This window comes from Cucumis melo, chromosome 6 (genome assembly GCF_025177605.1).
Source record: "Cucumis melo cultivar AY chromosome 6, USDA_Cmelo_AY_1.0, whole genome shotgun sequence".
NCBI classification, from domain to species: Eukaryota; Viridiplantae; Streptophyta; class Magnoliopsida; order Cucurbitales; family Cucurbitaceae; genus Cucumis; species Cucumis melo.
The window spans coordinates 15,249,617-15,321,705 of record NC_066862.1 but is presented as its reverse complement, the minus strand read 5'-3'; the positions used below and the strand labels follow the sequence as shown (position 1 = coordinate 15,321,705).

Here is a 72,089-nt window from a genome sequence, read left to right as displayed (position 1 = left end):
CCATTATCGTTATTTCCTTTCATAATTTTTTTTATCTCTTTTAACTTATTATCATCCCTATGTCCTCTTTTCTTCACTTATTTATTTAATTTCTTTTTTACATATTCATTTGTTTATTATTTCATTTAGTTCTTTTTTTCATTTTTTTTCTTATTTTCTTTATCGTTATTATGTATCTTTTCTTTTCCTTTTCTTTTAATTTATTTTTTATTATTATTGTTATATTTAGTATATGCATACATTGATATCCTAAATTATTTGTCTAATTTATTGTGTGGTATATTTTTTATTTCTATTTGACTTTCATTAAAACTTTCTTGAAAATTTTAAGATACTTTTAATCATAATTGTATTTAATTTTGAAATCTTTTTTTTTAAAAAAAAATTCTCTTTAAACCATTTAGAATTTTTTTTTTTTTTTTTTGCTTTAAAATTATTTATTTTAAAACTCAAAATTAAATAGATATTTCATAAGGTTTCCTAATCTACATTTTTTTTATAATAACCACGCCGATTTCGATAAAAAAAAACCTATGATGGAATCTAGAAATTTCTGGGAGTCCGTTATTTCTAGATTCTTGAGGTGAGAGATCAATATCTTACGGAGTCAGAGATTTGATCCCAAGAGAAAATATATTTAATCAATGTTTAAAATTAAAAAAAAAAAAACTTTATTCGAAGACTAGCCTATGATAGAATTTGAGAAATTGTAACAATTTCTCATTCTCTTAAGGTGAGGAATTTTCCCCCAATATAGTCTAATTAATGGGTGTATCCCACTTATTTTATGGGATCATTGCTCCAAATATTGGAGTGGTGAGCAATGAAATAAGACATAGTTTTTTTAAAAAAAAATAAATTTTATTCAAGACATTAAATTTGGCCACCGTTTTCTAAAACGGGTGTTATGGGGTGCTAACACCTTCCCCGTACACAAATGACTCCCGAACTCAACTCTAATTTTTTCGTAGACCAGTTTTTATTTTATTTAAAATGATTCACTTTATTTCGGTGTCCAATCACACCGTAAAAAAGATTGGTGGCGACTCCTCTTTTTCGTTTTTAAAATAAAACTCTTTAAAAGAATGTCGGCCGCTCCGCGTCGTCTCGGGTACGTGGCGACAACATTTAACAAAAAAATTTCCTACCAAACCTATAAAAAAGGCTATACATCAACTAATTGGCGTATCCATGGTTTCATTGCTCCAATGGATTGTGGCAAAACCTAATAAGAAAAGAAAAGGAAACAAAATAATTCAACAAGACAACACATTCACCCACATAAACACATCACATTCACTTCATGATGAACAACACACTTCAACAACATAGAACACATACACACTTCAAATATGTTTGTCTATTCAACCATAACATGATTGAGTACATACCTTATAGAATGCCATAGGATTCCCTTTTGCCTTGTTAAGACCTTTGTCAACCTAGCAAAACCAAAAAGAACACACTTCAACATCAACAACACTTCAAGATCAACAACACTTCTTTATCTACAACACCTTTTTATCAACACACTTCAACAATAATTACATACACACTTCAAGATCAACGACACTTCTTTATGTACAACACTCTTTTATCAACAACACACTTCAACAATAATTACATACACACGTCAAGATCAACAACACTTCTTTATGTACAACACTCTTTTATCAACAACACACTTCAACAATAATTACATACACACTTCAAGATCAACAACACTCTTTTATCAACAACACACTCAACAATAATTTCATACACACTTCACGATCAACAACACTTATGAACAATACACTTCAACAATAATTACATACACACTTCAAGATCAACAACACTTCAAGATCAACAATACTTCTTTATCTACAACACTCTTTTATGAACAACACACTTCAACAATAATTACATACACACTTCAAGATCAACAACACTTCAAGATCAACAACACTTCTTTATCTACAACACTCTTTTATCAACAACACACTTCAACAATAATTACATACACACTTCAAGATCAACAACACTCTTTTATCAACAACACACTTCAACAATAATTACATACACACTTCACGATCAACAACACTTATGAACAACACACTTCAACAATAATTACATATACACTTCAAGATCAACAACACTTATGAACAACACACTTCAACAATAATTACATACACACTTCAAGATAACTAGAACAAAGTACAAAAGGAGATACTAAATCAATGGAGATAATTTGATGAACTTAAAAAACTGCATTTTAATACATTCTAAGATAACCTTACCTCATTGATATTGAACATGACAACTGTATTTTCCTCCAGCACTGTATTTTCCATGGTAGCTCGAACACAAAAATATGTGACAAAATATATGACAAAATATGTGACAAAATATGTGCAAATTATATGACAAAATGTGTAACAAAATATCTTATCCTAAGCACAATGTACGTGCTTCCCTACAAACTCAGCCCACTCAGACCTTATATAATCAATGTCATCCTTTGTGTACGCATGAGGTGAATCTTTCATCTATAGACAATAAAGTGGTTCTAAATGAGTTTCATTTACAAAAAAGTATATATGCACGCTAGTTTTATAACTGTTATGCTTACTATCTGTATGATAGAAGTACTCGTTGACATTATGACGTCACGCATGAACCGCATCACGTAATAACCATATTCTACTACTCCTGATTGCTTAGGACACTGGAGATACACATATAAATGAGTTGACCTATGTTAGAAATATGGATTAATTTACAACCCATAGCAATATAGATATTCACATACCTTCCGACCCTCCAAGTAGGTTTTTTCTTGTTTATTATGTTGAACGACCTACATAATAATATTGGAGTTTGAACTACTTAAAATATTGTCTCATGAAGAAAAAAGGAAGTAAAGGTAAAAGTAAGTATGACATACCTTTCAACTACTTCGGTTACATCTGGGTCAATACGGTTTTTCAAAGGGTCTATCCAAAAGGCAGCACCCTTCGTAAGGTTTATTACAACCAATGTCCAATGATTCCTAAATATATGTGTCAAACAATAATACTACATCTTAGACTACTATAAGCACAATTCCTATCAATAACTTTAGGTTATGAACATACCCGGAATTGTAAGGAAACAGTAAGAGTTGATCGTAATCTGTTCCAAGTAATCGTGCAGTCAACAATTGGGCTCGTTCTTCTTTAGAACTTCCACAACTAATCGACCCAGCATCAACAGACTTGTATAGATTCAAAGTTCTTGATGATTCCATACGTGTGTATAGATACCTACGAGTGCATTACAAATACATTGAAAGAAGATAAATATCAAACAAACTTATGAAGAGTAACACTGTAATAACATATCTTACATTATGTACGCATCAAGGCAAGCGGTAGCTATTGGTCGCATAGATGTGAAATCCTTCAACGACTCTATCATTATGCAACATTTTCTTCGGACCCCAAATACGTCATGTGGTGTGGTGATTTGAATTGCTGACCCCATATGTTCAACCATTCGTAGTAAGAACCGTAGTGCAACTGGAGCATTTTGAATTGGTGTCGGTGCGAATGTGCTCATATCCTTAGTAAATTCCCCATAATCCATCTACAAAAGATATTGCAATTAGGGTTAATACAAAATGCGACATGTATATCCTTCAATGAAAATTTCATTACCTTTATATTGTTCGTAATGACAAGATCACATGGCCATAATATGTGTGAACCAACTTCCTGGGACATTTTGTACATCCCTTGCTCTAATGGAATGGGAATTGCACAATCCCCATCCACCACGACATCTACTGCCACTTTAACGTTGTCACATTTTGCATCTGAATCAATTATGGTCCCCCATGCAACGATATGATCTTTCGTTTCAAACGCCAACTTGCACGGGGTTCCAACCTATTTAAAAGACATTGTCAAATATGTATACCTCACAAAAGTTTAATTAATAAATCAATTACTTTAGATTCACTAACCTTCATTTTCTCTAACGTCACACCTTCCACCTTCTTATCATCCTTCTCTATGTCGACCTTTACGAATCCAAGTGAATTGTTAGGACAGTATACACATAGAACATGTAACCTTATGGATTAAAGGCCTTTAGAAAAACATACCTTGATGTCTTCATTCAATTCAACAACATCCTCTATGTTTTTTTCTGATTCTAAATCATTTGATAAATCTTCCAAATCGTTCACATTTTCAGCCCCTTCCATGAATGATTTTTCTTTAGAACCCATACCTGGTTCTTCTTTTGAGTTGTCTACGCAATCATCATTCTCTTTCACTTTCAACAATTCCTCCTCCAACTCTTTTATTCTTTTCGCCATTCGATCGTGTTCTTTAGAAGTGGCCTTGTCATCCTCTTTTTCATTTGTTTTTTGTTGTGTTGCGGTATGGAAGTACTTTTTCTTTATGACATACTTCCCTACACCGCGGAGTATTCCAGGACGATCCTTACCACCCAAAGCCCTTGTTAGAATATCATCTTCACCGAAAGCATTAGTCGTATTTTGGGTCGCTACAAGTTCATCCTACAAAATTGCAAAGAATGGAAATTAGTACTTGCTTATACAAAAAAAAGTACAAAAAATGCAAGTACTTACTATAAGATTCACCACTTCCTTCGTCTCTTCATCCGGAATTTGTCCCTTACGATCCATTCTAGCTTGTTTCCAAACTATGGATCAATCAATTTGATTCGATGACGATGTTTTCTATTTATAGTTAAAACACGAAGCGAATGTTAAAGAATGTGGCAAAAAAGTAACTATAACATAATAAGCTATTTAGAATTACATATAATCCTACAACTGCTTAAAGGAAATCAGCTTACCAACTCCTCCATAAGATTTGCATACCCCTTTCTAGAGGTTCTGTGGTTGTACTTATGTTTCTTCCGCTTCTCCTTCCCATTTTCACTCATTTTTCTTTACATTTCATTATACAAATTTAATCAATTACCATATGAAGCCCATAAAATTGCAATTCAAATTTAAAGAAGGATAGGAAGCGTTATATTTACTTTAAAGTCTTTCTTCAACCGAGATGCAACAAACTCAGTCCAATGTTGTTGATCTATGAAAGAGTACTCATTCGGCGGAAATTTTAGTTTTTCAACATCATCCAAAAATGGCAAGACATATGTTGTCGTCAATCTGTACTTGAATTGACGAAAGCATACGCCAGCGTTCTGGATGATAGTCTTCTTTGATCGAGGGTCTACCACAAATCTGGCCTACAGAATATTCACATAACATGTTACATAGCAAAATAAATGGATAGTGTACCAAAGTTCAAATGTTCATGGCAATTGTTACCTCTATTAGTTCAAATATTTTGTCATTTATTTCCTTTGGCACCGTAGGCCAATCAGAGTATATAATGGAAACATGGAACCGCACAGTCGTTCCTATGAAACTCTTCAGTTTCGTTGCATTTTAACCAATTGCTTGACCCAACTCGTTGTACTAAATCACTAGTAGCACGAGTTATTTCCTTCATTTCAGTTGGACCACGTTTTCTTTTTTGTGTACTACTTTCTCCTTTTTCCTTAGGTCGAGCAACATCCTGTGAATCAACCATATCTACGATACTAATCTAATAGTAAAAGAAGAAACAGTTAGTAATAACAATAATTGCAGTACTAATGGAAAAGTACGAAAAAAAATTAGATTCGAAATAGAACACATAGTACTTTAGCAAATTGTTCTTTCAAACGATAACATCATGATTAACTCATACTAACAATAATACAACACATACTACTTCAAATATGGCAAATAAAAGACTTAATAATGTTCAAAGTTGTAAAAAAAACATGAAATAAGTTTGCTTCATAACAGTACGGTTCGTATCTCCAACGGCCTTTGTCCTGCAAATTAAGAACGACCATCATTGTCATTAAACATAACCAAAAAAGGACATCCAAAGAGAGTTTAATTACTTTACATACGTATGAAAGTCAAGTGGTAACCCATGTGCCTTCACAGTCAAGTCTAGTGTATGCATCCCCACTTTCATCAATGACACTTGTTGAATTCCATTTTGAGACTGGGGGGTAGTGCGGCAACATATCTCCAAGGTCATCATTAGCACATTTGTACGGAAAGTCTTTTTATGGTGGCCTTACAACAACCGACCATCTTGGATCAACAGGATCTGAGACATAAAAGACTTGTTGTCCGTGTGTGGCAATAATGAAGGAATCTGAAGAATGTCCAATTCGGCTAAGGTCAACCAACGTGAAATGAAGATCATCTATTCGAACACCATTCTTATTTTCAACCCTTTTGCATTTGAAAAGAACAGTATTGAATGTATTGTAACTAACTTCCCAAATGTCTTCAATGATCCCATAGAAAGACATGTCACCAATCACTGGATTTTTGTCCTTCGCACTAGACACCTGCATTGTCGTTACCACTAACATAATCCCACTATTTTGAACAGTTTGATGGTCATCACAGGACTTAGTGTGGTAAGAACATCCGTTAACCATATACCCTTCATACGTCATTACACCACAATTGGGGCCATGTGCAAGCCATCGTATTGTGTTCGAGACTACCTTTCCTTCATGTAATTCACACATCACCTATTAAAAAAAAGAGTTATATGTTGGGACTGGTAAACAATAATAATAAAACAACATGGATGATTTGATGTTTTCATTCACCTTATCTCGTATCCATGCACCAAATGATCGATTATGTTCAACTTGTAGCCACTGTTCATTTTTTGCTCTTCTTGGGTTTTCAATTTTGAGATGGTTCATATGTTCTCTACAATATAGGTAATAAATATAAATTATGTGTTCTTAAGGGTAATTTAATGGTGTTAGTGTACGATGATAAGAAATCATACTCTATATATGGATGTACTTCTTCAGTGTTCTGTAAAATGTGAAGATGTGCTTGCTTCAGTTCTTGCATATCAGGGCGAACATAGGTTTCCGCTGACAACGGCCTATCGGTTTGTTTCTCTTTCCTTGAATTTAGTGATCCAAGACCAATTTCATCTAATCCAAAAAGGAAGTCCGAACAGAAGTGAACAGTCTCTTCACATACTTGTGCTTCTGCAATGCATCCTTCAGGTCGATTTCTATTACGAACAAAACTTTTCAACATTTTCATGTATCTTTCAAATGGGTACATCCACTACAAATATACAGGACCACAAAGTTTTACTTCTCAATTTTTTTTCTTTACAAATGTCATAGAAAGCGACTTTTCTTGTAGTGTCTTTTAACTAATTAACTCTTGATTGTGAGATGCTTACCTTTTTCTTTATCATATAGTATATATTCATATTGTTTGATTGTATTTTGATTACTACTCGATTACCTTGTCTTTTTTAACATATAGTTATTAGTTTATGATATTTTTATATGATTGTCATCTTATAACTTTCTATTCTTTGATGGATAGAGTTGTTTATGATACTGACATCTCATAACCTTGTATTCTTTAATACATATAGTTATTTATGATATTGTCATCTGATTGTCTTTTGATTATCACTTGATTACATTCTACTCAATAAATTGAGGAATTCTGGTCAGTTTGAAGTTACTTTTCACCCTAAACTTATTTTAGAAGGAACTGGAAAAAAATATATGAGATCCTTAAAGACACAAAACGAGCTTAATTCTGACAAGGATTTCAATATGTGCAAGGAAACTCTGGGCTAAGGAAGCTAGGCTAAGGAGCTAGTTGACTGTGATTGTGAGTGGTTTTTATTATAAAATGTTTCCACAATGAAAAGGATTTGTAAAATATTTTTGAAACTGTAATTATATTTCTATTGAATCTATGAACTAAATAATTTCTCTTATGCTTCCAATTCTTAAAACGCATGTCTAAATGAATTGGGCTTGCTATGAATTGAAATGATGTATTCTGGAGAATGTATGAGATTTGATAAAGTTTGAAATAAGATGTTCTTTTGTACCTTATGGGATGCGAATTCCTCATACTTGTTATGTGATCTAGTATGGGATGTCTTATCCTTCCTGTGTGATTTGGGATAAAATGCTCTATTCTTATTGTGTGATCTGGCATTGGAAGGCTCGTTATGTGTATAGAGGAATTGATAGAACTAGGTAAATGCATTTAGATTACTCTACATAGTTGCAACTTGGCAAAAGAGTGTGGTAAATGCCTGAGTTGAGAAAATGGTACAAAGATGTAAATAAACATACGAAATGATTCTGTGAGATGATTATGTCATTCACAAAATGCATGTGATGTGTTAAGAATTACGATGAAATAATTGAAAAGAAATGATCTCCATGAGTTATGACGAAAGATCTTAAAATCCTGATAATTTAAAATTAATCCATGAAAAAGATTAATGGTATTGAGGTATTGTGAATCGCCTAACACATGAGATTTGGTTTGATTTAAACTTAATATTTTATTGATGATACTATATGTGAATTGACGGTTAAGGCAAACTTGATTTATTTAAGGCAGTTGATAAAAGATCCCACTCACAAAACATTTTTTTCTAACCTTTCAAATATTTTGTCTTATTCTCCCCTCCCTCAGGTAACCAAGCATATCTAGAGCGTTGGACTTACAAACTTGATCGCCTACTATGCCTTCTTAAACACATCGTTTTGGTAGTGGCATACTTAAGTCACATAGCATATAGTAGCTGGGCGAGAGAAGTACAAGTGATGTCCTGACTCATGTTTAACAGTTTTGTGATAAATGTTGTAAAAAGTACTAAATTTACTCATTTCTAAAGTATGAATGAAAGTTTTAGTATTTATTCATCCACATTTTGGGTTACATTTTCCTAGCGTTTGTCTTTTAATTCTACTTACTAGATGTTCGATGCGTTACTTTGTAGAGAATCTCGCGTAGGACATCTAGGCGATCACGTCTCCGTTCCATCACATAGAGTGAATAAGATCGAGACCTCTATGCGTAATCGCATCTCCGTTACATCTTGTCTTCATTCCAACATTTACCAACTCTCCGTTCTATCGCGTCTCTGTTTCATCACATCTCCGTTCGAAATCTCATGTCTCCATTCCATCGCATCTCCGTTCCAATGGATAAACGTTGCCAACCGCAGAAAGACTCGTAAAGCAACATTTACCAACTCTATGTAATGGTTCTTACGACCACTGGTGTTCTTATTTGGTGTCTTAGATGTCTCTCAAAACACCTACATCTCTTTCTTTCAAATGCTACCAACATAAAAGAGTATTTTGCCAATTTTGTCAATTTCTTCTCGTACTCAGCAACAGAAAGTTCTCCTTACCTTTGATGAAGAAATTCTTCTCTCTTTTCATATTCATAAGTCTTTAAGAAGGATCTTCTATTGAAGATTTCCTTAAATTCTTCCCAGCAAACTTCTCCTCGCCTATTTTCTTCCAAAGTTTACCAATCCTCGGCTTCGCCCTGTAACGAAAATACAGCAAAATTTACTTTTCTATCTTCTCGACATTACATTACTCTAAAATACTTCTCAAATGTCCAAATTTTGTATTTAACAGTTAAATTTAACATTAAATTATAGCCGTATTTGATTGTCTCACTCCTTTAGATCCACTACCCCATTAAATTTTGTAGCTCTCAACGACTTAAGCCTCTCTATTACAAACTTATTTTATGGCTCTTGAACTCAAACAAGAATTAATGTATTAGCGACTCTATCGTACAAGACTTCTTCTTGATCTCTTCTTACATTAGGGCTACTTCATGAGCCTCTAAATCCATTGTAGGTTCAATTGTTGCCCTTGATATACTAGTAACTCTCTTTAGTGGCATTATGTCCTTTCAAAGTTTCCTGCAAAAAAACTTAAATTTTTAGCTCATCTCTTACCAAAACATACATGTATCATCCTCAAAGAATGTTTTGCTTTGATACCAAGTTGTTACACTCTGTCCCACACGCACTCTATCTTGTCGTATGATATATAATGCGACTTAGATTAATTCTGGCGCCTCTAAAGCGAAATGCCAGAACGCTCATTTAGGTCCTTAAGCTTTGCTTAATCACCTGAGTGGAGAGTGGCTCGCAGATCGGGTATTCGACTCGGTCGTGTGGCCCGGTTTGCGCAGTTCACGAAGAAGCGACTCAGACAGCCGATGCGGTTTGGACGACTGACGTGGACCGAATGACGCTTCAACGACGATGAAGCTACATGGCAGTAACCGACGGTGAGCGACAATGCACAAAGGAGGCCTCGACGACAACTTTTACGACGAAGAGCTTTGGCATGGCAACAACACCTGATTCGGATGGAGCTTTACGGCAGTCAAGAAGGGAAACGCGAGCGACAGTCGATCGGAGGGGGCGGCGACTAGGGTTAGGATTTTGTGACGATTCCTAAAAGATGAAGAAGATGAATGAATAGGTCACGAAAAACGAGGCTTTTATAAATAATAATAATATTATTATTATTTTTATCTCTCTCTTCCTTTTTCCTTATTTTCATCCCAAAATAAATCTCACACACTCTCTCTTCATTTAAAACTTATCAAATCTCTTTTTTCAAAACAAATATTCTCTCTCTTCAAATAAATCCCTATCCAATCAACTATTTATCTCTTATCATAATAACAATTATAATTTCCATTACATAATTATTATTTTAAATTTCTTTTTCTTTCTCCCCTATATCTTTATCCAAAATATCACCCTTCAAATAAATCTCTTTTATCTTCTTTTAGCAATACAATATATTTCCTAAAATCATTATATTTCATCAATTATAATTATCTTAATCTTTTCCGTTCCAAAATGCCATATTGTTTCCTTAACAAATTATATTTTAACAAATATAATTATCCTTTTTATTTTATGTATACAAATCCATATATACATAAAATTTCAAAATCTCTAAAAATCCACTTCTCCAATTTAATTAAGTAAGCACCCAAAATTATTTAACTAAACTTCAATTTCTATGGAAGAACTAATAATTATTTAAAATAACGTCCATTATTTGGAACCTCATTAGACAAAACGAAGATAAATAATTCCCAAAAATTATCTAAATTTTCGGGGTGTTACACAAAGCAAACTCTAGCCTCCCAAGTCTGCCGCCACCGTCAACGCCTCCACCTCCGTCTGTCGCAAGCCGAGCCGATCGCGTCGTCGTCGTGGTTTTTCGTCGCAAGCCGCGGCATCCAGCCAATGATCCTCGCCGTTTTCGTTTCGCCAACTCTCCATCGTAGCTCCCCATCATGTTCCGTCGCTCTCCATCAGTCGTTCTTCAGCCGTGCGTGCTAATCATTTCTGAAAGCCACGCACGAAGCCGCCGAGTCACGCAACCGTTTCTCTTCAGCCGTGCACGTGTCTTCACACTAAGCCGCCCGCAGCTGCACCCCATTCAGCCACGGCTTGAAGCCACCCGCCAGCTGTTCTGCCTTCTACCGAGCTGCCTAGTTGTTTCTCCTTAGCCAAGCCGTTTTCATCCACCAGTTCTGTTTTTTGTCCTTCTTCCCACCTAGTTTGTTAAGTTTCAGTAAGTTGATTGGGTTTTTGGCATGCCCAACAAAAGATTGATTTTAAACCTTAAATAATTTAATTTTGGATTAAATTAAATTATTTTTCTTAATGGAATGGTTAGATCAATTGGAATTAGAACTGTGGAATTTTCCCAGTTATGGGTAAATTGAATTCAACCTCAACTTTGGGTAAGTTGAATCAATTAGATTTTCAATCCTTAAGCAATTGTTAATTAAATTATTAAACTTAGTTATTCACCTTCATTGTTTAGGATTTTTCCTTGGGAAGCTTGATTGTGACTGTTAGGATAATTTCGTTAAGCTAATCTCGAGGTAAGCGATTCTGGTGTAAGACCTTCAAACTGAATTTGAGAGACCGCATGTAATTATGATTATAAATTGATGGTAGCTAAAATGCATAACTTCATGCTATTAATAGTGACTGTCATTATATTGATGATTGATGATAATGACTGATATAATGTTTACGACTGGTAGTATGTTGATGATGATGACTGCGTTTTGTTAAGAATGATATGATCGATACTTACGCCATGTTATGATGATGTTATATTATGTACATGCTATGGATAAGGTGTACTGTTAACTTTATCTATTAAAGTCGTACCCATATCGCTGTCCCTCGGGATCACCACCTTTTTATAACTGTGTAGTCTGACGAGATCACCAGTTCAATATGACATAGACAATATTACGAGTGATTCGACGGGGTCACTCAAAGCCTGATTGTCTTAGTGTTCCTTCCGATACACTAAAGTCCAGTTTGTCGTAGGTGTTCCCTTGGGTTCACTGAAGTCCAGATATGTTTTTACGGGATCACAGATTGCACGTGTTCCGCAACATGTGTCAGTTTAAGCGTACCACTTTACAGGACTCTAATAAGAAGTTAATAGACACCTAGCAGGACTAGTAGTGGGTCCCTTACTAAGTGTATTTTTATACTCACTCTTTCACATCTAATTTTATTGGTAGAGGAAGAGGTAAGGGCAGAGGGAAGCTGGCGAATGACAAGAAATGACCGTGGCGAGCCATAGGAAACCCTTTTGCTTCCACCTTATGTTATTTGTTCAGATTTCAATATTTATGTATTTGTTTTTATTAATTTTATCTTTTTATAACTAAATAGGGCCCGACTTAGAATTTTATTTTATTTTTTAAAAATTTATTTCTATATACATTTGTTTATGATTTTAATGAGTAATTTGAGGTTCTGTTTTATTTTCTATTTTTAATTTAAGAAATTTTATTTATCTTTTAATTAGAAATAACCTCAGCTTAATATAAAAAGTTGGGTCGTTACAATCTATCTATCGATGATGCAAAGAAATTAAATAAAAATCTTTTGAGTGCGTTGAAGGAGATCTATTTAGAGACTTTTTATGAAATTTAGATAAATATTTGATAACCAATTTTATTAAACAAAATGTATTTTTTTGTAAAGCTTCTCTTCTTCATTTTCAATTTTCCACTGAGAATGGTAGGAATTCGGTCTATAGAATTAATTAGTTTAGGCAAATGAAGAAGTGGCTACATCACATGACTATCTCCCATGTGTAGCTAAAGTTAATTAGCAAAGGCCATGACGATTACCACGGAACAATTGAACTAATAAAATCCATCCGACTTTGACTCTGCTATTAAAATACGATCTAATTTAAATTCTCTCTTTATGATTATTATTATTCTTGTTATCATATTGTGTACTTTGATGCTAAATTGGAAGAAAAAATAACAGTGATGGTTGAGAAAAAGAATATTCACTTTTGAATGTATAATTTGTTGAACCACTAGTTAAAACAGATGATTTAACTACGAAAACTTAGTATGTATAAAGAAACTACACAATTAGATTTGGTAACCTAGTTCGATGAAGCACCATCTACATTTGGGGGTATGAAATCCATGAGAAAAGTTTCTATTACTTTAGAACACATAACGATTATAATGTTATGACTTAAGTTATGACACTCTACAAGTTGTCCTCTGTATAACTTGAACTTACATAATGAATCAGATAATAATGTAACATAACTTGAGAGGAAGTACTCCCCTTGAATCATTGGTTTCGGACCCTTTCTATCTTTTTCGGTCCATGAGATCTTCTTCTGATTTCAAACCGGAAATGACAGATTATTGAACACCATTAAACTTTTCTTACATCTCTTTTCAAATAGGTTGAATTCTTGTTCACGGTAAACACACATTTTCCATACACAACATCTCCTTAAATACTACACTATTAGTTGTATCCAAACAATCCACAAATTAAAAGAGATTCTAACCGATTTTATTTAGCTAACAAAAGATGAAAGTATGGTAACAAACTAAAGAAAGTGGGGCCATAGTATCTTTCCTAACAATGGTGCCTTATTCTACATACTTTTGTTTTTATTTGTTAAACCTTACTTTAGTTTATTAGATGCATGAAATGTCACTTAAAAAAAATATAAATATACAATTTAATTATTATGATAGCAAATGACAAAACTATTGAAAATATTGCAAATTTTCAGATCCTAATCAATGACAAATATTTATCAAGGTTTTGATAGATAATGATAGAATATTCGGTAATGGACCATTTAACATTTTGTAAATATTTTGGTTTATTTTGTTAGGGTAAATATTTTGGTTTATTTTTTTATTTTTTAAAATGTCTTTCAATACACATATTATTGGTTAAAATTAAATATTATTTTAGTTGTAATTTTGAAATTGGTTTAATCTGAATCCTCATTTGAAAAAAAAAATATCTAAAAATTTAGTGGCTGAAACTTAATATTGTTTGGGTTTAGTAGGTGCACTTGCAACATTCACTGGATAAACAACATATTCTTAACGTCTTCATCATCTCCCACTCAACACTAATTATTAAACACGGATGAGAGGTGCGAATTAAATATAGGGTAATTATAATAGGTAGCAATTTTTACAATAATTATTAAGTATGTAGCAATATTTTAAAAAAATTGCAAATATAGCAAAATCTATCAGTGATACACTTCTATCGTTGATAGACTCTTATGGTTTATCAGTGATAGACCAACATTTGCTACATAGTCTATCGGTGATAGACTCCTATCATCGATAGATTTTGACAGATTTTGCTATATTTGCAATTTTTTTAAAATGTTGCTATATACTTAATTATTTTGAATATAATTGCTAAATTTGCAACTATCCCATTAATATAGGAATAATTCTTTGCAAAATATAAAAAAAAAAAATACAATAATTCACATCGCCAAAGACTTGCTTGCTATCATCATACGTGTACCCAAACACATAAATGTAATAATTTACATGTTTGTTTCTTAATATTTACTTGATTTTTCTTTGTTACTTTGTTGTAGTTTTTCCAATAGAATTTATAGCTAGCACTAGCAGCTTTATTTTTTGGTTTTCATGAACAAAATTGGCAACTTGTCTTGCACTTTATCCTGATGTGGTAAGTTGGACTTGGTTTTCTTTTCCACTTTGGTAAGAGAAAAGAGACTTCGGATTCTACAGAATCTTCCAAATATTGGGAAAGTTGCTATTTTTAATCTAAAAAATTCTAGTTTTTTTCCAACAACTCTCTTACTTTTTTCAACTCTTAATTCCAGGGTCTCACATAGTAAAAAGTTTATTTTGTTCCTCATTTAGGCGTCTTCAGTTTCATCATTACCTAACAAAAATTTTCAAACCCAACTTGGGTTTTAAATTCTTAAGAAGGTTCGCTGAGGGTCCCATTTTTAGGGAATTCGTTTTGTTTTCTTTTCTTTTTTAGGTTGCGTTTGAAATAACGAATATGTTCTTGTTTTTGTTGTCCCCACACGTTTTTACCAAGTTTTGAATCAAGATTTGTGGTTAATTTGTTGTTATTTCTAAGAAAGAAAATTTAAAGAAAAACATTGTTGAGATTTGATGGTTGTTTATAACATTTGTTCCAGAAGGTTTTTAAACGTTTTCTTTAATTTAATCAAATTCAAATCAAGCTTATGATCAAAATAAGTAGTGTTACAAAGATTTCAGTTAAGGGTTAAAAGTAAAACGGTTTGTGAGAAATCTTGGGTAAGCAAGACCTGTTTCTAGCTAGTAATTTTAGCTACACCATGGGCAACCCTTATGGGAAATTTTACAAACTTTTTTTCATTCAGTTTCCTTTGATCATGGTCCATCTTGATTTCATGTACTAGTAATTGACTTTGATGTTTTTTTTTTCCTTACATGGATTCACTTCCCTCGAGTTTGTTTATGGTTGGATTTCTCTTTTTATTTGTAGAATGATCAGCATATTTGTTTGGCTACAGTGGTGTATTTAATTCGAAGAAGGATGAACGATATTACATAGAGGTAATCTCGAGGGTTGGAAGTGTTAGATGTGAAATTATTATTTGATTTAAGGATCTTTTTAATAGAGTTGTAAACGCTAAGCGGTACTCATTCCAACCATCACATTCACAACCTTTTTATAAATTATACGGAGATAGTCCCGAGATGATCGATATAACCTCACAGCTATGATTAATATAATAACAACTTTTTTTTAATACTTTTATAATTAATTTATTATTGATTAATTATCATTTATTAATATTAATTTTTATAAATATAACAAAATACCAAAATACTTAGGACACGCGTAACAAAATTAAAAAGTCCATCATATTTTCATAAATCTCAGAATGTTGACGACTTTTCACTTCTTTTTCTTATTTATTCAACCTCTCCTCATATTATTAATCTCTTTATGTTATTACTTCTTCTTCATTTTTACAATATTATGGTTATTTATGATAATATTTACCAAATTCTTCCTCTCCATAATTTCTTCTTTCTTCTTCATCTCTCATCTTTTTTTCTCTTCTTGATACAAGATTTAAATGATATTAATACATGATTTAAACGATCGTATACCAATATTTAAACGATGGATTATTTATCTCAGATAGACAGAGATAAACCACTATCACTAATCGATCGTTTTGATTTGGTACAAAATCGTTTAAGTTGAATACGAAGATACAAGATCGTTTAGATTGGCTATAAGATTGTTTAGACTGGTATAAAATTATTTTTTTCACGCATGTCTGACTGGTTAATCGCGAGGTTTTTTCTTTTTTAGAATTGTTCTATACAATGTAAATATTTTCGCGCTTTATTCTATTTTTTCAAAAAACTCAATTTATTAACTTATCTTTTTTAATAATTTAATTACAATTAGTTTATCATCAAATTTACTCCATTTAATAAGAGAAACTTTCGTAAATGTAACAAAATACCAAATTATTTACGGCCCGTGTAACAAAGTTCATAAAGTTAGTAATTTTTTAAATATTCCAGATTTGTCGTTTCATCTTTCTTCTCTTCTTCGCGATGAAATCATCTTCCTCCTGCGATTTCTTTCATCTTCTTCTTATGATTTCTTTCATCGTCCTTCTTCTTTCCTCTTTTTTTTTTCTGCGATTTCTTTCCATCATCTTTCTTATTTTTCAATTCTTTATTTACGTCGTTTAATTTGTCTTCCTTATTTTCCTTTTTTTTTATTTATTTTCATCTTCTTTCTATTTTTCCTCTTCTTTTTTTCGCCGCGATTTCTTTCCATCGTTTTTCTTCTTTTTATTTTTTTTTTTACGTCGTTTACATTTGGTTAACCAAATCTAAATGACTGGGTAAAAAAAAACATAGCAAAATCTAAAAGATCGTATATAAAGAATCTTGAAAAAAATCATTTAGATTGAAGTAACAAAATGTAAACGATCGTATAAAAAAAATAAAAGATTGTGTATAAAGAATCTTGAAAAAAAATCATTTAGATTTGAGTAGCCAAATGTAAACGATCGTTTAAAAAAAAGTAAACAATCGTGTAAAAAAATAAAAGATTGTATATAAAGAATCTTGAAAAAAAATCATTTGAAATGAAGTAGCCAAATGTAAACGATCGTGTAAAAAAAGTAAACGATCGTGTTATAAAAAGAATAAATCATCGTTTAGAGAAATTTAGATTTCTCTAAACGATCGTGTACTAAAAGAATTAAAAAAATCATGTACCAAATTTTGAAAAAGAAAATTATTTAAATTTGGGTCCCCAAATCTAAACGATCGTGTAACCAAATTTAAACGTAACCAAATTAAATGATCGTGTAACAAAGTTAAATGAAGGATTTGAAAATATAAATCGTAGTCATATTTAAACGATCGTATACCAAACAATAACCAAATCTAAATGATCGCAAATATATTATGCGTACGCTGTTGACGAGACATTTTTTGTATTTTACACGGTGAGTCTTTGGGCTTTTTTCGTTTTCGAAATTGTTATATAAATTTTAAATAGTTTGTTCTTTTTTTATATTTTTGAAAAGACCCCTATTAATAATTTAATTAATATTATTATTTGATTGTTAAATAATTAAATTTTCTCCAAGTTTTAAATTAGGTTTATTGTTTATCAATTAATGTATTAAATTTTTATACAGTTTTCATGATTAATTTTATAAATGAAATACAACATAGATGAAACCGAGACTTTGATAATAAGATTTTCAATCCCCACCACACTCCGTCTCTTTTCATGAATCCAACTAGCCTTAGTATGAATCTAGCCTCAAGGGTCCAACCAAACACGAACATTTAATTCCAAGCAATAATCTTAGTCCTAGACTTATTATTTCTAGGCATCATTAATTCACACCAATATGATCATGTTATTTCCATCCCTATTATCTGCATCCAAACGACTTTTAATAGATATTATTTACTGTTTTGAAGTGATATATCATCTGACATTCAAAAAACGTCAAGAAAGTAAAAAATTGGCCAACCCTCCGCCTTTTCATAAAATTTTTTTGACGTTTTAACGTCAAGAATTTAATAGATATTACTTGATATTTTTAAAACATAAAGGAAAAGTACATATCACTTGACAAAAGTCAAGGAAGCCGAACATTTGCGTACCTTCTCCTTGTTTCAGAAAAACGTCAAGTACTTAAAATTATGGTCTCGTTTTCCAGTAATGTGTAATATGTTTATACTTGAATTTTGTGGACATGTATCATTACTGACCTTGTTAACCAATAATTTAGTCCTACCTAACTTAGACGATGATGATGGTTTTTCTAGGTTGACTCATAAAGTTTTGAAACAAGAGGGTGTATCTTAGATGAAGTGTTGGTCTAGAAACGAAGACACGGAGATTAAGTCTATTTAATTTTTCAAGGTATATAAATGTCCATATACCTACCCTCAGATATAATAGATGAGGATCACAGATAGACAAGAAGCAAAGTAATAGGACATTTAATTAAGTCCAAGTTCATGAATGTTAGCAGGATGTATCGGCCAAAATACATCACCCAATACATGGGTACTGAAGGGTATGATGTGAATATCAGTTATGAAAAAGATTGGTGGTCTAAATAAGAGGTCTTAATAATGGTTCGGTAGACTTGAGGAGTCCTGCATGACAAAAATGTACATGGCCATGGCGGAGTCCTAAACAAGGTCAACCTTAGCCGCCCAACTCCCACCCACCTCCAAGTAAAGACCAACTCTAACACCTAGCTGATGGTTAAATTAATTTTTCAAACTTTAGGGGGCTAAAACGTTCCTCCTAAAACATCGGCGCCAAACACTAGGTCTATGCTTAGTTCTAGAATTAACGTGAATCGGATAAATGAGGCCTATTTAGTTACGTTTGGTAGTCACTGCCAATATTCTGTTATTAATTTAGAATGAATTAATATTGGGCCCACAATAAAATCCTTAATCTCGATTTGTAGACCAATTAGGGAGGAGAATATGATCAATCCAATTAGCACTAGAAATTACGAGAGTCCTTTATTAATGTTTTTGTGTGAACCTTTACGAGATTCCATATTTTATACCGGCACATCACCAATTGTTGTTCATATGGTTTTGGTTGGGTTTAAATTGAGTAATAGTAACTGATTGGGTCAAAAACTATAGAAAAGTCATGGGCTCAAGGAACTACAAAGCTCTAGTCTAATGCCTTTGGTTTTCCACTTAAAGAGTTTTGGGTACATTTTAAGTTTAATTAGCGTTAATTATAATTAAAGTCCTTTTGTATTCTTTAGTTTAAAAGTGGAAAAAATATATGATATTCAAAGGCTTTGAGGGAGCACTACTGTAATTGGGGTTAAGAGAGAATTATTTGTGCGGCTGTATCAATTTTTTACGTAGTAAACTTTTCTGATCCATTGTTTGTTTTGATTTGAGAATTTTCTATGTAAATTCTTATGTCCACAATTTTAATTTTTCCTTTTAATTTCTATGTGTTTTTTTCTACGGTGTAAGTTGAGTTTTTTTCCAAAAAAACAAGAAATTGGTACCAGAGCTTTTGGCTCGTAGTTTCTTGAGTTTCGAAATATGCTCTATGATTGTAGCTATCATGAAAGAATTCTTAAAACAGATTACAATATTGTGAATTAGTGTAAGGTTGCTCACTCTCTTTGGTTTGTTAGGAGGAGAAGCACAATATATGTCAAGCTTTAAAGGGTTTAGTAAAGTTTGATATGAAGAAGGTGTGATGGAAGTATTAACTTCGACTTGTAACAAAGTGCAAATCAAGGATGTGTGATACAAGTTGGGTTACACACAAAACACCATGAAGGAAAGACCAAATAGTGGTACTTCCAAAGAGTTAAGTGGTGATGGTAGTCGAGCATTATCTAGTCATAGTTCCAGTAAATAGTTCTAAGATGTCCAACATGAGCAGTAATAAAGATCGGGAGGAGATGAATTTCAAAGTTGGAAGTTCAATGAGGCTAAATTTGGCTGAGAATCTTGCAAATGTACATGAAATTTGGATAACTAAAGAGCTTTAAAAGAAGCTTGAACTAACGTATCAAGCAAAGAAGCATCTCAAATTGATTATATTTAAAGGAGCAATTTTACGCTTTGTGAAATGTGGAAAGTATCAAAACTTTAGATCATTTGTCTATTCTCAATGGCTTGTCCCCTAAGCTAGAGGCGATAGGAGTGAAGATAGAAAATGAAGATAAAGAACCCAACTCATCTAGTCACATTCTCCCATCTTATCAACACAACGAACAAATCCTAATGTTCGTAAAGGAAAAACTTAACATTATTTTGAGGTTATTACTGGCAAACGGTTTTCAGGGGTATACTTTACAAGAGGATTCAATATTGGTAGTTAGCAAATGAAAGAAGAACAAATTCATGTAGAGAAAAAGGTTTGTTGGGAATAATGTGGGCAGTGAGAAATTTTGAAAAAAGATTTTTCTGACACATCAAATTAATCAATATTTCAAACACAAATTATCCTAACCTAGATGGTCTCGATAGTTTTCACTCAAATTGCAAACTATTATAACATATACGCTATTATATTATAACTCACAAATTATATAACCCATCAATTCAATCTAAAATTCCTCCTAATTCTTAAAAGAACAAAAAATATTCCTTAATGTTCATACAAAGCTTTAGAATGTAAATAATTTAAAGTTGTACAACAGAATATTTCATCAGTTTTCTCAATTGAAAATTATAATGAATTGTAACCAACAAAAACGGAATAAAAATGTCACATCAAGTTGCACCCATTTTTTGCTTTCTTTAGCTATAAAACGCTCCTTCTATGGACACATTGAATTATGAGCAGATTTGATGTAACACCCAATAAATTTAAGGAACTTATTATGGGTATTACATTAAGTGGACTTCAAAGTTAAGGAATATATTCGGTTGTTTTGTGTTGGATTAATTAAATATATATACATGGGTGTGTATATTTAATTAAAGATTTTGGAATTCGGTAGAATTTGTTATTAATTAAGACGTGAGAGCTAAGTATCCCAAGTTGTTCAAAGATTAGAACTTTCGAGGACGAAAGTTGTTAAAGGAGGGAAGATTGTAACGCCCCAAAAATTTAGATAATTTTGGAGTCAGTTATCTTAATTTTGTTTATCTAGATTTAATTTATTGGGCGTTATTTTGAATCCATTTAATGAGAATTATTTGATTTATGTGGGAATTAAAATTAATTAAATATTTCTTGGATGAATATTTAATTAATTAGAGGTTTTGACACGTGGTGTTTGTTGAGTTTTTATTAAATGGTAGGTTAAGAGGATTAAGTAAAGTTGTGGATTTTTAGTGTTGTTGAACTTGAATTTAATTAAATAATTATGGATGTTATTTAATTAAATTGTCGGGTGAAAAATTTGTTGGAGATTTGATAATTATAAGTATATGTGGAAATATATATATAATTATTATGTTAATGGAAAAGATAATTATATTTGTTGAAATATAATTACTTAAGGAAAAGATAGTTGTATTTTGGGGAAAGGATATTTATTAAAGGAGAAGAAGTAAAATAATTATATTTTGGGAAAATATAATTATTTGTAAAAGGATAATTAATTACTTTGGAGAAAGATAAACAATAATTAATTATTGTGGAAGATAATTAATTGTTTTGAAGAAAGATAAATAATAATTAGTTATTGTGGAAGATAATTAATTATTATGTAGGAAGATAAATATTGTTTATGGAGTGAAGTTGTTATGGTTGAGTTAAGATAATTCATGTTGGAAGTTATAAGTGATTTATTGGAAAAGATTTGATTGATTAAATTAATTGAGGACTTAAGTTAATTTGAGATTTTGGAGGGAAAAGTTAGTTTTGGTGGAATTTTAATTAATTGAGTATATATATATAGATATATATATTTAATTAATAATTTGGAAAAGTGTAGTTAATTATATTATGGAATATAATTATATTTATTTGGAAAAGAAAATAATCCATGAAGAGAGAGATTGGTTGATTTTGATTGGACGAAAAAGATATATATTTATAAGAGAGAATAATGGTTTAAATAAATATATATTTATTGTAGATTTTGGTGAGAGAAAAATAATAATAATAAAGAAGTATTATTATTATTACTAATGGTTATAAATGCCTAAGATTAAGGCATTGATTTAGGAAAGATAATGGGAATAAAGATATATGTATATTTTTTGGTATTATATATATATATATCCTAAAAGGAAAAGGAAAAGGAAATAATAATAATAATTATTATTATTGTTATTATTTGGGTCTATAAATAGCATTGGAATGCTTAAGATGGAATTAAAGGAAAAAGAAAAAGGTTCTTTATCTTCTTCTCTAAGATAACCCTCTCCTGTCGCCGCCTCAGTTGAAGTTAAGATTGGTCTCTTTGGAAGCTTGAGGATTTAAAGTGATGAATTTTTCATCAAGGATAAGAGGATTTTCCAACCTCCATCTGAGTAACCTTGGTAAGCCAATAAAATTAAATTAATGTTTTATTAATTTAATTTTGGATCTATTTGGGTTTTCTGTAAAAGGTTCAATTGGCTAAACTTTTTAAGATCTAAATCTTGGATTTTTCCCAATCAAGGTTGAATTGGTTTCAACCCCAATTTTTAGAAAGTTAATTAATTTGGGAGGATTTTTGGATGTTAGCCAATTGCTAATTTCATTAATTAAGATACTAAGTGTTCCTTTTATGATTAGGATCAAGTTAATTGGAGAATTTTACTGTCAACTAGGGAGTACCTTTGTTTGGCTAAAATCTCCAGGTAAGAGATTCTCCTACTAGACCTTCGAACTGAATTCAAGAGACCGCATGTAATTATGATTATGCATTGATGGTAGCTAAAATGCATAATTTGATGATAATGATTATACTGAGATTATGATGATAGTTGATGTTGATGATGATGACTGAGATTATTATGTTGATGATTGATGATGATGACTGATGTTATGTTAATGACCGGTAGTATGTTGTTGATGACTGTTGATGATTGTTAATGCATGATATATTAATCACATGATTAAGGACGTTAAGATTAATACTCATGCCATGTTATGATGTTATGTTATGCTACATGCTATGGATAGGGTGTTCTGTTAACTTTGTCTATTAGAGTCGTACCTGCATGGGTGTCCTTCGGGATCACCACCTATTTAGGACTGTGTGGTCCGACAGGACGCCAGTCTAGCATGGATATAGATATGATTCGAGTGATTCGACGGGGTCCTCGCATCCCGATCGTCTTAGTGTTACCCCCGGGTTCACTACAGACCAGCATGTCCTAGGTGCTCCCCCGGGACACCGAAGACCAGATTTTCGTTCCTACGGGAGCGCATGTTGCACGTGTTCGGGAACGTGCCAGAGATTGGGTACCATTTTCAGGACTCTAATGGGAAGTTAACAGACACCTAGTGGGACTAGTAGTAGGTCCCTTACTGAGTATATGTTTATACTCACTCTTTCTATGTTTAATATTTCAGGCGAAGGTAAAGGTAGAGGAAAGCTGGCGAGCGACAGAGAAGGATCCGTGACATGCCATATGGGGACTCAATTTTGCTTCCGCGTTTATGTTTCAGTGTTTTAATATTCCATTTTTAATGAAAATTTATTCTTCCCTCGTTTCAAAAAGTGTCTCTTGTCATTGTTCCTTTTAGTAACGACCTCAGCTTAGTATAAAGAGTTGGGTCGTTACATTTGAAGCTACACATTAGACTCTTCAAAATGGCTCAGATATGTAAGATCTCAGAGCAAGTGAATATCAAGTCTTCTGCTCACAAGTACTATCAGTTTTTCAAGAACAAAATGGATTATGTCTTAGTTCAAATGTTTCCTGAAATTTATAAGAGTTGTAAGGTTGTAGAAGGGAATGGTTATTCTCATGGCAGCATCATCCACTTAAAATATAACGCAGGTGAGGATCTGCATCAACCATCATTTCAAACTTTTTCGGTTCTTGGTTCGTTCTACTTTTAAATGTTCATTCTACTTTTAACTGAAATTAATATTATTTGTTTATTATTTCAAAAAGTTATTTTTTTGCTTTTATCATCTACTTTTCTACAAAAGTCTTAAACACCAAGGGAGTTTTTAAAAAACAAAAAATAAAATGGATTAAGAATTCAAACTTTTTTAATAAAGAATTTAAGATCAAATTGGAAAAAATCAAGTCTAAATTTCGAAGGCAAGAACAAAAAGCCAAATAAGTGTTATCAAATCGAGCCTAAAAGTTCTAGGTTTGTTACGCAACCTCCTCAAACATCATATTCTTGATCACATTTATATCAATACAATTGATGCGTCAGGTTTTATATGTTAGTTGTACGCATACACCTTAATTGTATTTTTCGAGCACCTGGGCTTTACTTCGCAACAATTCTTACTCTCCTTTTGTTTTTTTGTTTTTTTTTTTTTCTTGTTTTGGATCAAATTACTTAGGAAGACCAGAAGAGATGAAAGAGAGGCTAGCTATTGATGATGCTAACAAGTCAATAACTTTTGAGTGCCTTGAAGGAGATGCATTAAGAGATTTTGAAGTGCTTAAATTAAAATTTCAAGTTTTTGAGAATGGTAACAATGGAGGAACAGTTAATTGGTCAATAGAGTTTGTCAAGGCAAATGAGGATGTGGCTTCACCACATCACTATCTCCTATGTGTAAGTAAAGTTGCCAAAGGCCTTGATGACTACCTTTGCAACAACTGAACTTAAAAACCATCTCAACATGGTTTGGCTATTGAAATAATGATTTAAATATCTCCTTATCTCTAGCTGTATTGTTATCATATGTGTGCACTTTGAAGCTTAATTGGAATAAATAACAATGGTGATCCTTACTTATTCTACTATTTTTTATCTTTGTTAGACCTTCCTTGAAAAAGAGAACTTAATTGAGAACTTTTCTAATTTAAAGTGAATCCTAGAACGATATAATAAAGCATAATGTAACCTCCATAAACTTATTAATGATCTTGAGAAAGTTAACCAGATTTTGTACAGAAAGATGATCAAGATAAAAAAGAAATGAGTATTTGTTTATAACTTCCAGATTTTGAACTTTTTGCGATCTATTTATGAAACTAAATTGAAAGCTTCAAACATGCATTCTATAGCACAAGAATACAAAAAAATATAACATAATGCTTGAGAGAGGTTGATCTTTATGATGAAAATTCATTCCCAATCCAACTTCAACTCCATGTTGGTTTTCAAATGAAAAAAAAAAAAAAAACAAAACAAAGAAGAGAAATACGAAAACAAAACAACACCATGGCGCGCTTGTGCGGCGCTTCCCCATTGCAAAAACTCGGGAGCTCCATGTTTCGACACTGCCCAGTGATTACTTCATTAATAATCACTTAGTTGCATGAGAGAAATAATTTCTTTCAGAGAAAATAATTTAAAAAATAGTTTCTAGACTTTAACATATTGTTTACCTGAGATTCCATATTAAAATCTAAACATGATTTGTAATGGAATGAAATCAACATCCGAGAACATTTTACCTTTTGAATTTTCATAATTGTCTTACTTTTAATTATTGCTTTTAAAAAATCAAAAGTTTGAAATTCGGTTTTGAATCCTTAGCTAAAATTAAAATGATTCTTAAATTGACAAACAAAACTGTGACATTTAATTTGATCCCTACGGATGATATACTCAGCCCTTCAACGACTGATTGACTATACTAGTATTACTTTGCGCGTATGCTTGCACTCGTATCAGCGTATTATAATAATCATATGAGTATCCATACATACATCAACCCAATTATTTGATTATGTTTTTGTTTCTCATTATTTACACCAATTGTCTCTGTTGTTTGTACTTCCCCATCAGAATAGTTCATGCAACTTGATTTTATGTGACAACACAAATTTTAATTTATGCATAGCTATCATCCTTTTTTTTTTTTTTTCACGAAGAAATTGGCAAGTTGCCTTAGACACTTTATAGCACAAGTGTTAAATAAGCTTGTTCTTTTTAGAACATTACCAATATTCTAATGATTCTCTTTTTTACTTTAGCAAATAGAGAGCTAATTTAATTCTATACGTTTAAAAAGTAGAAAACACAAGTTGGTATAATTTAAGTTGTGATATAAGATGACGGAAGGGAACACACAAAATATTGACCTTATAAAGTAGATGGAGAGAATTGTTTGATTACAAATTGTTATGGGTGTGTGGTGTCAGAGATCACAACAGGCCCGCAAACCTAATTTCATATATTCACACAATGTCATGATATTGTCCATGTTTTGGATATAAAATTTTTCTTTTGGTATCATTAGAAAAGTCTACGAATGATAGTTCTCAATCTGTATGTAGATAAACTCAAGATGCACGACAGCAAAACCTTTTAATAAAATTAAGTCCCTATCACATCTACTTAGTATATTACAAATATGGCAAAAATTATTAATAATATTGGATAAATAAAAAATGATGTTAATTTATTTTTATAAATACTAAAGTTACCCCTTCTCCTTCCTCCTAACCTTATCGAATAAAAATTGAAATGTCTCGTCAATGTGTTTGAATGCCTCCTCGAAATCGAAATAGGAATTCTTATTTGGATGCAACTATAGAGCGAGCTTATTGTATTTTTCTTTCTTGATTTTGTTGATTTGAGTGAATAGCTCCACTAGAATAATCTGGTACCAAGCATTTGGACAGTTGGCGATGACTCGAAAAATCTGAAAGAAATTAAAATCAGGATTTCGGCGGGGGCGTTAAGGTTTGGATCGAGGCGGGTGGGCTCACTTGGCGTACTTGAGAGAGTACACTTGAGATTGGCTTTTTTCTGTCAATTCTATAAGATGTTGAGCCTTTGATTTCTCATCAATTGGTTACTCCATTCATATTGACATAGTAGCGATGACGGTGGCGGAGGAGAGAGTTCTTGATCGGATTTTGCTCCCTGCATAATACAAATGAGGAAAAAGAGAATCGGGTATCACATGGACTATGATCAACTTTGTTGGACTTGAAAATTTCGTGATAATTAGAAAATCATTAGAGATGACAACTAGAAGATAATTAGATGACAATCAAAAAATAATTAGATGGCAATCAGAAGGTTATCAAATTCAATGATTGTTTCAAAAGGATAATTAAAATGGGAAAAAATTAAAAAGTAAATCAATGCAACACTCTGTATTTTGTCGTTGCGGTTAAGCTAATTCCAATGGTCATTTTTCTTAATAGCAATGAGATGATCAACAATCAAAATTGAAGAATAATCAGAAACTGCATAGTAATTAACAAAAGAAAAAATGAAAGGTAATCATATGACAATCATAATGCAATAGAAAAAATCGTTGGCAATTTACAAAAGAATGGAAGGTAATCATAAGATAATATGATGGTAATCAGAAACTGCTTAATAATTGACAAAAGATGAAAGATAATGAGATGATTATCAATAAACTACTTAGTAATTATATATATATATATATAAAAGGACAGTAGATAGTAAATGGTAACATATTAAATTAAATAACAATGAGATGGTAAATTTGTTGGGTTTTATGTCCTAAAACTTGTAGATAGTAAATGTCACTACAAAAAATAGAAGTTCTACCGGCATAAAAAACGATGTCAGGACAAGCTTCATCGTAAGAAGTGTCTTTTTGTGATGCCTTGAAGATAGCGTCAGTAGTATGGATCTCTGGTGACATCGCACAAACAATGTCGACAGAAGATTTAGCTTCCACGATGCAATGTATGTAGGCGTCGCCATTTTTCCAATTACTAGTGATGTTGCATGCAAGGTGTCGTGAGTGGTTGACCTTTTGTCGACATTTCTTTGATCGCATCGGCAAAGGGGAACATTTAAAAAGTTCTGACACAATATCACGACGCTAGCTTGCATGGTGTCATGAGAGTTGTCCCTCTGTCAACATGGGTGGTTGACGTCGGAAGATGTTTGACGTTTAAACTGCTTATGACAGGGTTATCACGACGTCTGATTGCATGGTGTAGTGAGAGGTTGAACGTCTGTGGATGTGGGTAGTTGAGGTCGCAAGGTATATGACATTTTGACTAATTTTGAAAGGGTTCTCATGATGTCGGATTGCATGGCATCGTGAACGGTCGAACATTTATCGACGTGTGTAGTTGACGTCATGAGATGTATGATGTTTTGATTGATTTTGATAGGATTCTCTCGGCGCCATAAGTGACTACGTTGCGAGTTTGAGATCCTATGTCGACATCATAAGTGAAACGTCGGGAGTTCCTCTATAAACACCAAACTTCGTGTTTTGTAATTTACAAAATGAGAGAGAGAGAAATGAAAGTTTCGGTCGACAGAGAAAGGAAGGGAAGGTCGAGAGAGAAGTCGTCATCAAGAGCTTAAAGGGAAAGGAGTTTGTCGCAAAGAGAGAAGCTGAGAGTCGTCGCCGCCAACTCCATTTTTTGTATGTGTGCCATTGTATTGTCTATTCATGTATTTCATGCTTGTTCTATTTAATTGATGCCATTGTATGTATTTTTTATATTAAAATTGGTGTGTATTTCAAAATTATATGCAATGGAGGAACTCAAACAGAAACAGGGAAGTTGAACATTATTTTAGCTAGTATGATCATAGAGACATGGGCAGGATGTGTAAAGAGGGTAGTTAGACATTATTACGAGCCATGTTCAGAGAAATACAAGCTTGCTTCAAACATAAAGAACCCTTACACTGGTAGTTCAGAAAATTGATTTGGAAAAGATGAGCGAAAAATGATAAGATCGAGAACCGAACAGGTAAGGCATAGAAAGTTTCTCTCTTGCATATTACCAAATATGGAAGTGAAATTTTCTGTGGCTTACTGTTCTGTTATCAATCTTTGCAATTTACTGCTCCTCCCTTTCCAATCAATTTTCTGGAATAGGTCACCAGAGTAATGGTTGCTTATATTTGAAGCAACCTTTTGTTTCTCTCAACGCACCTCGTAATAATGTTCAACTTTACACATTTTTGCCCATGTCTCTATGATCATACTAGCTACAGTAATGCTGAGGCAATGTGCATAAGTGGAGAAACTCGCATTGGTGCTTAGAAATATGTTTAAGTTTTTATTTCATTTTGTATTATTTAGAATTTCTAAATTTACGAATGTGTACTTTTGTAATATTTGAGTTAATAATAAATTTGATTTGGTATTTTAATAATTTCTTTTTAATTTTACTTTAATTGTAATTCAATTTAAAATTTAAATTTTTTTATTTATTTTACGTTAATTAATAAAATTTAGAATTTTAATAGTCTTTTTATTAATTTTACGTTAATTAATAAAAAAAATCAAATCAGATAATACTAATAACACCGTGTACTAGACTTCGTCGGCGTAGTTCGCAAGGTCAACAGTAAGGTATTTGTGATGCCATTAACAAGCATTGATAGTTCACCACTGCCGACGTGTTGATCATGTCGGCGATGAGTGCGTCAGCAGTAACCCTTTGTCGACGGCGTGCTGTTTGTGTATCGGGAGAGCCTTTCACGACGAGTTTCTCACGATGATCTTGTCAACATCCATTTTTATGTCAACATAGCCTCTACCGATGCATTCTTGACTTCTGCCGACGCATCTCTACATCGGCATACCCCCTTATTCTTATAGTCTGTAATTCGTTGATTGTTACTAATACAATGTTATTATTATAATTTCAATAAATCATTATTAATTATATTATTAGTTTTGTCTTAATAAAAATCTAATAAACTAACATCATAAATTGTTTAATGAGTCTTGAATAGTATGTAGAGACATACAGAGATCAATGTTCGAGATATAACCTAAAGGGTTTATAGTATAGAGATAAGGATGAGTACCTTATCCTAGTAACACATGGATACGACTCATTTTGTATTTTATACAAACAACAATGATCCAACGTGTTCGTGTAGATAACATGCGAATGAGGGTATCCTATGTAATGAGTTTGTATAAGACCGAACCACAAAACAGTAACTACTAGATGTAACTCTGTTAACTAGTTAGGTTTCTATTTCACTAGGATGACCTAGGTAACTTAGTCTTATAATCTTGAGTGTATTATGAACTCTTTATTCGCGAAGGATTGTCCTTTGATTTGTATGAGCGATAGTATCCAGACTGTTAACTCAATATGCTTATCATTTTGGAGACAAGACTGAGTGAGAGCTGGGAACATAATCACATAAGATGAAATTCACTTCTTCCCGATTTTAAGGTAAGTAGATGAGTGTTCCCTCAAATGGTGTCTTCAAGACTTGAACAAAGAGCACTACCCTCTCTATGGCACAAGAGGGGTTTTTATTTTGTGGTTTGGACTATAAATAGGTTGTTCATTAGACATTATCATGAACAACCATATCCAATCCAACCTCATCATGAACAGCCAGAACGCTCACTCTTAACCTTGAACCTTAGCTTTATTGCTTAGTTCAAACTTAAACCCTTAAACTACTAAGCGATAAGAAAACACAACGTTAGATAAAGAATCAAACTTCTTTTATTAACTTAACAAACATTGGTTCCAAATGCTTTCTTTTACAATAAAGACATAAAACAGAGACTTCAGGCTTCCAACGCCCAGTGTAGATTCTTCAAATTCAAACTTAAAATGCATGGCTAACGCCTTAACACGTAGTAGCTCGCCTTACCCTTATCAACTTGGCCTTAACATCTGGTAAACTAGGAAGGGACATTTAAAACCTAAGTCAAATACTTCGTGAGGGATATTTTGGAAATCCTTTTGGGGAATACAATTTAACCACGTAAATTCATTTTCATAAACTCACTCTCAATGCCTCATTCAAAAACATAAATCACACATTAGTTGTTCTTATTCATTTTGTCAAGAACATGAACCATTCCCATGCATAGACTATTGTAATGACCGCTCCATCATCAGCATCCCGTGGAGAATCTCCTGTTTCATTTCTGATTGCTCAAGCTGTTAACTCAAATACATTGGTCAACTTCTTACCGCCATGTAGTCCACAAAATCTACGATTTCCTTGACTTATTATGTGCAGATAATAGCTCACTTATTGATTAGGAATAAAACTAATGGTTTACTCGCATACAAACAATCCATACAAACATGAAAACATGACAACTTTAACATAGAAACGCTTTCCTTTCAAACAATCACACTTTCTCATAAACATCAACAAGATTGTACGTGCGTTAAACATTAGCATAAAAATTTATTTATTTAGAAAGAAAGCTTTAAAATCTATGTTCATCTTTAGAAAATCACTCACAAAACTAATTCCCTTATTCTGAATGTGTAATCACCAAAACCCTTCTTCTCGATTGGTGACCTTCTCAACAGCACAACTCTTTGTACTTTTTGTTAGTAATTCAAAAATAACTCTTCCTTTAAGTTCTATTTATACTAATCTCAAAATTAGATTAGTCATTCTTTAAACTTTTCTTAGCGCGGTAGCACCTACTTGACACTTTACACGTGTAGGTTTGTTAGCTTACTAGAACATACTTGGCTTAATCCTTTACACATAGCCCACTAATTAATCATAATTAGGAAAATTCCTCAAATTCTCCTAACTCTCAATGCCTACTCTTCTTGCGATATAACATCAAAACGCCTAATTATTCATGAACGCAACTTCCTTCATCGCGTCGCCTAGCTTCAACGCAATCTGTCCTCATTGCATTACATGACCTTAACGCAATCTATCCTACAAAATACATATTCTCAAAATGTCTATCACTTCAAAATACATAGTCTCACAATATGTCACTAAAACCTTTAGCTACACGATAATAGAGCCATTCTTAGCGACACGTATCTCTAGCTACGTTGCTAATTAATACTTTTACTGGCGCATTTTGACTTATATTTTCACGTTTTTTACACCACTGAAAGTTAAAAGACCCCTATTAAACAAAAACATGATCATTAATGTTCAAAATAGTTTACATGGAAGGGAAGCAAGCTAGCAAATATGAAAAATATTGATGAAATTGAATTATATCTTCTCATCAACCTTCAACATTTTACATAATACACATAACAATTGAGATAAAAGTACAAATAATGGGAAACGTAACAGATGAGAGCCCAATTTATTTATAGATTTTTATTATTTAAACAAAAGCATAAACACGTTTATGGTGTTTTCTTCTCTTTTTGTTTTTTCCCTCTTCTTTTAGTTCATTATTTGTTTGGAAAGGTAAGCATCAAGGCCTTTGCACACTTTAACTCCAAATTGGAGATAGTTATGTGGTGGAGCAACATCTTCATCTGCCTTCATAAATCCCACTGACCATTTAACTGAGCTAACACCATTTTTACCACCATCTCTAACTTCAACTTTCACTTGGAACATTTCGAAGTCTTTTAATAGATCTCCTTCAACACATTCAAATATCACTGCTTTGTTAGGTTCATCCACAAGTAGCCTTGTCTTTACTTCTGCTGGGATACCTACCAATAAAAAAAAAATTTAGAAAACAAACCTTAATAATCCAAGAATTGGAGTTGATAAAAATAAAAGAAGCAACATTTAGTAAATCCAATAGGAGCAAATGTTATATTCAATTGGTTTGACCATATTAACGTTGACTATGAACCTTTCATATACCTTCATAATAATATTATATTATCTGCTTTGGAGATATGTTATTAATAGCCCTGTTTTTTAAACCACTTAAAAGTCTTCGTATCAATTATAAAGATATACGTAAAACTATCTTTGAATCGTGGCTCTTATACAAGTTGACAAGGAAACCTAACCCACGTTTAGACAAGACTCTAATATTAGTTGACAAAGATAACTAATGTCTTCACATATCTCTACGATTGCTTAATATTGGCTATTTTGTTCATTAGTCTTCCGAATTTCTTTTTAATGGCAAAAAACTCGATATCTTATAATAGATCTCTCCCTTTTATTTACCATGTAATGTTTGAGGTTTGAATTCTTATCCAATCCTTTGAAGAAAAATAAAGAAAATGGCTTGGGGATATTAAAACAAAATTAAATAATACATTTTAACTTGAGATATTAATTCAGTTAGAAGGTATATCTACTTTTCCTTTTTGTTTTCTATCACAAGCTTAGAAATATACTAGTTTGAATTGTGTGTATGCATGCACCAATATCAACTAGAGAGAAAATGACGTTTGAGACAACAAGTCAAAATGAAATCAACCAAATCATATTGCTAATATTATTCTTATCAATTCCTAAGCATTTTCACTTATTTAATAAGACTCTCACTAAATAATTCAATTATAACTTTTTATGAATAAAGACTTCTGCAGTTTGTTCACACTTCTTTTCTAACATTTGTGTAAAATTGAAACAACCATCTTCATTCTACGTCAACATTTTAAACTCTAAAGGAAATATATGTTTAAAGTTCAACAAATTTTTAAATATATATATTCACAAAGCAAGAGGAATTTAAGTAGAAGCATAGAGACATCCGAACTAGATTTCCATCCCCTAGCATCGGCCTCATCATGCCCCGATCAAAAGATAAAGCATATATATTGTAACATCAAATTAATATAATATAAAATATGAGGATTGAAAGAGATAAAAAATAACATAATGATAGATAGAGAGAGAGATCATCACCAAAGTCATATTTCCAATGGGTGACACTGCCATGAGTAAATCCATTTCCCTCCACAAACTTATAGCTCTGAAGATTTTGGGGGAACAAGTGAATATAAGAATCCATTTTGTTTAAAAAAAAGTCATAGAACTTATCACCACAACAATTCAGCTTCACCTCCTCTGAGATATTACAAATTTGAGCCATTTTTAAACCTTTCTTAAACAAAACTTAAAAGTATCTCTTTCTTCATCCATTGCCCAAAGGAGGAGACGTTTATATAGCCAAAATGTTGCACACAAAGTGGTTGAATTGATAATGATTTCAAGTAAAATATACAATGAGATATATTCTCTTAGGGTGCGAGCTTTATTTTTCAGCCATTGAAGCTAAGATTCTTAATGTCTCATTAGTGACTTATATTTCTTTTATTGTTTCATTTTAGCTTTCAACTTAATGTGGGATTATCTATACATATATATCAATAGTGGAAGAGAATAAGTATTAAAGAGGCACAAAAATAAAGCTACTTTAACTAATTTAAACAATTAATGGAAAAAGAAGAAGAATATAATGTAGAGAATGTTTGTCTAAAACTTTAAACCATATGTTGTTATTTGGTTTTGATTTTTTATTTTTGATATCTCAAAATCAAGTTTATAAACAATATAATATTTCGAAGTTACGGAGTCGTTTGTTTTGTTATCTACTTCTTATAGTAGTTTTAAACAAACTTCTTACAGTAGTTTTTCGTTATAGAATGTAGCTAAGAATCCAATTACTTAATTACACTGGAAAGGTTTAAATCATGATTGAAATATTGTAAGGAAATAAACACAATTTCAAATAAGCATGATTGCTTTTTTTTTTTTTAATGTATTGAAAATTAAATCTATTTCTTTCTTTGCTTCCTTTCATGATTCGCAAATTTCTCAAGATTATTTAGTTATCGGTTGAATTTCAAAGAAAATTAAAATATACTTCTTTTAATTTTGAAAGTCAGGTTTTGATTCTTAAACTAATGGGAGGAAATTAAATAGCTAATGAATAAATTAATTTAGGGGTGGAAGTAGTGTACGTTATAGAAATTTACAATCATATCAAAGCAGAAAAACACATACAACACATATATTATTATGGATATGAGCTAAACAAATTCCTTAAGACAATTTTATTCATTCTAGTGTCGAAGTTAGAGTAATTATCTCTCAGGATAGAACATATCATCTTTCTTCTAGAAGTAGCACCGCATTCAGAAGATAAATAAATTAAACTTTTGTGGATGTACCGAACATCAAATTTTGAAAATGGAGATACTTTTTGGAGAAAACAAAAAGTAATGAAAACCAAAATTGTTCTGCTTGTAACGCCCCCAAAAACTTAAAATAATTTTGGTGTTAATTATCTTAATCTTATTTAATTAAGTTTAATTTATTCGATGTTATTTTAAATTTATTTGATTGAAAATTATTTAATTTTGTGGAAATTGGAATTAATGAAACATTTGTTGAGAATTTTAAAATTATATATATGTGTGTGTATATATTTAATTATTATGTAAAAGTGAATGATATTTTGGAGAAAATATATTTTTGAGGGAGAAAAATGAAATAATTATAGGGGCGCTTGCAAAAATAGCAAAAACATTTATGATAATAGGGTACATGTCACTATATTTTCTAAATTGCAAAATTTACAAGCCGATAACTCTTTAATAGCCCTCTGATTAGCTTTTTGATAGTCGTTTGATAGCTATTTGATATCACTAATTATTTGTTGTTGTCGTCATCATCATCATCATTATCATCATCATCATTATTATTATGATTATTATAAACATTTATGATAATAGTGTCCATGTCACTACATTTTCTAAATTGCAAAATTTACAAGCCGATAACTCTCTAATAGCCCTCTGATTAGCTTTTCGATAGTCGTTTGATAGCTATTTGATATCACTAATTATTTTTGGTCGTCGTCGTCGTCGTCGTCATCATCATCATTAGGGGCGTTCGGGTGTGGAGTAGGTTATTATAATCTGTGGTTATTATAGTTTGTGGGTTATTATAGTCTGTGTTTGAGATGCAGATTATTATAGTATGGGTTATTATAATCTATGTTTGGGATGCAGATTATTATGATCTGGATGATAATCTATGTTTGAGGGCAAATTATTTTAATTTAGGTTATATCAAAAATTATTGTTTTTTTATTCATTTTGCAATATACAAATTTTTTTAAAAGTTATTTTATTTAATCTTGTTAATTATGTAGTTCATTTAATAATTTTAACAGAAAGAAAAGAAAGAAATGTTTTTAATATTTTCGGAACGAGAAAAACAGAAAACATTATCAAACATATTCGTACAAATACAAAAACATAAACGGAAAACATGAAACAAAAATGTTCCTAAACGACCCCATGTTACCATAAATTGTATAGAGTAAAAAATTTATAATCGATAAAATTGTTTCTACTATTTGATAAATACTTGCCTCTAATTGATCAATTTCATTATGGGTTCTTGTTCTTTTCATTATTCAACATGTTTATTTCTCCACATCTCTTTAGTTATTGCGATTGTCAGCTCTCCATTGATTTCTTCCCCCATCACCTTCAAATCATTTTCTTCTTAAACTCTAAACTTTGTTTTTCGTTCAAGTTTGAAGAACAAGAACCCATCCTCCATTAACTTCAACATCTTTAATTAAATGATATGTTACACTCTATCCTTTTGTAGAGAATCAAGTCAAAGTTGGAAAGAGATTTACATGTGAAAGACAACAATTCCATTGATATAATCCAAAAAAAACAAGCTAGCTTAAACAATATAATATCATATTGGAAGTAGAGTCCAAAATTAAGATTTTGGAGTTTGGCTTTCAAATTGACAACATTTTAATGCAGTAATAAGGGAAGACAACAATATGTGAGTTGAAGACAGCAATATGTAAGTTGAAAGAGTAAGAAAAAATAAAACAGAATAAATGTAGAATCTCTCTATAAAAAAATACAAACACAAATTAAAATTTTGGATTCAAGTATACACAATACACAATATCTTTATTAATATGACCACAACTGGCATCACCTAGAATGAAAAATTCCCGATCCTCTTTTTTTTTTAATCTATAAAAAAATTCTCTACCACCACCACCATTGTTGTCCTCGAACAATCATTTTCAAAAAAGAAGCAAATATTTTTCTAAGCAAATATCTTCCTCCATAGCCATTATGCTTGCCAAAGTCGAGTGACCGGAAACGAAGACGGAGACAGAGATAGAGATAAAGATGGAGACGGAGGAGGAAGACAAAAACGAAAACAGAGATGGAGTTGAAAACGAAAATATCTGGAGAAGGAAGATGAAGACAGAGACACATCAGAGAAGGAAGAAGGAAAATGAAAGAGAGAAGGGGAGTTGAACAGTAGAGGACGGGAGTTGAGAAAAACCTAATCCCCAGTTATATTGGTCTATGCGCCAAACGTGGAGTGGGCTATAATAGTTCACTCCACCCCACTCTAATACACATCTCAAACAGGCCCTTAAATGTAGCCTCGTTTCGCATGAAAGCCAAAGAGAAGAAAAACAAAAGTTTTTTCATCTTCTTCCTTGGCTCAACCCTAAAATGGCCGCCGCTTGCCACTCCACCTTCATCACGTTCGTCTTTGCCGATCATCAACCTCCTCCACCATTAGCCATAGCACGCTGAAAGTCACACAACTCTGCTATCTGATTTCATCTCCGTCGCGAAGTTTCTTTGTTTTGTCTGAGGTATAGTCGATCCCAAACGCTTCATCTTTATTTGTGGACTCAAGTTGCACATCGTCCATTAAGCTTCGTCGAATTTCTCTCCATCGTTTAAGATATAGTCGTGTGTTTCTGCTTCGTCCAGTCGTCGGTCTTCATTTGCATCTCCTCTCCTTCCGTTTGGTTGATCTTCTTCATCCAAGTCGCTATCCCTCTATGTCCGAGCCATGAAGTTGTCTCCCTTGTGTATGCAAATCGATTGCTCTTTCATAGCCAAGTTGGAGCTTCCCTTCACCTTTCCAAACGCCTTTTTACCCTTTTGAACAATTTTTTGGTGAGTTTTTTATTGGGTTTTGGATATACCCTTCAAGTGATATTTTTTGTTCTAAATAATTAAATTTTGGATCTAATTTGGATTTTACCCTTGAAGGTTCAATTGGCTCAATTGGAGGAATTGACTGTGTAATTTTTTTTTCCAATCAAGGTTGAATTGGAGAATTGTGACTGTTAGGGAATAAACTGTTAGCTAATCTCGAGGTAAGTGATTCTACTACTAGACCTAATTCAAACTAAATTTAAGAGCTATATGTATTTTGTGATTTTGCATTGATAGTAGCTAAAAATCCATAATGAGATGTTGTGGTTGTTAACTGATGTTATATGATGATTAAGCATGATTTATGGATTTCATGCTTTATGGATTATTATAATTATGGATTGTTATGACTGATGATTCATGTCATATTTATGTTGGTTATTACGTGCTTTTGGACTTTGTTATGTCTGTTAACTTTAGCTGTTAAGCTTTTTACCCACCTGTATTATGTTCCTATCTATAGGGGTCACTCACACGATTAGGGGTGATTCTACGAGACTACTCGCACAATTAGGGGTGTACCTACGGATCACATACGCGGTAAGGGGTAAGTTATATTGTGTATACAAGGTCGCTCGCATGACTACAGATGTTCCAACGGGATCACTAGCATGATTAGGGATGTACCTACCTATGATCACTCACACAATTAGGGATGTACCTACCTATGATCACTCACACGACTAAGGGTGTTCCTTCCGCATATCTTGTACAATTAGAAGTGTTCATACGATCTCACTCGCCCAGGTATGCTCCATTGGAAACAAAACATTATTATTATGTTCCTAACAAGTATATTTTATACGCATTCTTTTTTATGTTTAATATTTTAGGCAAAGGTAGATAATTTGAAAAGCTAGCAAACGAAAGGAAGGGTCTGTGACATGCTATATAGGATTCAGTTATGCTTCTGCGTCTATATTTATCAGTTTTTAAGTATTTTGTTTTTAGACATTTTTAATTAAATTTTTATCCTATTTAATTAACTTTATTTTATTTAAAGAATTGTTAGAACTTGTTGCTCACGTTTCCATAGTAATTTACTGGGTTTCGCCAATTTTATGTCTTCTGAACATTCATTTTGTATTAATTTTATAAGGATTGTAGTTTTCTTCTTTTCAAGAAAGTGTCTTTTGATATTCATCTTTTGAGTAATGACCTTAGCTTAGTCTAAAAGTTCGGGTTGTTATAGCTTACAAATTGAAGAGAGCAATTAATTTAAAGAATATTTGTGGTCATTCAAATAGTCGTGTCCTTTCTCTAATTTGGTTATTCTCATGAAATGAAGTCATTATTGACTTCATTTCATGAGGGAACACCATTCATTCGAACAATCTTCCCATAAATGGTATGTTGGCAAATGAAGATAGAAGATAGAAGAAAACATTTGGTATTTCCAAATGGAGAAATTGCATCAGGATAAGTAGTAAAATCTTTGAACTTTTCCTAGTGAAGTATCAATCAAGTTTAATTGGTTAATCAATGAACATGACGTAACGACCCAACTCTATATACTTGATTAATAACAATTTTGACATTTTCTTGAAAAGAAGAAAACTAAGTTTTTATTTAAAATAATTTCAAACAACTATTTATAAAATATAATTTGGCTAAATCAGTAAGAATACCATGAAAACATGTCATAACTGGGTCTAACTTGAAAGAAATAAAACATGCCCGACGGAAACAAGATCAAAATTCTACAATAATTGCACTTAATTAGCAAGAAATCCTAAATCGAAAAAACTTTGAAATTAGGGTATTTTTTTAAAAAAAATACTTATGTTCAAAGTTCCAATTAATGTTTGAACTACCACATAGGTTGACTTACTATCCTCCAGACTAAAAATGGAGTTGTGGGACCCATTGGATGATGAAAATGGAAGAGAGAAATAGATGAAAAAAATTGGGCTTGGAAATTTTTTTCTTTTTTCAAGTGAAGAAATAAAAAAACAAATTTCTTATGTTAGACCCCAAAAATTCCAACCCATCAAATGAGTTTCTTGGCCTTATTTATAAGAGATTTACATGCAAAAATGCACGTCCATGCAACACCAAAGCCCAACTCAAAGTCCACTTTCTCTAGTGCACTTTTTTCTTTTCAAAAGACAACAGCTAGCCCACTAGAGTTTGTGGGATTATCCAAAAAATGTGGGATTTTCTCGCTATGTCAAAGAGAAAAATGGTCATTTGGTCAAAAGTCAAACTTTGACTTTTCAAAACAAAAATGTCAACATTTTGACTTTTTACCATTTTGTCCGAATTGACTAATTTTGACCTTTCAAGCATGAATACACATTCATTTTCTTGAAATTTAAATCATATTTGAATATATTGCCTTTCAAAAATTAATTTTTCAAAGTAAAAAAGTCAATATTTTGACTTTTTACAACTTTGACTATTTCCATCATTTTCGAGTTTCTAAGTATGAATCTGCATTCATATTTTTAATATTTAAATTTCATTTAAACATAAATCTCTATCTCTTGTCTAAAATCCGACGGCTATATCATATATATTTGTCGATTTCTCTCTTTTCGCCTAATTTGAACAATTAAACTTATTACATCATACAATTCTAAGTTTTTTCCATATGAGCTAACAGAAAAACCTAATGAATCTATAGATTATGGATTCCAGCGATCCGAGATTAACTGGCTAGACTCTTTTATACCGAGCTAACCAACATTCGTTAACCAACAAGTCATTCCACTAAAGTTTGGGAGTTACACTTCCCTCACTATAGATATATTTATGTCCATTTGATATAACAATGATCAGCATAAGTTAATCTTTCACAGATTGTTCATAACCTCGACTTGGTCGAAATATCGTTTTATCCTTTAGACTACATCTTGCTCCTTAAGTCCAACTGATCCACTATTGAACAATTGGTTTAAAGTTCAATCTATAAACCAATGATAGGGTAGGGCCCCTTGTTCAAGACTTGGATTCAGTCCTTTAAAGAAACAACTTATCTAATAACCCTAAAGCAGGTAGGAGTGAATTTTATCTTCACCCTATGTCCTCAGCTATCCACCCGATCTTACCCCTAAAATAAGAGAATTTTTGGGCCAACACTAATGGCTGCTCTTACTTAAGAAAATCTAAAAATAATCTCGTGTGAATAGGAGTTCACAGTTAGCTCATAATTAAAATTAACTTACCTAGATAATTAATAATCGAGATAGTTAGTTTTAGACAATAAACGACATTATAACGTAAAAGTGACTATTTCATGGTTCAGTTTTATGTAAATACTTTACATAGGATGCTCCCACTTTCATGTCTTTACATGAACGATTCAAGATTACCTCGTTTCTACTAATTACAAAGCATGTCACATCCATAGCTTCTCTAGATAAGGCGCTCCCAACCTTTATTCATAAACTATAAACTATTTAGGCTATATACTCGAACTTGATTCACTTTTATGTCTATGTATAAAGTTCAAGTTACTCAAATATAGCATCGGGACCTTAGTTTATTGAATTTAAGATTATAATATTCAATTTCTCAATAATTGACTTTATTGAATAGTATATAATTACAAATTACAACTTTTAAGACATAAATTTTCCAACATAACTAATTTTAAAGAAAATAAAAGAAATAAATAAATCAAAATGTTTTAAATCAAAATATGGCATGTCACAGGCCCTTCCTTTCACTCACCAAATTTCTATTTTTTCTACTTTTGCCTGAAATATTAAACATAGAAAAATGGTGAGTATAAAAATATACCCAGTAAGGGACACACTACTGGTCCCGCTTGGTGATCTGTTAACCTTTAATTAGGAGGTACCAAAAACTATCGTGTGCTCGATGGAACACACACAATCTAGTGATATGGTAGGAGCAGTTCCATTAGTCGGTGAACTCGAAGGAACACACATGATATCAAGCTATAAGTTATTCCGTTAGACTGCTCATAAAACATGGCATGACAAATTTTTAGTCTTGTTAAATGCACATAATTATAGATTTGTGAAAAGACGGTGATCCCGAGGGACATCATACATATATGTACACATCCTAATAGCCAAAGTTAATAGACACCATAGACCAAAGCATGTAGCAACCATCATAACCATGTCATGAAACATTAATCATAAAATCCATAATCATGTAATCCATATAAAATGCACGATCATCATATAATATCAACCATCAACTTCAACATCACATTGTGCATTTTACCTACCATCAATGCAAAACTGGAAATTCATGTTCGAAGTTCAAGTAGTAGAATCTTTTACCCAAGAGATTAGTAAAAAATACTCCCAAGCCGATAGTAAAACTTCTCCAATTAATTTGATTCTAATCATAAAGAAAAATTTAAGTAACTTAATTACTAAAATTAGCAATTGTCTATCATCCACAAATTCTTCCATTAACTTACCAAAAATTGAGAGGTTGAAACCAATTCAACCTTTGGTGGAAAAATTCTACAAATTAACTCTTCTAAAATTGGCAAATAAATCCTTCAAGAAAAACCCCAATTAGATCCCTAAATAAATTTATTTTCAAATCAATAATTAACATTTGATACGTATATCCAAAACTCACAAATTAATAATTTTACTTAATAAAATTATCAATTATACCCAAACATTAATCCATATGATAGGCATGCAAACAATCTTTATCATACTTTTCCCACAATAAGCATATGCAAATAATTATCCTTTACACTTAGTCTAAATTCAATAGCTACGATTCAAAGTTTAACAGTAACCTTAGGCTATACATATAATTCACCATCATAAATATATCACAGGCTATGCATATACCGTTGGAACTTATGTTCTAAAACTTGTATTTTGTAGTTTAAATTATATTCTATATAATAAAGTTGTCATTGGCAACTTATTAGTGAAAACGGAATATTATAATGTTGAATTCAGTAAACTAAAATCACAAAGGCTATCTATTTTAGACTTAAACTTTAAGTAGTGACGTAAATGTGGAACACGTTTGAGTATAATGTAACGGTCCAAAAATTAAAATAATTTTGGAGTTAATTATTTTAGTTTTGTTTAATTAGGTTCAACTTATTGGACGTTATTTTAAATTTATTTAATGAAAAATATTTGGTTTTGTGTAAATTGAAATTAATTAAATATTTATTGGATGAATATTTAATTAATTAGAGACTTTGAATTTTTGGTGTTTTCGAGGATTAAATTAAGTTGTATGATATGAGTTTTAATTAAAAGGGTGAATTTTAAGGAATTATGGTTAACTATGTATATATATGTAATAAAATTATGGAATGGTAAAGAATGATCACATTACTGGCAAAAAAATATAATTATGATGAAAAGATATTTAATTTTGGAAAAAGAGAAAATGTTTGATCTGATTAGAGAACTAATCAACGAAGGAAGGGAATGAATTTAATTGGTGGAGAAGAAAATGAGATTTTTGAAATAATAATAATGATCCAAGACTAAATTAATAACCACCTCTAACTAAGTAAACACTATTTTAAATCCCTAATTAGCTGTAATAAAAACTATTTCAAAATCCTTAATTTTCTATAATTTTTATTATTTGACATTTATCATTATTTTATTATTTACTACACTATATACTATTTCTTTCTCGAACTAAAATTATACACTCCAGACACAAATTATTATTTATTGTTTGTTACAATTTCTACTATTTGACATTCATTATTCTTTTATTATTTTTATAGTGTTTATTTTTTTTCAAACTAAAATAATGTACACCCTAAACTGAAACTATTATAACTCAACTTTAATAAACTATGATTATAATAACTCACTTTTTACACACACCACCCTCTTAAGAAGTAGAGATTCTCAAATGTGGTATGATTTAGAAATGAGGTTTGCCTATAATGTCTGTTGAAAACTAACAGTAAAGACTCGTTTGTTTATTTAGCTACAATATCAGTTGAAAATTGACATTATAAATTTGCTTTCGTTTTTCATTTGGCCTGAAATTATATACATGCTTTTTTTTTTTTTTTTACCGATATCAGAGACCAAATTTGTTGTAGTTTAATCATCCAATGTAAAAGCCAGGTACACCATCCTTTCATTGAATAGTTAACGAAATCCTAAGGGCAAGAACAAAAATATATTCTTTTGTAACACCCCAAAATTTGAGGTATTCTTTTCAACCTAATTATATTTTTTTATTAAGATTTTAAATTTTCTGATGTGATTTATGTTTGAATTTGATGAGATAAAGAGAGATTTTATTATAAAGAAAAAGAAAAGGAAAATAATAATATAATAATCATATAATATTATTATTATTATTACATTAATTATTCTCCCTTGCGAAGAGTGTGAAGCAAAACCCCTTCACCTTCTCTATTCCTCGTCCTCTTTGTGACCTAGCAGCCTACCTCCGCCCATCTTCAACGTCCGGTCAGCTTTCTTCTCGAGCTCCATTCATGCACAGTCGTCGCAAAGCTTCGTCTCGAAGCCTTTCGTTTTCCGTCAAGTGTCCGCGTCCCAGGGGTTTTGTCTGCGTCAAGCTTCTGGATTGCCCTTTGTCTTCCTTCGTCGCATGTCATCGCATGAGAACGTTGATCTTCGTGCCGTCGAAGAAGCTTTCATCCGCGCATGCCGATTTTTCTACTTCCTGCTCTCTACATTCAAGTTCATTCTTTACGTCGGTATCGTTTCGAGTATTTGGGTCCATGATTCACTACAAGAAATCAGAGCTATTTTGACCATCTTTTATCGGAGTGACAAAAAACCTTTGAAGGTTTTCCTTTGAGAAATATATACTTTTATAATAATAAAAATCTTTGAAAAACATATACATTTTATCGAAGGTATTGAAAATGCTTTTGATGATATCTACTCTTATCGAAGGATAATAAATAACCTTAAAAAAATTTGTACTTTCTTTAAATGTTAAATAAAACCTTAAAAAAAAGATCGTACTTTCTTCAAAGATTAAATAAACCCTTCAAAAAAGGTAGTACTTTCTTCAAAGATTAAACAAAACCTTAAAAAAAAATATTACTTTCTTTAAAGGTTAAATAAAACCTTTGAAAAAGACCATACGTTTTCAAACGGTAAATAAAATCTAAAAAAAAAATAATCGTACTTTTTTCAAAGGTAAATAAAACTTTCGAAAAGGTATTACTTTCTTCAAAGGTTTTAAAATCTTTGAAAAAGATCGACAAGCACTTTGTTGAATTCTCTCGTTAGAAACATTAAGTAATATGTATTTTTTCTTGACATTTTAAAAACGTAAAGGATTATCTATTAAATTCTTCACGTTTTCTAAAAGGTCAAGAATATTTAAAAACTCAACATTTTTGACATTTTAAAACATGAAGAATTTTTATAAAAAGACGGAGAAAGTTATTTTCTAAATTTATTGTTTTCAAAACGTCAAGAATTATTAAGTAATTTTTAAATAAAAATATTATTTTAATATAAATATTTCTTAACCTAAATTAATCAAAATTTTCCCAAATTTTTCCAATTTTCCAAACTTGTCACGGCCTCCTCCAATTTGATTAGGAGGTGTACCAATTTGATTTTGAAATAAATAGTGAAAGTTTGGAACGTGCGAGATACGTGCGAGATAAAGCATGATGGGCTAAGAGACTTACTAAACATGCTCTAAATGGATTAGGAGGTGTACCAATTTGATTTTATGCATGCGAGATATATGCGTGCGAGATATATGCGAGATACTAGCCAGATAAAAAAAAACCTCTATTCCTTCTTACTCCTCCTCTATTTGATCCAACTAAATCCTCATCTTTAGTTAAATTCATTTTTCACTACCCATTGAACTTTCTAAGAACCTAAAACCAAACTTTTACTAAACTAATTTACAGCAAATAAGTCCATTCTAAAAACCAGACAATTACGGATGAAAATAGCAACAAATACCCGAACCAAACATTTACAGCAAATAAATTGAAAATGGGTTAGACATGAAAATCATCGAAATAAGAGAAAACGCTCGAAGTTGATTGAATGGTTCGAAGAGGAGCGACGAAATGCACTGGACGACGATCGACGAAGGGCAAGCGACGATGGTCGGAGTAGCTTCAGGTATTCTACGCGAAAGAAAAGAGAAGGGAAATGGAACTTTACGCGAAAGAGAAGGAAAATCGATCGTAGAGAGGAAGAAGAGGGAAAGGAAAAGAAGGACATTTTTGTCCATTTACATCTAAATTGTCCTAAAACTCGTCATTTTGAAAAGTTTCCCAAAAATCATTTAACACATTTTTTAAGCTATTTTTTGCAATTTCCCATTTTTCTTCCCTTTTTTGGCGTGGGTCGCTGGGAACTCGTCGGCTGTCAGACGTCGCTCCATCACAGAGCGTTTTTCTTCTTCAGCTTCGTCAAGGTCGCTCCGTCGTCGTCGTTCCGAGCGTTCTTCTTCAGCCAAACATTCATCCGTTCCAAACTTCTTGTGCTGAACGGTGAAGGTTAAACGTTGTTCTATCCGCCGTTCTTCATGAAGAAGGACAGCTCGCCATTGATGAAGAAGGACAACTCCATGAATCCTAACTTAAAGCTTCTTCTACCTCCTCCCGACGAAGTTTCCTTTGCCTTCATGTAATTTTCTTTCTCTTCTATTCTCTTCTCCTCTCTCTCTCTCTCTCTCTCTGAGAATGCATTCCTGATTTTGCTTAATAATTCCGTTTATGGCGTCTGTGATCATTACAGAACTCGAAGCGGTACTTTCACCGATGGCGATTTGCTTGTTAATAAAGACGACGTGCAGATTGTTTCTCAAACGGACGACGAAAGTGTACGCAATTTTGAGCTTGTTCTGTTTTTTCTTGTCTTTTTTTTTTCCATCCGACTGTTTCTCCATTGCTAGGATACTGCTAAACAGTTGGCTCAGGGGGTTTTTGCCCTAAGCTTGCCAATGCCGGAATAAAATGTGTTTTTCTTCTTTAGTTCACCTTTTTCATTTCTTCTGTGGCGATGGAGCTGCCTCCCATTTTTTCTTGTGCTCTGTTTGGTATTCCAGAATATTCTTCTTCCTTCAATCGCTTTAAATCGAATCTATCACTGCCTTCCTCCACTTTGCCTTTACATACACCATTGTTGACTCTCTCTTGAGGTATGCTTCTTAAACTTTTTGGTTTCTTTTTAATTTTATCATCTCTCAGCTTTAATTTTATCATCTTTTAGTATATACAGAATTTGCTATACTCTGTAGTAATGCTTTCATGTTGTACAATTGTCAGAGTTAAATGTAGTCTATAACTGCTATGACTAGATTGATTCATAAATTTATCCTTTTATATTGATATTACCGTACTTCTAGCTGGTATATTTTGGTCCTATCCAGTTGCAAATTTGATGCCAAAAACGTGGTACTTTATTTTCAGACTAACAGATTCTTCACTTGTCATGGAGATTAGTTATGCTTCTATTTGATCTGAGTCAGTTTCTTTTTGTTTTTATCCTATCTTTTAGATAGTGGAATTATCATCCTCCACAATTGCCTATACTTCTTTTTTTATGAAACCCTATCTTCCATTTATGAAAACATAAAATGAAATAAAAAATTGATGGGCTCTGCAAATCTATGATCCATTTCTCTTTTTTACATGCTAACATTAAACTGTCATTTCTTAACAATAACGTGATATTTGGGGAGGTTGGAAACAACAACAGCAACATTGTAAGTGAATTTAGTCTGGATTCCTACGTTTAGACCAACAAGAACCAACCAACGTTATTCCAATATGAAGTTATGAACTGCTTACAAATTGTTAGCAAATTAATAGCTTATGTAAGCTTGCAATTGTGATTTCATTTCTCTTCCTCATATGCCAACACTAAACTGTCATTTCTTAATGAAAGTTGTTTGTATCAAAGAAAAATATATATCATTTGTCATCCTCGTTTGCTAACAGTCTGACTATAATCATTATGAACATCATACCCTAGATCTGCCAATCTTTTTATGTTTATTTAGTTGGTTGTTGCTTATAAATGGAATGGTTTAATGGGGGTATAGGCACATGACCTCATCTTGTTTGGTTCTTGAGGTTGTTTCTGAGTTTAAAATTCATTTCTATATAGACACGTCCTTTCTATTTGCTTGACTGATTATGTTACTTACAATTTGAACTTTCTACCTTTGGCATAGCCTAGAAACAAACATTTTTTCTCTTTTGACTGTACTTATGGCTTGTAGTGCATTGTTTGAGATCTTTGATTTAATAGTTCATTGTTACTTAGAATTTGATGTAATAAGAAATGATGAAATACAGAACTAACTAAACTACGAGTTAGTAAGAACAGTTAGTATCCTTAACTGTTTCATAAACAGTTTCCTTGTAGCCTTGTAACAAACTTTCAGAAAACTTAATAAATACAACATCTCTTAGCCGCATTTGGCAGAGAATTCAATTGAAAAATAACTGCTTACTTTGAAATTACATCAGAATTTGAAACTATCATTTTTTTCAATGATAGTTTTCAATAGTTCAATTTTTAATGTCACAAGTGTTGGAAACATGAGTCCAAATGGGAAGTTATGGAAGTCAGCAGAATATCAAGTTGTAGTCTAATATCTTTTTCTTGTACATACAAAGAAGTTGTACTTATTGATTAAATTTTTATTGATGCTCATATTCTAATTTTGAAATATAGGAGATCTGTGGAAGAAATCAAAAGAATCGCTCTAAGTTGAATGTATATCACACATGTGGTTCACAAAGTATACAACAAAGAGTTGAAAAAGAGGTAATTAAATGAAAAATTACATAAACTTCTTTTAATTCTGTCAAACTATGTAATATATTATTTTCACTTAGGTTCAAGACATTGACAAACCTAGTCGAATTAGAATTTGGGTGATAACTCACTTGAGCAATAAGGGATTGCCTGTGAATGAAGATACACAAGAGAAACTTATAAGTACAAAATAATGAATATAATATCACTTTTTCTCTTATTATTTTTTATTTCCATTTATTGAACATTTTATACATTTTCAATTTCATATGTGAATACAAAAACTTGTTGCTGTAATTTGTAGTTGTTTTACATCTTGATAATCAGCTGAATTTTGGAAGGGCAGTAACAAAGCATAATCTCACAAGAGTCTATAATTTATTTTCTAATTGAGTTGCTGGCATTTTTATTTTTGCTTGCTTGACATAAAGGATTTTTTGTGTGTAATTGATTGTTTCAATGGTATCAGATGATTCTAGGATGATTTGGAAATGGGGATTGTTTATGGGGTTGGATGGATTGAAATAAAGGAATTAAACGTGTTTTTGAGGTATTGGTTTATGGATAGTGGGCTGATTTTATTGTTTCTTATGTTCAGTATTAATTTTGATCTTGATATCGTCTAAGAAATTCGCAAGTCTTGGAAATGAGTTTTTGGAAATGATCTATCTTTCAGTGTTCGTTTAGAGACTCATGGTTAAGATCTTAGTTCTTTGGTTTTTATGTATGATAAAAAGGGTAAAGAAGTGATGGTTATGGGAGTGTTTCATCTTCTAGCCTGCAAAATGTGTTGATCTAATTGGTTCTAACTTGTGAGTTTGGCATTTCTGAAAATTTTAAGTATAATCTGGAAGCAACTGTTAGAGTGTTAACGCTCAAGGAAAGTGGTGATTGATGTAAAAATATGATAGGTGGTCAATTTATTATCCCAATTGGTATTCTGACATGCTACACTCTTGATTTATGTTATTGTTTACTATTGAAATCAATTAACAACCCGAGGCTTATGTGGAAACCCGAGAACCGGGAAAAAAAAACCACTATACTTTAGTTTTTATTATTTTTCTTATGAATGAATACAACAGGTACAAAGAGAGAGAATAAACAGAGTACAATAGGAGTAAGAAAGGAAAAGATTTAGGAAATAAAATGTTCTATATTATTCTTTCCAAAAATACTCTAAGGGCAAAACCCTACTAATTCTAACACTTCCCCTCAAGTTGGGATGTAAATATCAATGAGTCCCAACTTGCTAACATAAAGGTCGAAGTGTGGTCTGAGAAGCCCCTTGGTGAGAACATCAGCAACGTGTTGGTTCGAAGGAATGTACAAAATGTATATGCTTCTACTGTCAAGTGTTTCTTTGATGAAATGCCGATCAATCTCAACATGTTTAGTTCTATCATGTTGAATTGGATTGTTAGCAATACTAATAGCAACTTTACTATTACAAAAAAGCTTTAATGGTGTCTCACATTCCTAATGAAGATCTGACGAGACTTTTTGGAGCCAAATTTCCTCACATATTCCGAAGCTCATAGCTCTGTATTCAGCCTCAGCACTGCTTCTGGCCACAACACTTTACTTCTTACTCCTCCAAGTTACAAGATTGTTCCAAACAAAGGTACAATAACCGGAGGTAGACTTTCTGTCAACAACAGATCCTGCCCAATCCGAGTCAGTATATGCCTCAATGGTCTTTCTATTTGTTTTTCTAAACATCAACCCTTTACCAGATGTATTTTTCAAGTATCTCAAAATTATATTAACAGCTTCTATATGTTTTTCATAGGGAGCTTGTATAAACTAGCTGACAACACTCACAGCAAAGGAAATATCAGGACGAGTGTGGGATAAGTAAATTAATTTACCTACAAGGCGTTGATATTATTCTTTATCAACTGGAACTTGATTATCAGAGTTTCCTAGTTTACAGTTGAATTCAATAGGAGTATCAGCAAGACGACATCCCGACATACCTGTCTCGGTTAACAAATTAAGGGTGTATTTTCTTTGAAACACGGAGATACCTTCTTTAGATCTGGCCACCTTCATTCCAATGAAATATTTTAGATTTCCCAATTTCTTGATTTCAAATTCATCACCCATTCTCTGCTTTAGTTGACTTATTTCTGTTTGATCATCTCCAGCCAAAACAATGTCATCCACATAAACTATTAGAATAGCAATCTTCCCTATCTTGGAAACCTTTGTAAATAAAGTATGGTTGGAGTGCCCTTGACTGTACCCGTGGGACTTGACAAAGGTAGTGAATTTGTCAAACCATGCTCTCGGAGATTGTTTCAGACCATATAGGGATTTCTGGAGTTTATACACTTGCTGACCAAATTGGGCTTCAAATCCTGGCGGGGGGCTCATGTAGGCTTCCTCCACAAGGTCTCCATTCAAAAAAGCATTCTTAACATCCAGCTGGTATAGAGGCCAATCTTTGTTCACAACAACAGATAGCAGGACTCTAACAGTATTCAACTTAGCAACTGGAGAAAAGGTTTTTTAATAGTCAATACCATAGGTGTAAGTAAATCTCTCTGCAACTAACCTTGCCTTGTGTCTATCAAGCGTACCATCTGCTTTTTATTTGAGAGAGAACACCTATTTGCATCCTACAGTTTTATGTCCCTTGGGTAGAGCACAGATCTCCCAAGTTCTATTCTTTCAAGAGTCTTCATCTCTTCCATAACAACATTTTTTTTCCATTCAGTACACTCTAGAGCAGTGTAGATATTTTTCGGTATTATGGTAGAGTCAAGACTTGCTGTAAACGCTCTAAACTGTGGAGAGAGATTATCATATGAAACATAGTTGCAAATGTGATGTTTAGTGCATGATCTGGTACCTCTCTCAAAGCAATGGGAATGTCAACAGAGGGATCATACTCATTAAGTTTTCTTGTATGACCCTGTTCAGCTTCATTGTTACTGGTTTCTATTCTAACCTCAGTCTCATCACCACAGTTCTTTTCTTCCATATTTTCAAAAACAGCAACATCAGACTTGTAATTCTCACTCATCGTATTATTAGTACAAGTTTTTGTAGGGTTTTCCATACGTTGGTCTCAAGGAGGTTCGAAGTCTTGGACTGGAGCCGGCGGTTAACTAGTAGGGGACCCAACTTCCTTTCTGAGATTCCTCCTGTAATACGTTTCCCGAGGAACTTGGTTTATGTAAGATTATGGGATAAGGATCAACATCAGATACGGTACTAGGAGTAGGTTTAATAAATTCAAAGGTGCTGTTAGACTCTTCACTCACACTCTCCCTCTAAAGATGGCTAACGGAAAAGTAGTGTTGGTTCTCACAGAAAGTAACATCCATAGTGACAAAATATTTCCTAGACGGCAGGTGAAAACATTTATAACCGCACCGGTGAAGGGGATACCCAACAAATACACAAGCCTGAGCTCGAGGGCAAATTTGGTCTAATTAGAGCCAAAATTTTGGACATAAGCGGTACACCCAAACACACGAAGAGGAACCTCAGAAACAAGGCGAGTAGAGGGGTAAGACTCCTTTAGACAATTTAAAGTAGTTTGAAGGTGGAGGATACGAGAAGACATTCTATTGATTAAGTGATCGGCTGTAAGAATAGCATCTCTCCACAGGTATGATGGAAGGGAAGTAGAAAGCATAAGGGAACGACCTACTTCCACAAGGTGACGGTTTTTTCGTTCGGCCACTCCATTTTTTTGAGGAGTGTAGGCACACGAGGTTTGGTGAACAATCCCCTTGGAGGCTAAAAATTCACTAAGGTTATGGTTTTGGAATTCCCGATTATTATCACTTCGAAGAATCGCAATTTTTGTATGGAATTGTGTTTCAACAGTATGATAGAAGTTTTGGAAAATGGATGAAACCTCGGATTTATCTGTGATAAGGTAGACCCAGGTAAGACGGGTATGGTCATCAATGGAAGTTACAAACCACCACTTTCCCGATGAGGTGGTGACCTTGGAAGGATCCCAAACGTCACTATGGATGAGGGTAAACGGTAATGTAGGTTTATATGGTTGTGAGGGAAAAGAGACCTGATGGTGTTTAGCCCGGATACACACATCACAAAACAGAGAAGAGACATCAAGTTTAGAAAAAAGGTGGGGAAATAAATATTGCACATAGGTAAAATTTGGGTGGTTTAGTCGAAAATGCCACAACATACAATCTTGTTCAAAAGTGTTAAAGTAGGTCGACAGTAAACTAACCCTAGACAAACTACTACAGGAGGTATCATCATCAAGGATGTAAAGTCCCCTGCTATGCCAGGCAGGGCAAATCGTCCTCCCCGAGCTCATGTCCTGAAAATAAACCAATACAGGTAAGAAGACAGCTTTACAATGCAACTCACGAGTGATCTTGCTTATAGATAACAAATTGTCAGATAGTTTAGGGACATGCAAAACATTCTGGAGAGCAAAACCGTCAAAGGAAACTATTTGTCCTTTACCAGCGATAGGAGCTAGATAGTCGTTGGCTATTCAGATTTTTTCATTATCGGCACACGGGGCATATGAGATAAACTGTTCCGAAGAACCTGTCAAGTGATCTATAGCCCCCGAGTCTAAGATCCAGGGATTCTTCCCATCAACGCTAATAAGCTCAAGGGACTGATGCATACCTGATTGAGCAATGACACACAGAGTTAGAGTCTTGGTTTGGCTTGAAATAGGACCAGTTGATTGAGAAGTGCTGGCAGGGGTAGTCTCACTAATATAGACACGTCCTGAGTTCTGTTTCTCGTTGGAGGATTGTTTCTTACCTTCTGGGGGACGATTGTGGAGTTTCCAACACTGTTCCTTGGTGTGCCATTGTTTCTTGCAGTGTCCACACACATGGATTGACTTCCCATTATTCTTGTCACTATCATGATTTGAGGATCGAGCGCTAAAGGCAGCGGAGTCAATGGTAGGAGTAGTCAGTACATCCATGGCATTAGTGCGATCCTCTTCCAGGCGGACTTTAAAACAAACTTCCATTAGGGAGGGAAGAGGTCTTTGTCCGAGTATACGACCACAAACAGTATCAAATTTGGGATTAAGTCCTGCAAGGAAGTCATAAACACGGTCAGCCTCTTCAAGTTTAGTATATTGTGTACCGTCATTTTGGTGTTTCCCAAATTGTCTCTCTGCACAAATCCATCTCCTGCTAGAGGAGAGAGAGCTTGTTAAAATAGGTAGTCACGTCCAGGGTACCTTGTTTTCAATTATGGACCTGTTTTCGCAGTATGTACAACCAAGAGGCATTCTGTCGTTTCGAGTAAAGAGTCTGAGTTGTATCCCACAAATCTTTTGTTGTGGCTGCATATAGTAGAGGCTTGCTGATTTGTGGTTCCATACTATTAATCAGCATGGACCGAATAAGTGAGTCCTCCCCTTTCTAGAGTCGTTCCAAGGCGTCTCCTGATGGAGGACGATAGTCTCTCCAGTTAAGAAGCCGAACTGGTGGCGACTTTCGAGGAACATCTTTATTGATTGGGACCAAGAGAAATAATTTTGTCCATTTAATTTTTCACCTGAAAAATTCCCTGTAGACGAACCTAAAGAGCTAGGTTATATAATTTGATGGTAAATTAGAGAACGAAGTAATCGGGTTCTTGGAATACATCGGTAACTCGATTGGTTTGAAATGCGTCGAAGACTCCCCCGCTTCAATGTTCGATTTGTTCTGGGTTTGATCAATCCCATTACTTAAAAACAACGGTTGCTGTAAAGAGTCAACATACAGCGGATGCTTACTGTACAGACTTGACAGATTTACAGTTGAGGGTTGTCGTCCGAAGTTCATAGACGGTGCGTGAGGATGCGGATGGCCGGAAGGGTTTGACGGTTAGACAATCGACGACGCGTAGAAGGGAATGGGCTGGTCGGTGAGATGAAAAGGTGACGGCGCGTGGGCCCACGCGCCAGACATGAGCAGCGTGTGAGGCATTTTCTGGTCAGATGGCAGCGTGTACGGTTGCGAAACCACTCTCGTTGGGTAGATCAGCGGTTTCTGTAGGTTTTGGAGCAGTTTCTCTACGGCGGCTGCGACAGTGACGAGTTCAGTTTGGATCTGGGTTTCTCCTAGGTTATTTTCTAGGATTTCGTTATTGCTTTGCTCTGATACCATATTGAAAGCAATCAACAACAACTCGGGGCTTAAGTGGAAACCCGAGAACCGGGAGAAAAACCATGATACTTTAGTTTTTATTATTTTTCTTATGAATGAATACAATAGGTACAGAGGGAGAGAATAAATAGAGTACAATAGGAGTAAGAAAGGAAAAGATTTAGGAAATAAAATCTTCTATATTATTATTTCCAAAAATACTCTAAGGGCAAAGCCCTACTAATTCTAACATTTACCTATTTTGTTATTCAATTTAACATGTTGATCATTTTTTGGTTACTTATATTGGAGTAAAAAATTTTTGGAAAATGTAGTTTCATATTATTTTTTGTCCAAAGTATGAGTTCTGGAATTCTTTAGTACCCAGTGATTGCTTATTACATTAATGGCCAACGTGAACAGCAGTTTAAAATGAATTGCATGAATTGCTATTACAATTGCTTTTTACATTACCCAGTCAAGCAAGTTTGGAATGCATTTCTTGGGTACCATCAACAAGTTTAGATTATTTTTCTTTGAACGACAGCACCCAAGTTAACAAGTAGTTTATTTGTTTCTTCAAGAAGTGTTGTTAATCGTTCATTCTTGCTTTCCTTAACAAATCTCATGTAAGCTTCTTAATCATCCACCTTTAGTGCTTGGAACCTAAGTTTTTCTACTCTAGTATATATGAACGATAAGATTATACTCATGGTTTACTTGTGCTTGGAACCTATATCAGATTATACTTGTGGTTTACTTATCTATTTGTCTGTTGGTAACTTGGTATGCTATTTTAACTTGGTATATATCTGCTGAGTTTTGAATTATTAAATGTGAATTTGTGTTTTGTAGTTGTTAAATCGTATGCTTCTCAAGTGATTGATGGTACTCTTGACATGAACGATGATGATATTTTCGTACAAATATGTGGACCAGAGAAACATAGACATGTTCGTGGTTATGGAGTAGGTGTTATCCATTCTGAGTTGTTTGGATCATCGTCTAAGGTGCATGATCTTGAGCGTCGCCTCAATGAGTCTAAAAAAATATCTTCACGAATTTGAATGACAAAGAAAAGCTGAGGTACAAAAACTCCAAGAAAGAAGTAGCGAATTAGAAAACCGTTTTGAGGATAGATTCCAAACTATGATGGCAAAGAGATGCGTAACATGTTTCTAGTTGATCGAATGTCATAGTTTGATGTTATATAACATTTTGAGATTGTAATTTTGATGTCGTAGATTGCCATTGTAATTTGAAGTTATAGAACATTTTAAGATTGTAATTTTGATGTCGTAGGTTATCATTGTAATTCAATATTTCACCATTATAATACATTGTAATTTTTGAAGGCTTCATACATTTGTTGAAAAAGTTCTTTTATGAAAACCTTCGAAAAAATCGTTTGATAATAAATATTTATCGACAAACTGTTATCGAAGATACGCGTGAGCTTTGAAAATTATTTAGTAAAACCTTCGAGAATTAATAATTTTCAAATGTTAGTAAACCTTCGAAAATTAGTAATTTTCAAAGGTTAGTAAACCTTCGAAAAAGTATTTTTGACGGATCTATTTCGTCACATTTCAAATGTTGAAATAACCTTTGAAAAAAGATATATCAAAGGATTATGAAATATTTTTTTGAAGGTTCTGACCTTCGAAAATGATCAATTTTTTGTTGCCATTCCTCTCCTCTATAACCCGAGCCATTTAAGCGAATTTTCTCTATTACTCAAGTTGTGTGAGTCCATTTTCTTTGTTATACAAGCTACGTGAGTCGATTTTCTCTGGTAGTCGAGTTGCGTAAACAAAGCCAAACTTCCTAATTGGTTCAAGCCAATTCTTTGGTGAGTTTTTGATGGGTTTTGACATGAGTTATTTAAGGATCTAAATTTAAATTAAATTGAAATAAAAAATTAGATTATTTACTTATCAGGTGCCATTGGAGAAGTAAGTCCTTGGAGTTCACGAGAAGTTTTGTTTGGGGTTAAGTTCTCCATTGCTTGGGGAAGTTTGTGGAAGTCGCATTTGGGTGAATGGATGAATTTGTTTGCAAAAATGATTGATTTTCTGTTTATGTTTAGGTTGGTTTGTTTGGACTTTAGTTTAATCAAGGAACTTAGCTAGAATTAAGGTAATGGATTTCTATAGCTACCGAACCCTAAATTAAGTTGAGATGTATTGAATGAGACAATTTGACTGATTATGCATGGTGTGAACTTTCATATCTTGATTGGTTATGCATAAGTTTGGATGTATTGATGACTCGCTACACTAATGATTGAATATGTACTAGCATGATTAATTTAACTGCTTATGTGTTGAACTGAAATATTGTGTATACCTAGATCATATTTTGAGTTGACTATATTGGATTGTTTAGATTGGTATGAATCTATCTGGACTGAGGTGAAATTGTTAGTTTTAGCTATGGGGTAGTGTACCTTGCAGTTATGCACGGTGTCCTACGGGATCACCACATATTGTGCATCCTTCGAAATCAGTAGACTGATCATGTGCGTCCTTCAGGATCACTAGACTGATTATGTGTATCCTATGGGATCACCAGACTGATTGACGTGTATCCTACGGGGTCACTAAACTATTATGATATAGAGTACCTCATAATGGAAGTTAATAGTTTTTACCCCTAATGGGACCAATAGTGGGTTTCTTACTAGGTATATTTTTACACTCATCATTTCCATGTTTAACTTTTTTTCAGGCAAAGGTAATACGAGAGGTGGACCGGCGAGGGACAAGAAGGACTCGTGAACGCCAAATGGAAATCTTTCAAAATGCTTCCGCTTAATGTTTTATTACTTTTAAGTTTTGATGATTGAAATGAGTTTTATATTTAAAACGACTGTTTGTTTCGTTGTATCGTAAAACACAACGAATTTTGCAAATTTATATTTTTTGAAATAGGGCCCCAATTAAACTTTGCTTTAATGTTTATTTTTTCAACGTATTTTTTTTATAATCTTTTGTGTCTTAACAATTTGTTTTGGGTTGAATTTTAAAGTAATAATCTCAGCTTAGTTTAAAAGGTTAGATCGTTACATCTTTATAAAAGTTTGGGGACTAAAACAAACATTTTTAAAAGTTTAGAGACCATAATAGAATAAGATACAATGTTTAAGGAAAAAAATAATAGGATTTAAACCTATTATTTATTTATTATTTGCTTTTGTTAGGAAAGAAGAAAAATGAATGAGGCACTTCCAATTTTCACTTTCTATTTTAGTAAACTACAAGTGCCCCACCCTTAAACCCTCGTATTTAAAGATTTAAACTAACATTTGGAAATAAGTTTCAACTTTCGATTAATTAGTTTAGTTGTTACAAAGGTAAGCATCAAGGTCTTTGCATACTTTAATTCCACATTTAAGATGGTTATGTGGTGGAGCCACATCTTCGTTTGCCTTCACAAACTCAACACACCATACAACTGAGTTCACACCAACAACATCACTGTCCTTAACTTGAACTTTCACTTTGAATATTTCAAATTCTTTGAGTACATCTCCTTCAAGACATTCCATAGTTATTGATTTGTTTGGCTCATCCACACCTAGTCTTACCTTGGATTCTTCGAGGCCATCTCCTATACACTCCACCAAAATAATTTTTATTTAGTGGGTTTTTGAAACTAAATTATAAAAATTAATCCTGCAGACGATAGTCGGATATCGAATAAATCCCGCTTCTTTTTTATAAAAAAAAAAAGAAAAAAGAAAAAACCCTTAGTCCATTATCAAACAACCTCTTTATAGCTAAATGTTAAGTCATATCAACACATCTAAATGAATTTTGCTCAATTCATGAAAATACTTTACTTTCTTTCTTAAATGCTAGAAATTAATTGTGTTAATAACTCAACCCATTGTCATGGTTAATAAAAATATTTTTCTTCTTTATAGTTTTTAAGAAACAACAAATTAGTTAAATTAGTAACTTTAAAATTTATGGCAATTTAATAGTTATATTTTGAAATTTAAAATAGAGATAGTTGCAAATGTAGCAATTATATTCAAAATAATTAAGTATATAGCAACATTTTAAAAAAATTACAAATATAGCAAAATCTGTCAAAATCTATCAATGATAGGAGTCTATCACTGATAGACCATGTAGCAAATGTTGATCTATCACCGATAAACCCATAAGAGTCTATCAACGATAGAAGTGTATCACTGATAGATTTTGCTATATTTACAATTTTTTTAAAATATTGCGCATACTTAATAATTATTCTAAAAGTTGCTACCTATTATCATTACCCTTTTTATATAAAACGACTCATTCCTTAATAGTTTATAGACAAAGAAAAAGAAAAAAAGGGATTCCCGATCAATATTTAGTGATCTACACGTTTAACATAAATTTTATTAAATCTTAACGATGATTTTCTCACACTAGAAACTAAAACCTTGCAAATTATAGAGTATTACAAGGGACAAATTATTAATTTATAGATGGTAAATTATATGAATTAAATTGTTACTTGTTAAAAGTTCCATACCTAAATTATTACAAATATAAAAAGCATTTACAAATAAAGTTCATTTAACAAAATTACTTTTTAACCTATCTTTTGTTTCTATTCTACTTTGATCTTTTGATCCAAGATATATATGTTTTTTCAACCAGAATTAGTCAAAACTATATTTTCTAAAACTGTTAGAAAATTGAAACATTAATTTGACCTGGAGAATAAGCATTTAAGACCATGCAAGGTTTTGTTAGAGAGAGAGAGTGAGAAAGTGTCACCAAAATCATATTTCCAGTGGATGACAGTTCCATGAGTGAAACTATTTCCCTCCACAAACTCATAGGTGCTGTTGATATTTTGAGGAAACATCTGATTTAAAACATCCATTTTGGTCAAAAAGAAGTGATAGAACTTTTGGCCACAAGCCTTGAGCTTCACCTCCTCCGAGATGCTACAAATCTGAGCCATTTTCCAAAGCTACCCTCTGTAGCTTCTTAATTAGAGAAGGAGGGGTTTTTATAGGTAAAATAATATATGTAGTGTTCCATCCATGTAATTTACTATTTATTATATTCTTTACGATTTCTATTTGTGAAGAATGATTTGACGTTAAATTTTATATCAAATGAAATATATTCTCTCTTTCTGGGTGACTTTGTTTCGGCCATTGGAACCTAAGATTCGAGTCCTACTACTCAACAATTTACTTTCTTGATAATGATGGCGAATATGGTTAAATTAATTAACAAACCTACTTTAGTATTTCTATTTATTTGTTTATATTCTTCCGAGAAATTCTCATCAGTTTCATTTCTATCAAAACCTTATAATTTTACTTGTGGATTTTAGTTTTGTTTCAATTTAAGTTTCTAGTTTTTTTTTTCCTTCAAATTTTACAGATTTAACATAAGTTTGTTACGTCCCTCGATTATTATGTGAAGCTTAAAAAAGAGGATTTAATTATTCAAGAGTTTAATAATGCAACCTTACATTCGTTTATGAATAAAAGACTTTTGAAAATAAATTAGAAGCTAAGATGAAGAAGGAAAATTGTATTCGATAGCAAAATGTACTTTGTATATTTGCAAGCATGGCTGCCGTTTTTTAAATTTACGTTTATATAACAAAATTGTTGGGAAATTGCCAAAAATAGGTTAAAAAAAAGAGCTTTAAATGAATTTTAGGACAAGTTTTCAAAAGAAAGACTTTTAGGACAATTTGGGTGTGAATGGACAAAAATGCCCTTCCTTTCCTTTCCCTCTTCCACGTTTGCTTTCCCTTCTCTCCACGATCGATTCCTTCTCTTTCGCGTATAGTTCCCTTTCCCTTCTCTTTTCTTTCGCGTAGAACACCTGAACCTACTCCGGCCATCGTCTCTTGCCCATCGTCCCTTGCCCATCGTCCCTTGCCCATCGTCGTTTGCCCTTCGTCGCTTGCCCTTCGTCGCTTGCCCTTCGTCGATCGTTGTCCAGTGCATTTCGTAGCTTCTATTCGGACCATTCAATCAACTTCGAGCGTTTTCTCTTATTTGGGTGAGTTTCATGTCTAACCGATTTTCAATTTATCTGCTGTAAGTAAATGTTTGGTTGGGGTATTTGGTGCTATTTTCATCCGTAATTGTCTGGTTTTTGGAATTGGACTTATTTGCCGTAAATTAGTTTAGTCAAAGTTTGGTTTTAGGTTCTTAGAAAGTTCAATGGGTAGTGAAAAATGAATTGAACTAGAGGATGAGGATTTAGTTGGATCAAATAGAGGAGGAGTAAGCAATAGGAATAGAAGGAATGAAGGTTTTTTTTATCTCGCACGTTTTTTTTTATCTCGCACGTTCCAAACTTTCACTATTTATTTCAAAATCAACTTGGTACACCTCCTAATCCATTTAGAGCTATTATTTGTATGTTTAGTAACTCTCTTAGGCCCTCATGCTTTATCTCGCACGTATCTCGCACGTTCCAAACTTCCACTATTTATTTCAAAATCAAATTGGTACACCTCCTAATCCATGTAGATCTATTCTTTGCATGTTTAGTAACTCTCTTAGGCCCGCACACATCTTGCAGTTATTTTTTTTATTTCTTTACATCTTGCACGCATCTTGTAGGTTCTTAAGTTCAAATCAATTTTTGAAGATACAAAACTACTTAAGGTAGTTTAAGGATGTCACATGTTCGGATTTTAGTGCGTCACGGTGGTGCATGGGATGAGGGACGAAGAAAATATGAAGGAGGAGTGTTAAAAGGCATTGTTGTCCCTAAAGAAATAACGCACAAAGATTTATAATCTGAACTATATGACCTTGCAGAAGTTGACCCTACAAAGTTCGACATAAAGATAAAATGTATATATGAGATCAAAGGGGAAAAGGAAGCTCCTCCATTTGAGTTAAGCAATGACCATGATTTGAAGTTTTATATTCTTAGTGAAAATCCATTGGAGGTCCCCCTATACCTATCATTTGAGCCTACAAGCAATCGAAGCATGAAAGTGTTAAACAAAGATTACAATTCAGTATCTGGGAGCAACCAAGTTCAAAATTTAAACCCTTATCCTCCAATTAGAATGGATACATTAGATGAGAATGAAGTTGATATTGGTGAAGTTCAGATTGGCTTGTGTGATAACATGATAGGGACCAATTCGGTTATATGGGAATCATATGAGTCATATCATTCAAAAGATGATACTTTTACATGGGAGTCAATTGAGATGTACAATGAATTGTTTGACATCCCAGAACAAAGAGATGCTCCTACAAAAGATTGCAAAGGAAAAGGTAAAGTTGACTACAGCTCCTCTAGTCGGAAGTTGAAGACAAAAAGAAGTGGCTGGTGGGAAGAAAGCTCTACAAGTGAAGAGTTGGATGTAGGACAAATCTTTTTTTGCAAGAGAGATTTGTCAATGAGATTAAGTGTGTTGGCAATGAAAAAAAAATTCAGTTTGTAGTAAAAAAGTCTACAAAAGAGGTTCTTTTCGTTAGATGCATCGACAACAAGTGTGGTTGGAGATTGCAAGCGGTTAGACTGAAGGATTCAAATATATTCAAGATTAAAAAGTATGTGAAAGTTCATTCATGTTCTCTTGAGTTTTTGAATCGTGACCATAGGCAAGCAAAATCTTGGGTTGTTGGAGAATTAATAAAGTCCAAATTCAAGGGACCCGGTCGCATATACAAACCACGTGATATCATAGAAGACATGAGGCAAGACTATGGCATAAATATGAGTTATGAGAAAGCATGGCGTGCCAGAGAAAATGCATATGAACGAGTGCGAGGGTCTCCTGAAGAGTCATATAATCTTTTGCGTAGATATGGTGAAGCACTCAAATTTACAAATCCAGGTACAATATTTCACATGGAACTCGAAGATGATCGTTTCTTTAAATATCTTTTTATGGCTGTTGGTGCATGTGTTAGAGGATTCTTAAATTGCATTAGACCGGTCATAGTCATGGATGGAACATTTCTTAAGAACAAATATCGGGGTCAGTTGATAGTGACCGTTTGTTTAGATGGTAACAATCAGATCTATCCTCTAGCCTTTGGAGTAGTTGATGGAGAAACAGATGACTCAATACAGTGGTTCTTAGAAAAATTGAAAGGTGCAATAGGGAAGGTGCCTAATCTAGGCTTTGTGACAGATCGGAAAACATGCTTCGCCAAGGGTATTTCATCAGTTTTCCCCTCTGCAATCCACGGCCTTTGTGTCCAACATTTGAGTCAAAATTTGCATGATAAATATAAGAATGACACGGTTGCTACTTTGTTTTATAATGCATCGAGAACATATCGTGAATCAATGTTTGTAGAAGCGTGGAGACATCTTCTTGCATTTTCTAATGGTTCAGGGAAATATTTAAATGATGTTGGAATAGCACGGTGGTCTCGTGTTCACTGCCCAAGAAGACGGTATAACATGATGACAACAAATATAGTAGAGTCCATGAATTCTATACTGAAAGAACCTAGAGATTTTCCTATTGCTTCATTCCTTGAAAATGTTCGAGCTTTGCTACAACGTTGGTTTTGGGATCGTCGAGAAGAAGGCATTAAAGTGACGTCTACATTGACCAAATGGACAGAGTTAGTTATTCAAAAGAAACAAGAAGGAGCTTTGACAATGAAGGTCAACCCAATTGACTGTTACCAATTTCATGTCAAAGATTTAGATAAGGAGGAGGTCGTAAACCTTCAGACTAAAGAATGCACTTGCAAGGAGTTTCAAGCTGAGCAACTACCATGCTCACATGCCATTGTTGCAGCACGAGATCGTAATATAAATGTTTATAGTTTATGTGCTAATCATTACACTAATGAATGTTTGTTGGCTGCATATGCAGAGGCCGTCTACCCAGTTGAGAATCAGTCAGATTGGAAGACAAGAGAAGACTACGTACATATGACTGTTTTACCTCCAAAAGTAGTCAAAAGAGTTGGTCGACCGAAGAAAAAGAGGATTCCAAGTGTTGGTGAAGCTCCGAAATTGCATAAGTGTGGTCGGTGTAAACAAATAGGTCACAACAGATTAACGTGTACCAATCCAATTTCATATACCGACAAGTCGAGCATACAAGATTAGAAATTTCTTTACCAATGTACTAAGTATTACACTAATTAATGAATGTTTGTTAATGATGTGTTTTCTTAATGATTTGTCCCAACATTCTTACTTTCTGTGCTTCCAGATGGATGAAGAAGACGAAAATAACAATTGACTTATTCATTTAAGAACACAAAAACTGGTTTTAGGATCGTTTAAAAATAACTAAACGTTCGTTTAAAAATATCTAAATGATCGTTTAAAAATAACTAAACGATCGGTTAACAACAACCAAATGATCGTTTGAAAACAACTAAACGATAGGTTAAACAAAACTAAACGATCGATTAAAAACAAGCAAAACATCGTGTAAAAACAACCAAACGATCGTTTGAAAACAACTAAACGATTAGTTAAACAAAACTAAACAATCGGTCAAACAAAACTAAACGATCGTTTAAAACAACCAATCGATCGTTTGAAATTAACTAAACGATCGATTATAAACAACTAAACGATCGTTTACAAAAACTAAACGATCTTTTAAAACAACGAAACACACCCGCGAATTGTTTACAACCGTGATTCAACATTTCAAAACAAGTACACGAATTTACAATATTGCCCCTTTGGTAAAAACAACCGATATATACGTTCCGCCTTCTTCGTTCGTTTTTCGTCACAATGCAATACACAACCACACTGATCACTCACCTTCGTTTTCTCTCAGTCCATTGTCCTCTCAGACCATTTTTGTCTCAGTCCATATTTTTCGTCAACGTCAAAAGGTATTTTCCCGAACTTTTCCTACTATAACGTTACACTTTTCCTTTCTTTATATTTCAAACGTTTCGACTTCTGTCTTCAAAAACTATCATTGTGTTCTTAAATTATTATTGTGAAGCGTTTAGGGTTTCGGATTCGACTTCTGTCTTCAATATAGTTCTCCAGATTGTTAAATTTATTACTTTCCGATTAACTATCATTTCAGGATGGCTGTACCTAGCGACAAGTATTTCCCTGCCACTGTGTCATGCCAAGTGCACAAGATTGGCAGTCTTATTAAGGATAAACTGACCAAGGACCAGCTGCAAATGTTCGAAAAAACAATTTTTGGTCCATTGCTGAATGTGAACATGGACTTCAACGGCCAGTTGATCCATCATTTCTTGCTGAGGCAGATACCTGAAGACGGTAACGCAGATGGAATCTGTTTCTCAATTTTAGGGAAGAACGTCCGTTTTACCCAAAAGGAATTCAACATCATAACTGGATTGTGGCCAACAAACAATCCATTGGAGAAATATTGCGATAGCAAGCGCCTACAAAGTCTTCTATTCGGATCAGAAAATAAGAAACTAATAACATGCTTGGAAATTGAGGAAATTTTCAAGAATTTTGAGTTTACAAATGATGACGATGCTGTGAAGGTCGCCTTGGTCGTATTTATAAAAACTGTGATGGTCGGGAAGGGTAAGAAAACACAGTTTGACATGGATATTTTGGGAAGAGTTGATGATGAAGAAGCATTAAAAACTTCGATTGGTCAACTTTCTTCTACACTCGTCTGCTCAACAGTTTAAAGACAAGTCTCCAAGGAAAAAAAGAAGCATACGAGCTGAAGAAGACACGAAGTTCCAAAGCAGTGTCATACTACAACATCAAAGGCTACGTGCTTGCTTTTCAGGTGATTTTTATTTGTTCATACACTTTAAGTAAATGCCAATTGAACATCAAAGTTTAACATATTTGTTTAAATGTTGTAGGTGTGGGCTTATGAAGTACTCTGAACTGCAAATGAGCACCTGGCCACAAGAAACAGTAAGGGATTAATCCCTAAAATATTGAGATGGAATTATACGCAAGCTCCATCTTACAAAATGCTGCAGAAGAACATATTCGACAATAAAAATGTAAGTAAAACTTGTCAATCATCGTTTAATATAATTACACGATCGTTTAATACAATTACATTGCAGACTGTTGTTCAACCTAAACTGAAGATGTCAACCCAAGAGAAGGCTTTCATGGAGATTCGAATTCGAGGGGATGATAACATGCAAATGGAGAACGATGAATCCATTGGAGCAATGAACAACAAATCATTGGAGCAATCAGACTCATCTTCACAAAGAGAACAACTGTCACCCCAAAGAGAATAAAGTCAAACAGTGGCTGACGAGTCTCAAATGCATCCAATCACCAAGAAGAAACATTTCAGATCAAAGAAGTCCAATGACAAAGAAGAACAAAGTCATTCAAAATCCTTCAAGAAGCTGAAGAAGGAAATAAAAGAAGTTCGTAAGGATTTATCCACACTGACTTCTATAGTCTGTAGGATGGATGACACAATCACAAAGCAGTCATTGGAGCTGTATGAAATGAAGCAGATACTGGAGAGATTGGTCCAGGTAAAATTTGTTTTCATAATACATTAGTTACACGATCGTATAACTTTGATAGACGATCGTTTATCAAAGTTACTCGATCGTTTAATTTTGATAGACGATTGTTTATCAAAGTTACGCGATCGTTTACTTTTATATACACGATGGTTTAACAATACATTATTTTTTTAATTTTATTTTCGTTTTTATTTGTTTATTAGAATCAAACTGAAAATCAAGGGAATGATCATACTGATCAGAATGACAATGAGTATGTTGTTCAAGAACAACATACTGAACAATAACCTACTGAAGAACAACATACTGAACATTAAGAGGAAACCCAAAGGTTAACATTTCATTCATTGTTTACTAGTTTATAAATACCTAACAATTGTATTTTTTTTTCTTATTCTCATGTTTTTTCTCATTTTGTTTAGGGAACATCAAGAGAAATGTGGTAGTGATATAAGCATAGACGGTAGGGATGCAGACTTGCTAATGACTATAAGAGATATATCGAATAGTCTAAGACATCAAATTCAGAAAGAAACAGACCTGCCACAAATGATTACTACCCTTTCATTTGTGAGCCAACCTCTTGCACTTTGTGAATTGGCTCCATTGGATCAAACTGTACAAATTGTAAATGAAGAATCTCAACTGGTATGTATACACAACAAATTTGTAGTCGTTTGAATGAATAGTTTGTTACTTGTTTAATACGATTGCATTGCAGGAAACAACAAAAAAACAGGTTGAGATTAAAAAAAATGATGAAGCAGTTACTTTGGTTGAAAAAGAACCAGTAACTGTGCCTGATAAAGATGAACAAGAAAAACCAATAAAGAGAAGAAAGCTATGTAAAATAGCAAATAAAGAGGTGCAAGATGAAGATGAACAAGGTAATCCACCCACAACATCTGCTCAGATCATATCAGAATCTACAACACCTGTCCCAGATGTGGAAATCAGAGAAGTAGATACATATAATCCGATGTGGAAAGTGGATCCAAAATTATGGAAGGAATACTTACAATGGAAAAGATCAAGAAAAACAATATGAACAAAGGAAAGTAGTCTCCACAACCAGAAATAAAGACTTTTTCAGACAGCTTGAAGAAAACACATGGGTACATGGAGACGTAAGTACTCTTCCCAAACGATCGCTTATATTAACTAAATGATCGCTTCTATTAACTAAACGATCGCTTCTATTAACTAAACGATCGTTAAGTTAATATTACACGATCGCTTACTAAGTAAACGATCACATGTACATATCTTAAGCGATCGCTTACTAAGTAAACGATCACATGTACATTTCTTAAGCGATCGCTTATACTCTCATTTCATTCACTAAACAATCGTTTATTTTTTCTTTGTGGACATTGGATTTGCTATTATCCTACTTGCAAAATAAAATGTTGCATCTCAAGCACCATTGCAAGTGTTCTTTTAGAATATTACATTCCTCGTTTCTAGTAAGTTATTATTCTTTAATTTTTTTTTGTATAGAAGTTAAACTGCATCATTATATTCTGACTAAATTTTTTGACTTGTTCTTGAAGCTTGGAATCAATAAACCAAACTGCATTATTTGGAACCATATTTTCGATACTCATCTGGTGACATCAGATAATACGAAAGCTGAATGGACAGACCCAACATCACACCTAACTATATGGACAGAAAAAGATGTGGAATACTATTTCAACACTGCTGTTGGTGATTACAACCACATACCAGAGTGGGGAGATGTCAACTACGTGATTACCTGCATCAACATAAAAGAACACTGGTTGGCTATTGCAGCTGATATGAGAAAATGCAGGATCTACGTGTTCGACTCAATGCCAAATTATGTTGAGCAGAAAATTGTTGATGAAGCTCTTCAAATGCCTGCACGATGCATCCCCTCACTCGCGATTGTAATTGGAGTCAACCTCCATTCAGATCATTTCACATATGGCCCTTGGCCAATATGCAGATCGAAGGCCACATTACAGAAAGGGCGTTCATTGGATTGTGGAATTTTCTGTGCTAAATTTGTTGAATGCCTTGTAACTGCTAGTGACCTTGGTTGTCTAATTGTGCCAAACATGAAACTGTTTAGACAACAATATGTGCTGGAACTTTGGGCCAATAAATACTTTTGCTAAATAAAAAAATATATATTTCGTTCTTGTACTTGTAAGTTAATATTTGTATTCGTTTATATAATTTTTTTATGTAATTTTTATAGAGAGAATAACATATTATAATTTTAAACTTTGTTATAAAATAAATACTTTGTGATATTTTCAATTAAACGCGGCCAAAATTGAGAAAGAATATTTGAGTTAATATTTCTATTCGTTTAGATACATATCACAAAATATTCGTGTAGAGAAATACTCATCGCGCACATATGTATAAACGATCTTCTTAATAAACGATGTCTAAACGATCTTCTTAATAAACGTCAAAATATTAAGTGATCGTTTAGTAAAGTCTAAACGATCATTTGGTAAAGTATAAACGATCTTCTTAATAAACGATGTCTAAAAGATCTTCTTAATAAACGTCAAAATATTAAGCGATCGTTTAGTAAAGTCTAAACGATCGTTTGGTAAAGTCTAAACGATCTTCTTGAAATCATAAAAAAATTAAGCGATCGTTTAGCTACAAGTAGTTTTGCAACATAGAGAATAATCGATACTACTAATTGAAATGTCAATTGATCTAATTGAAATGCAACATAGACAATAATCGAACAGCCAATTGATACTTGTGATTTATGTAAATATTTCAATACATAGGAGTGTTGGTCCATAATTGAAATGCTAATTGTTTTCTAAAGTAGGACATGTTTTCTTGACATAATGTATCTAAACCAACACCAGCAGCTATGTACTCAAAATAGTTAATTGTGAATACGCCACAATCACTATTATTTCATTGAAGTGGAATTGAGTCAACAATGACAACTGGCCAAGGTTCCTTGTATGTCGATGATCTACCTCTCCTATCAAAGAAGCCAGTAATATCTAACAACTTTGGCACCAACTGTCGAATGGGCAGTAATATGTTTGTCATCTCTTCGGCAGTTGTAAGTGATGGAAGCGAATCCCATACCTTCACTTGACAACTTACCAAATCCAAGCATAATAGAATCCAATGGTTGCCATGGACATTGAATGGAGAGTAAACGTAATCAACACTTGCCCAAGGATCTTGGAAGTCCTCTTTTGACCGGACAACATAGTCAACCAACCTATACTCTTCGTCCCAGTCAAACGAGCGATTCTCTTTAATACATTCTTTGTATAGGGGCCACTTCGAAACTAAAATGCGCTGCAAAGAAAAACATACAAACGCAAATATCAGACCGAAAGACAAATATCAAACGCAAATACATACATAAAGTAACGCGACGATTCCAAACCATAAAGATTGTGTCTGCAGTTGTGAAGTTCTGAGAAGAAGGTATCCCGGCTGCCTTAATCTTCAAGCGAATGAAAAGAAAAAGTACATCCAAATGCTAATAGAAACAAAAGTAAGCAGTAAATGTATAGAACCATAACAATGAAAAATTTATAATTGCATAAATGATAAGATAATCCCATACCTCATCCGCCAACCACCGGCGACACATAAACAAGTCTCTGAAAAAAGCCTTCAATTTTTTCCCATGAAAGGTTTCACGCAGCTCATCGTCTGTACGCTTGTCTGTAATCCAAGCTCGAAGTCTATCTAAATGGACGTCAAGTATTTTGTGCATAGGATCATAAACAATTGGTTCATACTGAGAGGTGCTGGTGGTTGATGTCACAGACCGTTTAGGTAGAGTTGTGAATGGGGTGATAGGTAAACACTTGCACGCTTCCTACGAGCGGGCCGAACGTGTGGTCATTGAGTGAGAAATGGTTCTATCTCTGTGACGTCCTCATCGTCAACGACATCTATTGGCTCTTCTAAACCAATATCAACCTTCTTCTCCAACACATCTTCGTCGCCCTATGGAAGCTCATAATGCATTAGTGTGGATAATGATAGAAATTAAACATCAATATTAGCAAGAACATGGAACCAAACCTTCTTTTTAACTTCAATGTGTTCATCCTCCTTTGGCGTCCTCAACCAATTAGGGGTACCGCCTGTGTCAACATCTTCGGTCTTAGCATTATCCACTTCTTTACTTTCTAATGTATGATCTACTAAGCCTTCGGACACCTTGTGGTCCCTTCGTCACCCTATGGAACCTCAAAATGAATTAGCGAGAACATGCAACTTAACGTATGAGTAATTGCCAAATATGAAACAACTAACGTCAATACACTTAACAGTTTCATTCCTAACCTTTCTTTGAAGTCCAATGTGCTTCAATATGGTTGACATCATGCCCTTCAATTCGTCAATATCTGATTTTATACTATTAAGTTGCCCTTCAACAACCGCTACTCGATCTTGGAGATTCCGAATAGCCTTTTTCATCTTAATCTTGGACTTCTGTTTCTTACTCTTTTTGAAGTCATCTTCATCATTAACAACTTCTCTTACTCTTTTTGAACCACCATTCTTCGACTGAATAATGGTAGATGAGCGGAAGTTTTCAAAAAGTTCACCTGAAACAATTTTCAACTGCTCCTCTTCAGGTGTCATCTCAATGACCACCTTAATTATAAACTACAAATAGAAAAAGGCAAATGTATTTAGGACAAAGAAATAAGCACAAAATCATGCGATCCTTAAGTAAGTTACTATTGCTTGCTATTTACCATTGGCGAGTCAAACACCTGGCTTATATTTTGGGACTTTGGTGATTGTTGGCACACCCACCTCAGCATTCGTGGTATGGCATGATCGTTTACTTTATCTACACCACATCCAATGATGGTTGGTATAGACTCATATGCTCAAATCTATTCGACATTTGACAAACAAGTTTAGGAAGTGCCACAAGATATATATAGATATATAAACAAGTGGTTTCACAATCGTTTGAAAACAACTATCCGATCGTTAAAAAAACAACTATACGATCGTTTAACATAACTAAACGATCGTTAAAACAACAACTAAACGATCGTTTAAAACAACTAAATGATCGTTTAAAACAACTAAACGATCGTTTAAATAACTAAACTATCGTTTAAAATAACTAAATGATCGTTTAAAAGTTTTGAAGTAAGAAGTAAGAAGTCACATACCTGTAATGCATGCGGAAATCCATTGATAGTATATTTTTTTTTGTCTGTGTTGATTTCTTCTTTCCCTTGGCATATTGCTTGTCCAAGGCTCTTTTCAAGGCACTTAGCGTGCTTACAAAAACAATCCGACCCCAATCATAATTATTAAATGTATTCCAATCATCAGCAATCTTGAAAAAACCAATGTCCACTTTGGTTCGCCTATCTTTTCCCAACAAAGATATCTCTATAAAGTAGACTAAAGCTAATTTCACAATATCATCGTCATCACCCTCGTATTCCAAAAATATATCCTCTAAGTCGCTAACATAAACACACTCCTTGTCTTTGAAAAACTTCTCCAACAGTCGACTATTCCTAACCAACTGAATATAGTCCTCTTTAGGACCCCATAGTCCAGTTATGATGTTAAATTGTCTCCTACCGAAAGTACAAACAACGCCCCCTAGTAAGAAACTTATAGAATCCTTTCCTTCATCTTCCACCTCCCTTAACAGTAAGTAGTGGATGAGTGGCCCATTAAAGACAATATTTAGGTCCAAAAAGTGCCCAAACTTTGTTTTCCTAAATAAGGCTAATTGATCGGGTTTGAGTTTGGCCTTAATATTATGTGTTGTCTTTTCCAAATGAGAAAAACAACTT

At 33.1% G+C, this 72,089-nt stretch overlaps 4 protein-coding genes across 12 annotated transcripts; 2 read left to right on the top strand and 2 right to left on the bottom strand.

The window, feature by feature from the left end:
- The first annotated feature begins 24,014 nt into the window (after positions 1-24,014).
- On the top strand, positions 24,015-25,165 carry LOC103496825 (major latex protein 149-like). Of its 2 annotated transcripts, none has more exons than XM_008458833.3 (2): positions 24,015-24,232; positions 24,757-25,165. In XM_008458833.3, exons 1-2 carry the CDS (start codon positions 24,043-24,045, stop codon positions 25,020-25,022), a joined length of 456 nt encoding a protein of 151 aa, XP_008457055.1. In that variant the 5' UTR covers positions 24,015-24,042; the 3' UTR covers positions 25,023-25,165. The 2 variants fall into 2 exon arrangements, with proteins under 2 accessions (XP_008457055.1, XP_050941482.1); XM_051085525.1 differs by having other exon boundaries at positions 24,017-24,277.
- A 7,103-nt stretch (positions 25,166-32,268) lies between these two features.
- Positions 32,269-34,177, bottom strand: LOC103496826 (major latex protein 15-like). Its single transcript, XM_008458834.3, has 2 exons — positions 33,909-34,177; positions 32,269-32,749 (listed from the first exon to the last, which is right to left on the bottom strand). The coding sequence occupies exons 1-2, from the start codon at positions 34,093-34,095 to the stop codon at positions 32,472-32,474; spliced, it is 465 nt and encodes a 154-aa protein (XP_008457056.2). The 5' UTR covers positions 34,096-34,177; the 3' UTR covers positions 32,269-32,471.
- A 12,092-nt stretch (positions 34,178-46,269) lies between these two features.
- LOC103496828 (mitogen-activated protein kinase kinase 2-like) lies at positions 46,270-56,189 on the top strand. Of its 8 annotated transcripts, none has more exons than XR_007821384.1 (5): positions 46,270-46,587; positions 46,699-46,783; positions 47,009-47,101; positions 48,646-48,738; positions 55,686-56,189. XR_007821384.1 is itself a non-coding variant. In XM_051085523.1 (4 exons), exons 1-4 carry the CDS (start codon positions 46,487-46,489, stop codon positions 48,921-48,923), a joined length of 393 nt encoding a protein of 130 aa, XP_050941480.1. In that variant the 5' UTR covers positions 46,273-46,486; the 3' UTR covers positions 48,924-49,026. The 8 variants fall into 8 exon arrangements, 2 of the variants coding, with proteins under 2 accessions (XP_050941480.1, XP_050941481.1); XR_007821385.1 differs by having other exon boundaries at positions 46,274-46,587; positions 46,936-47,101; XM_051085523.1 differs by lacking the exons at positions 47,009-47,101; positions 55,686-56,189 and adding an exon at positions 48,810-49,026 and having other exon boundaries at positions 46,273-46,587.
- A 1,783-nt stretch (positions 56,190-57,972) lies between these two features.
- On the bottom strand, positions 57,973-59,896 carry LOC127149665 (MLP-like protein 28). Its single transcript, XM_051085522.1, has 2 exons — positions 59,609-59,896; positions 57,973-58,442 (listed from the first exon to the last, which is right to left on the bottom strand). The coding sequence occupies exons 1-2, from the start codon at positions 59,796-59,798 to the stop codon at positions 58,171-58,173; spliced, it is 462 nt and encodes a 153-aa protein (XP_050941479.1). The 5' UTR covers positions 59,799-59,896; the 3' UTR covers positions 57,973-58,170.
- Between the last annotated feature and the right edge of the window lie 12,193 nt (positions 59,897-72,089).

Coding starts and splice junctions, on each gene's coding strand:
- LOC103496828 (XM_051085523.1), top strand. CDS start 46,487: ATGAAGAAGGACAGCTCGCCATTGATGAAGAAGGACAACTCCATGAAT. Junction 46,784..48,645: donor CTCAAACGGACGACGAAAGT/GTACGCAATTTT, acceptor TTTGAAATATAG/GAGATCTGTGGAAGAAATCA. Junction 48,739..48,809: donor AACAAAGAGTTGAAAAAGAG/GTAATTAAATGA, acceptor ATTTTCACTTAG/GTTCAAGACATTGACAAACC.
- LOC127149665 (XM_051085522.1), bottom strand. CDS start 59,798: ATGGCTCAGATTTGTAGCATCTCGGAGGAGGTGAAGCTCAAGGCTTGT. Junction 58,443..59,608: donor CCACTGGAAATATGATTTTG/GTGACACTTTCT, acceptor TGGAGTGTATAG/GAGATGGCCTCGAAGAATCC.
- LOC103496825 (XM_051085525.1), top strand. CDS start 24,043: ATGGCTCAGATATGTAAGATCTCAGAGCAAGTGAATATCAAGTCTTCT. Junction 24,278..24,756: donor TCAAACTTTTTCGGTTCTTG/GTTCGTTCTACT, acceptor CAAATTACTTAG/GAAGACCAGAAGAGATGAAA.
- LOC103496826 (XM_008458834.3), bottom strand. CDS start 34,095: ATGGCTCAAATTTGTAATATCTCAGAGGAGGTGAAGCTGAATTGTTGT. Junction 32,750..33,908: donor CCATTGGAAATATGACTTTG/GTGATGATCTCT, acceptor TTTTATTGGTAG/GTATCCCAGCAGAAGTAAAG.